Raw genomic sequence first — 72,089 nt, 5'->3', positions numbered from 1 at the left:
TTGCGGACCGATACAAGCTTGTGTTGGATGACTTCCAGGTTCGGGATCATATGCGGATGGCTTGAGGGTTCATTGGAGATGCCCTAAAGTATCATAACTCAAATTCAAATATGAAATTGCTTGCTACACATACCATGTGGTATATACAGTGCGCCACTTTGCCATCACTCGAGGAGGTGGCAGTGACCCTAGTAATTTCGAGTGAGCAATTAACGATTTAAGGTTGGTCGTAGTGGGGAGTATCATATACTAGTGTCATGCATATGATACTAGAGTATGATACTACATCCATAGTGCATAGTATCATAGATTAGTATCATATGTGGTCTCATTTATTGTCATGCATGACACATACTAGCATAACATTTATAAAGACTAGATGACCCAGTGCGCCAAATGGCGTAGAGACCATTTGAAACCATGCGCGCTTTGAAAATATTTGCATTTTTTTCATAACTTTAAGTTTGAGCAAGCTCATAGACCATGTCAAACCCAAAGTGTTTTGAAAATATTTGACTTTGTTAATAAAAGTTGGTTTTAGTATTTGACTCTGTTAGTAGAAGTATGTTTTAGTAGGATATTAACTCAAACACTTTATAAGATGAAAAATGAAGGATATTTCATCTTTGAAAATATATACTTGAGCATGCATAGTTTGTTATCTTATTCGAGTAACATAGTCAAATGGCACAAGGTCCAAATTCAAACCCACAATGTTTTGAAACAGTTTGTGTTTCTTTAATACTTCTATCTTTTAAGTTTTAGGTGCATGACAAGAATCATTATGCATATGATCGATACATTGACAAATAAAAGAGGTCACTGCCATAGTCAAAATGTACACCTACCATAAAAAAATATCATGTTTCCAGCCTTACTATGGAATTGCACCTTTTGTGAAGATAACAAAGTTTGGTAACAACCACAATTTTTGAAGGACGGAGCAAGCAAAAAAATTGGACACTCAGACAACGTAGAGATTGACAAAAACCTCGATTTTAGCATATACATACAAGACATGCCACATATTAAAATGAGATATACTGCAGATAGCCCATTACATGCTTCAGCGACAATCAGATGGGTTCAATCAGACTATTGTAAGCATTGGTGATACATATCAATTATGTACCACGAAAAGAATCTAACGCTAGCTCACATTTCATTCAGAAAAACATAAAAGGCTAACAGGCGGATATATGTCCACCCACCACTCCTAGCTGTGACTTCCTGAAAGAAATGCGAACAAAAAAGATATTATAGCCTCATGCCTTCTTTGGCAGTTATATTTGTTGGAAATATGCCCTAGAGGCAATAATAAATTGGTTATTATTATATTTCCTTGTTCATGATAATCGTTTATTATCCATGCTAGAATTGTATTGATAGGAAACTCAGATACATGTGTGGATACATAGACAACACCATGTCCCTAGTAAGCCTCTAGTTGACTAGCTCGTTGATCAATAGATGGTTACGGTTTCCTGACCATGGACATTGGATGTCATTGATAACGGGATCACATCATTAGGAGAATGATGTGATGGACAAGACCCAATCCTAAGCCTAGCACAAGATCGTGTAGTTCGTTTGCTAAGAGCTTTTATAATGTCAAGTATCATTTCCTTAGACCATGAGATTGTGCAACTCCCGGATACCGTAGGAATGCTTTGGGTGTACCAAACGTCACAACGTAACTGGGTGGCTATAAAGGTGCACTACAGGTATCTCCGAAAGTGTCTGTTGGGTTGGCACGAATCGAGACTGGGATTTGTCACTCCGTGTAAACGGAGAGGTATCTCTGGGCCCACTCGGTAGGACATCATCATTATGTGCACAATGTGACCAAGGACTTGATCACGGGATGATGTGTTACGGAACGAGTAAAGAGACTTGCCGGTAACGAGATTGAACAAGGTATCGGGATACCGACGATCGAATCTCGGGCAAGTAACATACCGATAGACAAAGGGAATTGTATACGGGATTGATTGAATCCCCGACATCGTGGTTCATCCGATGAGATCATCGTGGAACATGTGGGAGCCAACATGGGTATCCAGATCCCGCTATTGGTTATTGGCCGGAGAACTTCTCGGTCATGTCTGCATGGTTCCCGAACCCGTAGGGTCTACACACTTAAGGTTCGATGACGCTAGGGTTATAGGGAATAGATATACGTGGTTACCGAATGTTGTTCGGAGTCCTGGATGAGATCCCGGACGTCATGAGGAGTTCCGGAATGGTCCGGAGGTAAAGATTTATATATGCGAAGTCCTGTTTTGGTCACCGGAAAAGTTTCGGGTGCTATCGGTAACGTACCGGGACCACCGGGAGGGTCCCGTGGATCCACCAGGTGGGGCCACCAGCCCCAGAGGGCTGCGTGGGCCAAGTGTGGGAAGGGACCAGCCCCTAGGTGGGCTGGTGCGCCTCCCACAAGGGGCCTAGGGCGCAGGAAGGGGGGAAGGGGGAAACCCTAGGCTCAGATGGGCCTAAGGCCCACCTAGTGGTGCGCCCCCTCTCTCCCCCTTTGGCCGCCCCCAAGTCCCATCTAGGGCTGGCCGCACCCCTTGGGGGGGAACCCTAGATGGGGGCGTAGCCCCTCCCCCTCCCCTATATATAGTGGGGGTTTTGGGGCTGCCATCAACATGAGAACGTCTCTCTCTTGGCGCAGCCCTACCCCTCTCCCTCCTCCTCTCCCGCGGTGCTTGGCGAAGCCCTGCAGGATTGCCACGCTCCTCCATCACCACCACACCGTCGTGCTACTGCTGGACGGAGTCTTCCCCAACCTCTCCCTCTCTCCTTGCTGGATCAAGGCGCGGGAGACGTCACCGGGCTGCACGTGTGTTGAACGCGGAGGCGCCGTGGTTCGGCGCTTAGATCGGAATCAACCGCGATCTGAATCGCTACGAGTACGACTCCTTCATCCGTGTTCTTGCAACGCTTCCGCATCGCGATCTACAAGGGTATGTAGATGCACTCCCCTTCCCCTCGTTGCTAGATTACTCCATAGATTGATCTTGGTGATGCGTAGAAAATTTTGAATTTCTGCTACGTTCTCCAACAATGGCATCATGAGCTAGGTCTATGCGTAGTTTCTATGCACGAGTAGAACACAAAGTAGTTGTGGGCGTCGATTTTGCCAATTTACTTGCCGTTACTAGTTTTATCTTGATTCGGCGGCATCGTGGGATGAAGCGGCCCGGACCGACCTTACACGTACACTTACGTGAGACAGGTTCCACCAACTGACATGCACTAGTTGCATAAGGTGGCTAGCGGGTGTCTGCCTCTCCCACTTTAGTCGGATCAGATTCGATGAAAAGGGTCCTTATGAAGGGTAAATAGAAATTGGCATATCACGTTGTGGCTTTTGCGTAGGTAAGAAACGTTCTTGCTAGAATCCCATAGCAGCCACGTAAAACATGCAACAACAATTAGAGGACGTCTAACTTGTTTTTGTAGGGTATGCTATGTGATGTGATATGGCCAAAAGGATGTGATGAATGATATATGTGATGTATGAGATTGATCATGTTCTTGTAATAGGAATCACGACTTGCATGTCGATGAGTATGACAACCGGCAGGAGCCATAGGAGTTGTCTTAATTTATTGTATGACCTGCGTGTCAATGAAAACGCCATGTAATTACTTTACTTTATTGCTAACCGTTAGCCATAGTAATAGAAGTAATAATTGGCGAGACAACTTCATGAAGACACGATGATGGAGATCATGGTGTCATGCCGGTGACGAAGGTGATCATGCCGCGCCTCGAAGATGGAGATCTAAGGCGCAAGATGATATTGGCCATATCATGTCACTTTATGATTTGCATGTGATGTTTGTCATGTTTACATCTTATTTGCTTAGAACGATGGTAGCATAAATAAGATGATCCCTCACTAAAATTTCAAGAGACGTGTTCCCCCTAACTGTGCACCGTTGCGAAGGTTCGTTGTTTCGAAGCACCACGTGATGATCGGGTGTGATAGATTCTAACGTTCGAATACAACGGGTGTTGACGAGCCTAGCATGTACAGACATGGCCTCGGAACACATGCGAAACACTTAGGTTGACTTGACGAGCCTAGCATGTACAGATATGGCCTCGGAACACAAGAGACCGAAAGGTCGAACATGAGTCGTATAGTAGATACGATCAACATGGAGATGTTCACCGATGATGACTAGTCCGTCTCACGTGATGATCGGACACGGCCTAGTTTGACTCGGATCATGTATCACTTAGATGACTAGAGGGATGTCTATCTGAGTGGGAGTTCATTAAATAATCAGATGAACTTCATTATCATGAACATAGTCAAAAGGTCTTTGCAAATTATGTCATAGCTTACGCTTTAGCTCTACTGTTTAAGATATGTTCCTAGAGAAGATTTAGTTGAAAGTTGATAGTAGCAATTATGCGGACCGGGTCCGTAAACTGGATTGTCCTCATTACTGCACAGAAGGCTTATGTCCTTAATGCACCGCTCGATGTGCTGAACCTTAGTGTCGTCTGTAGATGTTGCGAAATATCTGACATACACGTTTTGATGACTACGTGATAGTTCAGTGCGTAATGCTAACGGTTTAGAATTGTGGCACCAAAGACGGTTTTAAAACGTCGCAGAACATATGAGATGTTCCGAAGACTGAAATTGGGATTTCAGACTAGTGCCCACGTCAAGAGGTATGAGACCTCTGACAAGTTTCTTAAGCCTGCAAACTAAGGGAGAAAAGCTCAATCATTGAGCATGTGCTCAGATTGTCTGAGTGCTACAATCACTTGAATCGAGTGGGAGTTAATCTTCCAGATGAGATAGTGATGGTTCTCCATAGTCACTGCCACCAAGCTATTAGAGCTTCGTGATGAACTATAACATATCAGGGATAGATATGATGATCCTTGAGCTATTCGCGATGTTTGACACCGCGAAAGTAGAAATCAAACAGGAGCATCAATTGTTGATTGTTAGTAAAACCACTAGTTTCAAGAAGGGCAAGGGCAAAAGGGATACTTCATGAAACAACAAATCATTTGCTGCTCTAGTGAAGAATCCCAAGGTTAAACCCAAACCCGAGACTAAGTGCTTCTGTAATGAGGGGAACGGTCACTAAAGCAGTACTACCCTAGATACTTGGTAGATGAGAAGGCAGGCAAGGTCGACAGAAGTATATTGGATATACATTATATGAATGTGTACTTTACTAGTACTCCTAGCAGCACCAGGGTATTAGATACCGGTTCGGTTGCTAAGTGTTAGCAACTCGAAATAAAAGCTGCGGAATAAATAGAGACTAGCTAAAGGTGAGATGACGATGTGTGTTGGAAGTGTTTCCAAGGTTGATGTGATCAAGCATCGCATGCTCCCTCTACCATCGAGATTGGTGTTTGCGTTGAGCATAAACATGATTGGATTATGTTTATAGCAATACGGTTATTCATTTAAGGAGAATAATGGTTACTCTGTTTATTTGAATAATACCTTCAATGGTCTTGCACCTAAAATGAATCTCGATCGCAGTGATACACATGTTCGTGCCAAAAGATATAAAATAGTAATGATAGTACCACATACTTGAGGCACTGCCATTTGAGTCATATTGGTATAGAACGCATGAAGAAGCTCCATGTAGATGGATCTTTGGACTCACTTGATTTTGAATCACTTGAGACATGCAAATCATACCACATGGGCAAGATGACTGAAAGGCCTCGTTTTCAGTAAGATGGAACAAGAAAGCAACTTGTTGGAAGTAATACATTTTGATGTGTGCAGTCCAATGAGTGCTGAGGCACGCAGTGGATATCGATATGTTCTTACTTCACAGATGATTTGAGTAGATGCTGAGAATATTTACTTGATGAAACACAAGTCTGAATTATTGAAAGGTTCAAGTAATTTCAAAGTGAAGTTGAAGATCGTCGTGACAAGAGGATAAAATGTCTATGATATGATCATAGAGATATCTGAGTTACGAGTTTGGCACACAATTAAGACATTGTGGAAAGTGTTTCACAATTAATACCGCCTGGAACACCACAATGTGATGGTGTGTCCGAACATCATAACTGCACCCTATTGGATATGGTGCATACCATGATGTCTCTCATCGAATTACCACTATCGTTTATGGGTTAGGCATTAGAGACAACCGCATTCACTTTAAATAGGGCACCACGCAATTCCGTTTAGACAACACCGTTTAGAGAAACCTAAGTTGTCGTTTCTTAAAAGTTTGGGGCTGCGATGCTTATGTGAAAAAGTTTCAAGCTGATAAGCTCGAACCCAAAGCGGATAAATGCATCTTCATAGAAGACCCAAAACAGTTGGGTATACCTCCTATTTCAGATCTGGAAGCAAAAGTAATTGCTTCTAGAAACGAGTCCTTTCTCGAGGAAAAGTTTCTCTCGAAAGAATTGAGTGGGAGGATGGTGGAGACTTGATGAGGTTATTGAACCATAACTTCAACTAGAGTGTAGCAGGACACATGAAGTTGTTCCTGTGGCACCTACACCAATTGAAGTGGAAGCTTATGATAGTGATCATGAAACTTCGGATCAAGTCACTACCAAACCTCGTAGGACGACGAGGATGCGTACTACTTCAGAGTAATGCGTGATCCTGTCTTGGAAGTCATGTTGCTAGACAACAATGAACCTACGAGCTATGGAGAAGCGATGGTGGGCCCATATTCCGACAAATGGTTAGAAGCCATGAAATCCAAGATAGGATCCATGTATCAGAACAAAGCATGGACTTTGGTGAACTTGCCCGATGATCGGCAAGCCATTGAGATAAATGGATCTTTAAGAAGAAGACGGACGTGGACGGTAAGGTTACCGTCTATGAAGCTCGACTTGTGGCAAAAAGTGTTTTCACAAGTTCAAGGAGTTGACTACGATGAGATTTTCTCATCCGTAGCGATGCTTAAGTCCGTCGGAATCATGTTAGCATTAGCTGCATTTATGAAATCTGGCAGATGGATGTCAAAACAAGTTTCCTTACCAGTTTTCGTAAGGAAAGGTTGTATGTGATACAATCAGAAAGGTTTTGTCGATCCTAAGGATGCTGAAAGGTATGCTAGCTCCAGCGATCCTTCCATGGATTAGAGCAAGCATCTCGGAGTCAGAATATACGCTTTGATGGAGTGATCAAAGTTTTTGGGTTTATACAAAGTTTGTTAGAAACTTGTATTTACAATAAAGTGAGTGGGAGCGCTACAACATTTCTGATAAGTATATGTGAATGACATATTGTTGATCCGAAATGATGTAAAATTTCTGGAAAGCATAAAGGGTTGTTTGAAAGGGTTTTTTCAAAGGAAGACCTGGATAAAGCTGCTTACATATTGGGCATCAAGATCTATAGAGATAGATCAAGACGCCTGATGATACTTTCAAAGAACGCACACCTTGACATGATTTTGAAAGAGTTCAAAATAGATCAGCAAAGAAGGATTTCTTGGTTGTGTTACAAGGTGTGAGTATTGAGTAAGACTCAAGACCTGACCACAGCAGAAGAGAAAGAGAGGACGAAGGTCGTCCCCTATGCTTTAGACATAGGCTCTACAGTATGCTATGCTGTGTACCACACATGAAGTGTGCCTTCCCATGAGTTGGTCAAGGGGTACAATAGTGATCCGGGAATGGATCACATGACAGCGGTCGAACTTATCCTTAGTATCTAGTGGACTAAGGAATTTTCTCGATTATGGAGGTGAAAAGGAGTTCGTCGTAAAGGGTTACGTCGATGCGAACTTTGACACTAATCCGGATGACTCTGAGTAGTAAACCGGATTCGTATAGTAGAGCAGTTATTTGAAATGGCTCCAAGTAGCGCGTGGTAGCATCCACAAGATGACATAGATATTCGTAAAGCACACACGGATCTGAAAGGTTTAGACCCGTTGACTAATAACCTCTCTCACAAGCATAACATGATCAAACCAGAACTCATTGAGTGTTAATCACATAGTGATGTGAACTAGATTGTTGACTCTAGTAAACTCTTTAGATGTTGGTCACATGGTGATGTGACCTGTGAGTGTTAATCACATGGTGATGTGAACTAGATTATTGACTCTAGTGCAAGTGGGAGACTGTTGGAAATATGCCCTAGAGGCAATAATAAATTGGTTATTATTATATTTCCTTGTTCATGATAATCGTTTATTATCCATGCTAGAATTGTATTGATAGGAAACTCAGATACATGTGTGGATACATAGACAACACCATGTCCCTAGTAAGCCTCTAGTTGACTAGCTCGTTGATCAATAGATGGCTACGGTGTCCTGACCATGGACATTCGATGTCGTTGATAACGGGATCACATCATTAGGAGAATGATGTGATGGACAAGACCCAATCCTAAGCCTAGCACAAGATCGTGTAGTTCGTTTGCTAAGAGCTTTTCTAATGTCAAGTATCATTTCCTTAGACCATGAGATTGTGCAACTCCTGGATACCGTAGGAATGCTTTGGGTGTACCAAACGTCACAACGTAACTGGGTGGCTATAAAGGTGCACTACAGGTATCTCCGAAAGTGTCTGTTGGGTTGGCACGAATCGAGACTGGGATTTGTCACTCCGTGTAAACGGAGAGGTATCTCTGGGCCCACTCAGTAGGACATCATCATTATGTGCACAATGTGACCAAGGAGTTGATCATGGGATGATGTGTTACGGAACGAGTAAAGAGACTTGCCGGTAACGAGATTGAACAAGGTATCGGGATACCGACGATCGAATCTCGGGCAAGTAACATACAGATAGACAAAGGGAATTGTATACGGGATTGATTGAATCCCCGACATCGTGGTTCATCCAATGAGATCATCGTGGAACATGTGGGAGCCAACATGGGTATCCAGATCCCGCTGTTGGTTATTGGCCGGAGAACGTCTCGGTCATGTCTGCATGGTTCCCGAACCCGTAGGGTCTACACACTTAAGGTTCGATGACGCTAGGGTTATAGGGAATAGATATACGTGGTTACCGAATGTTGTTCGGAGTCCCGGATGAGATCCCGGACGTCACGAGGAGTTCCGGAGGTAAAGATTTATATATGGGAAGTCCTGTTTTGGTCACCGGAAAAGTTACGGGTGCTATCGGTAACGTAGCGGGACCACCGGGAGGGTCCCGTGGATCCACCAGGTGGGGCCACCAGCCCCAGAGGGCTGCGTGGGCCAAGTGTGGGAAGGGACCAGCCCCTAGGTGGGCTGGTGCGCCTCCCACAAGGGGCCTAGGGCGCAGGAAGGGGGGGAAGGGGGAAACCCTAGGCTCAGATGGGCCTAAGGCCCACCTAGTGGTGCGCCCCCCTCTCTCCCCTTTGGCCGCCCCCAAGTCCCATCTAGGGCTGGCCGCACCCCTTGGGGGGAACCCTAGATGGGGGCGCAGCCCCCCCTCCCCTATATATAGTGGGGGTTTTGGGGCTGCCATCAACATGAGAACGTCTCTCTCTTGGCGCAGCCCTACCCCTCTCCCTCCTCCTCTCCCGCGGTGCTTGGCGAAGCCCTGCAGGATTGCCACGCTCCTCCATCACCACCACGCCGTCGTGCTGCTGCTGGACGGAGTCTTCCCCAACCTCTCCCTCTCTCCTTGCTGGATCAAGGCGTGGGAGACGTCACCGGGCTGCACGTGTGTTGAACGCGGAGGCGCCGTGGTTCGGCGCTTAGATCGGAATCAACCGCGATCTGAATCGCTACGAGTACGACTCCTTCATCCGCGTTCTTGCAACGCTTCCGCATCGCGATCTACAAGGGTATGTAGATGCACTCTCCTTCCCCTCGTTGCTAGATTACTCCATAGATTGATCTTGGTGATGCGTAGAAAATTTTGAATTTCTGCTACGTTCTCCAACAATATTAGACACATTCATTCCTGAAACTACACTTGCAATTATCTTTCCCTGTTACAAGCCCATGAGTTCCTCACCTGATAGATAATAACTGTTTCATATTCTAGTTTCTAGATGAGAGTTGCATCAAACAAAATAAATAAACACGAGCAAATATTTCTTTATAAATTAGAGCGATGGAAAATTTTATAATGAAGAGCTACATAAGCTACTTTAGAAACCATCACAGTTTACATGTTCACCCTCGCACAAGTAGTAAAACATCGAAGTACATATTTTAGCAACTAAAGTGAAGTACCAGTATCGGTCTTAACCCACAAAGCCACATTATGTTATTTGATAGTAATGCAAGATCGACAAAAAGCCTCGGGATTTGCAATCTAATTAGAGGCACAACAAAGGTACTGCCATATGGTAATAATACAAAAGACACAATTCAAGTTGTGCATGATGGATCTATGATTTCAACGCTAGACACTCGATACATGATAGTTAGTTCGACAATGTTAAATGCATATCCGAGCAGGCTAAACACAAGAAATTGCTTCACCTTTCGCTGATATGCTGGCTTTTCACAAGGTATTGTGTTCATAACTAAGAACCCGTAGGAAAAATTACTTTCAGAACAATATATGAAATACCAGCCGCAGTTGTACTCAGTGTCTATATCTTGCTAAAAGAAATAGTTGCATTTGCTTGCTCTAGGTCAAGGCAAGGCTCAGTGGTCATCTTGGCCTACTTATCTCTCATGGTGCAACATTAAGTACTAAAATTGAAGAGTTCCTAAGAGTGACCATTTGTGCATAATTTATCCGCGGCTATGGTAATGCATGTAGAGCATATTCATGGCTCAGATTTCTTCCTTCAGACTGTTGTCACCACAGAAGTATAAATACATTTATACGTCTGTTTATAGGACCCCGTAGCATCAAGTAGTTTCCAAAGGCAAACAAATACTCTGTCCGTCTCACAATATAAAGCATATCACCAGACTTGGTGGGTACAACTTTAGCTCAACTATGAGTTATAGTTATATTTGGAACTGGAATTAGCTGAACCATTTTAGCAATAGTCACAAGATAACTGAAAATGTTGATTTCTTATGTAGGTTGGGTTCATGTTTTACTTCTTTTATCCTATCCCCATAATCATTCTCACTGCAAACTAATTTTAGGAGTTCCCAGCCAACTTTCTACGCTGACTATTTAGTTTATTGCATAAAATTGTTTATTTTATAGCAAGAAGTAAAGATTATGGGCATCTATTTTTCCTATCACACAAAGATACTGTCTTGCCACATAAATTTATTTCCACATATGATGTTCAGAAAATAGCAAGGATTAGCCATCAGTCCCTTCGTCAACGAAAAGGAACCAGTATATCAAAAACACTGGGACCTAGCAGTCGGTTACGCTGATGACATGTCCATGGTTGAAACTGACGGTGTTATATCATGATATCCACTGAAGCAGCGCCACCAAATGTAAGAACAAGCATTAGTGCTAGATGGTTCTTGCTGACCGGGAAAGGCAAACATTACGGTACGACCACGAGTGAAGGAATGTTATTCCAATTTGGTACGCTACTGAATTTGGATATAGAGGGTAAAATGAAATCAAAAAAAGCATAACATGAGATAAATAGGAAAGCAAAATCGAAGTTGTGTCAAGGGGAAAGCAAAGTTTTGGAGTTCTCACTAGTGTGAAATCGATTTACCTATTGAACTACATAGCTGATGGGTCTTTCTTCTATGCCTTGCAAGTTTTCCAGCGCTGCAACTGGACTCCCTTGGTTGACTAAACCTACAAGTTTTTTGTAATAACCTTGATTAGTCATGTTGGATATGAAAGCGCCGATGAAACCCATGATAAATTAGGACATGTGCTTCAGCAAGCAATTATTGCACATGTTTGGCAACCATCCACGGGGTCTTTAAGAATGACTATAATATATTAACAAAATAACAGTTCAGTTTCTATAAGAATATAATAACGAAAAAGCTTATTATATAAGCCTACTTAATTTGGCCATAGTATGTAACCAGAAGTATTTCTCTCCAGAAAATAGGGAGGCACACTTTCTTCAGGTTTAATTTCCACAAATCAATTCTTAGTAATTACAGGATGGCTCTGACTATTTGTAACTGCCAGTAAACTAAGCAACTAAGTACATTTACCAAAATGTATAATTAATGCTCGAGGTTTGCTAGGGAGACAAACACAAGGGACAAAGGATGTACAATTGAAACTTGCTGAAGTTTGCTCTGGTCATCCTCTCAAGGACCAACCAAGAAACATAATCAGCAAACCTTTGTGCCTCCTTCATGTCAAGCTTTCCACCTATACTTGACAAGCACCTAAAAAGATGGAATTGACATCACGCATAAATCACAAGTCCTAGGCAAAGAAAGATAATTCCTAAAAAACAAGCCAGTGTTCTCAAATTAAGTTTGGTAAGGAAGCATGGGGCAGCCGAGCAGTGACAACACCATACCTCCATGGACCTCATTCTTTGTGACCAATCGCAGATTACCAAGAAGCCATTGCTGCTAGGATAATCTGCAAGCCACCCTATTGTATAACAAAAAAAAATCAGCGTGGGGATTAAATTTTTTAGATCAAAGGACGACTCACTAGAGCAGGGGAGAAAGGAAGTGGAGCGCTGCCAACCACAACACGCGAAGGTCGCTGAACTTGAACCTCCACCCCATCCTGCTCCAGCCTGTTTCTTTGCCGGTCGCACGCCTTCCTCCGGCGATGAGGGATTCCAGCGACCGTCGGATCCACCACTTCTCTCCATCTAATCCAACAGACCGAGACCTAGGCCGACGAGGAGGAAGATCCGACAGGTCGGAGCACTGCCAGGGAAGGATGTCTGTTTCTTACCCAGGATAGCCATGAAATTGTTAATCGTACGAAAGTATAGGAATGCAAAGAAACCATGATCATTCTACAATTGTTGAAGCAAGTATTATATTTCAAGAAATCCTATAGAAATGAAGCAATGTAAAAGGGGGAAACACCTAGGCACGCACTAAGAAACTGACGAACAATATCTGTCCAACTAAACATCTACACCTGATGAAATCAATATCCTTGCAGAGGGCCCTATATAGTTGGAACAAATAAACAATTTTAAAAAATAGTGCCCCTCTGTTATCACCATACTCTAGCAGATTAATTTAATACAATTTAGGATGAGTAGAACTATGATATGAAAACTGAACTAATTGTTCTCGCTACTTGTGCTTTCTGATGCCTTGTGGCATTGCTAATGAAAATACCTTGCGAATTCATTCAAATGAATTTGTACACTTTTGTTGATTTGTCAAAGGGAACATACTGTAAACAGGATGGCTTCATTCTTAGTGGAGCAAGGAAAATAGGGAGCACAGATGAAAATGTTCATACAGGAAGATCGTCATCGATGGGGAGTGGGAAAGTGTTCTGCACTTGGAGAGCAAATCCTGCAAAAATTTATAGAAAGAACATGAACTCTTGACCTGCTGCCATGTCCTCGTTAGAGTGCCATCGCCATGACCAAGTAAAAAAATATAGCCTGTTCAAGCTTGACTGGATATATAGATTCCTAAGGAAAAAATACAAATCTATACTATACTAATATAGTGGATATCAAGGTTCTTAGGAGAAATGTGTAAACTAAAATACTAAAATAGAATCATAGCCCATTCCAAAACGACTGCATATACATACAAAGATTTTGAAGAGTAGATATGATTCTGGCATATGTTCAAACCAGGAATACAAATGGTGAAAATGTTTATCCTAAAATTTGTTCTAAAACCTACACATGTTTATGTTGCAAATAGTAAAACATAGGCATTAGCGTTCCTTTTAGCATAAAAAAGAGGATCAAAATAGTAAAAGGAAGAAAGAACTAGTTTTTTTGTCAAACCATTCCTTTTCAGGGAACCTTTGTTAGGCAAGCCTTGTGGCATCTGTAACCCTGAAACCACACATAACTCACCATCAGAAAACTGAAAGCTTCCTATAAAGGGGTATTTAGATCCTAAACATACCAAGAAAAAGAATCAATCGTGCAATGAAGATATGTAGGTAAATAAAAGAAAGAAAGCTTTTCACTGCAAATCTCATATAACTTCGTCGTATTCTCTTCTCTCCCTCATGTACTCATGTTTATAGCATCAAAATGAGAGAACAAAGGTTAACAAGAGGGAGAAAAGCACATTGATCTTCTCCAACTCTTTATCTAAACTTCATCCCCATGTCATGTTTAGAAAATGAATATATTGGCAAGTTTAAATGCCAACACATTGTCGCAAATTACAATCTAAATCTGGAACATGAATGGGCACCAAGCATCGAGCACTTTAAAAGCTCAGTTACCGAAAGGAAACATTAAGCATACAATGCTAGCTTCACTTACACATAGAAAGACATTACAACAAGGAAAATAACTTAGCAAAGGAAAATAGAATTAATATAAGTACACAACGAGCATAGTACTATGGATAATTGGATCCCACGAGATTAATGAGGTACTTTAGTATACACTATTGGATACAACATACCATTCAAAAGATATACCATACGCCAGCCTGTACTTTACCATCAAAATATAATTTGGGTTCAGACCGACCAACTAACATGACATTATAAAGTAACAGAAGGAAGGTCCTTCGGAACTACATCGCAGTTGGTACATCCCCATGTAATAATTCTACACGATGGATTACATGCCCACCATGGTCTACTCCATAAATAGAGAACAAATGATGAACACTGAATAGAATCTTCAGTTTGCTATGCTTCAGAGAGCCACCAGAAAAAGAGATGATACCTTTGGGTATCCCATGAAATTGCCATGCTAGGCCTGCAGAATTCCAGAGAAAAGGAAGTCTGCGTCACACGTCACAAAACATAAAACTTCTTCATCACCGGCCTAATAAATATTCATATATGTTGTCTTCCGCTTCAGTCAAACAGACCTACTCAAACGATCAGCGATGGACTGATCACTGATGGAATCAGAGGCATGGATGTCTTAAGAAAATAACCAAATTAACCATCAACGATCATACATATCATACCGATCATGCTTGACAAGTTCTTACCTCGGGGATAATGCTTCCTGAACAGCTGGTTGCTTCTCAACTGTAGAATCAGGCACACCGATGTCCATGTTGCTGCCATGCACCACAGCCCTGATCATCGCAATTTAAACTCAGTCAGTGAATTCCATTCTTCTTGAATGGAAACAATAAGAACTGGTGCCCTCCCATTTCAACAAAACCAAATTAAATAGTACTACTAAATATTACCCGTCAGTTGATTCATATGCAGGAGATGTGACATTCAGCGAAATGCCCTCATCTTTTAATGGGTCTGCACCTGTACCGTTAGGCTCAGGGCTTCCCACCTTGGTAGAATGCTCCTCGACCCTGATCAGAACATGCACAACAGAACATAGGTCAATGACTTTTATGATGAAGACATAAAAAATGATAACTAGTAGGCATTCTGTTTCTTCTATGAGAAAGGAATAGCAAAAAAAGGCGAATACAATTGGAACTTTCTAGCAGAGATAGCAATATGGAAAATAATAATCAAAATAATACTGGAACCCCCTTGGACCGGATTTTATCATATCAGGCGTCCGGATCATTACAGTACCTATTATTTTGATGAACAAAAGTCTTGGCTAATCAAAGAAGAGCAAAAAATGATATACCTATCAGATGATTGAAGTGTGGGAGGTATGGTATTCAGCATCAGGGCATCGAACTGTAACAGGTCTGCACTTGTATGCCCAAGCTCACTCCTGCTCTCTCACCTATATGCTCCTCCACCCCGATCAAAACATGTGCAACAGATCATTATTCAGACTTGTAGTTGATGTTTTATTTCTTCTATGGAAAACCGAGTGCAAACAATAGAAGCGCAAGCACACATTTTTTCATAACTAACAGACTTTATCTAGAGCCCACCCAAAATCTAACTTAGAATTTAATCAAACAAGTAAAACCCTTTTTTATACCAAACAAGTAGAATGCTGCCTTCCTCTCGCTACAGTTTAGTCTTGGCTAGAATTTAATCTAACAAACAAAAACCTCATCAGAATTCAATTTAGAATATGAACGGCAATAAAACAATTCTAAGCAAAGAGGGGAGCGAAGCTGACCGGAAAAGTTTGTCGGGGCGAGCCGAGGGCTATCGTTCAGAAAAACTCTCCCACAGGCTTTCTTACCTGGCGCATGGGTGAGGCAACGGCAAGCCGCACGACCCCCCACACGCTGTTCCACTCGACCACGACCATTGCCGGAGCGCCGCCGCCCTCGGGCCTCCCTCTCTTTCCCCCGCGCTTGCACCTTCGCCTCGACGAACAGCGCCGCAGCCTGGTGCCGCGTGCCACCATGACCACGGCCTCCTCCTCCCCCTCAGGCATCTGCCATCACCGCAACCACTCCTTCTGCCGAGCACAGGCAGATGTGTCCATGCCCGTGAGGAGGAGCGCCGTCACCGCTGCCGCACCTCGAGCGCCGGGGAAGAGGCCCAGAAGAACGTGCCAGCAGGGTGGCGGACGATGAGGCATGTGGAGAGGCGGCGGCGGCGTGAGAGGGGAGGCAGGACGACGCGGAGGGGAAGAAGAGGGCGTGGGGCTCGAGGATTCGTCCCTGTGCGCTAGGTTTTCGGGAGTGGATTGGCTCGACGCGGTGCGGGTCACAAGCGACCGGTCCAACCTCTTTTTACCGCAGGACGCCTCTTTTCTCACACGAACTCACGCACACAACATACACTGCACCGCTGGTCGCGCAAATGCCTGGCCCAGACGTCATCCAACAAAACCCAAAGCCTTGGCGTAACTTAGAACTGACGGCCGGATGTATGCCACGTAGATAAAAAGTACAAAAACCTTTACACGCATGCAAAAGGAGCGACCCAGATCGCGAGCGCGCGGTGATCCCTCCAGAACAGCGGGTACTCTAAGATGGTTTATAAGTTCAATACGACATCTATCTTTTCTTTTCTTTAATTCTCTGTCACATACGCATGTTGCGAGTTCAAGTGCATGATACGCATATGTTACCCCACTATGGCCAGCCTAATAAAGTCGAGGAGCATTTTTTTAGAACACCAACACCCAATTCTTTGTCTATTGCGGGGGTCGGTAAGCAAACGAACACAAAATATTCGCGAAAACGAGAGGGGGCAAAAGGGGAAAGGCGACGCCTCAAGGCCGCGAGAAGCGAGGGCGAAGAAAGGCCTCGAGGCAGCTCGTCGATGGTGGTTAGGGTTTCGCCGCCTGCGTCCTCGACCCACTGACGAAGCGACCCGGCGGCAAGAGGCTCCTTCGTCCCCCTAGGCGGCAGGGAGGCTCCCGCTATCTCTGTGGCGGCTCCGGAAGGCGACGGAGGGAACTGCGGCGCGATGGGGGAGCAGCGGGAGGCTTCGGCTTCGGCGGCGGCGGTAGCGCACAGCAGCAACATGCAGGTGAGGTCTCCGGACTTCTCGGTTGCCATACAGGGTCCTCGAAGCTTCTATCGCTGGTTAACTAGATGTGTAGATCCACTTAGCGGCTGGTTGTTAGCCTAACCTGGGAGGGCGTGGTTGCGTGTTGCGATTAACTCGCTGTTGCTTGAATACGTCATGCGGATGGATAGGGGAGGCAGGAAGTTCATTGAAGCAGCACGTGCCCTAGATCCAAGTTTAATGCTTTAGCATCGGGCAGTTTTGTGTTCTATCCAGGGCTGGGTCACTTTATCCCTAACGCGGAAGGGAAGTTACTCTGGTGACGACGAGGACGAGGGAATGGAGGCATTGTATTTTGCTCGGTTCAGTCTGCTATGTGTGCTGAACTAACTACATATGCTTAACTGTAGAGTTACTCTGCCTGACTTTCTTCCAGTGAAATTGGTGCTGCTAAGAGAGAAGTTTGGGCCTCGTGTAATTGTCCTAATCTGACTCCCCGGCAGAAAGAATTTGCATCTTTAAACAAAGAGGTTTATTCATTATCTACTGTTGGTATCTGAGACTGAAAACAATGCAACACACAGTCACTCTTTTCTGTTTGTATCCTAGACTAAAAACAAGGCCACACATAATCACTGGCCTAACCATCACCATAGATGCAAATTGCATGAAATTGGAAGGTTCTGGAGAAGTGCGTCTCCACTAGGTTCTGGGACGTTCATATTTGATTTATTACATGGCAAACATTTACGATGGTCTGAATATTTGTAAGTCAATTTTGAGGATCATCATTGTTTGCTTGAGGAATTATCTCAACTAAGCACTGGATGAGGCGTTGCCTTTGAAATCGTTGTTGTCACTGGTTATGTGAGGGAGATTGGGTAGGCTGTAGTAGGGTATCTTATTTCCTACTTCCTAGAATGGAAGTATGCACAGTATAGGTAACTCTATACAACTTTAAGGGACATTTATCTTATTACCTCGTACTATGCCCTAGCTGAATGATATGCATACTCTCGTCAATGAACAAGGAATCTCGCAAGAGAAAAGCTGGTAATGTTGGAAAATTGACACCAAGGTCTACTTTACTTTTTATTTTTTCCCATATCTGAAGCTCAAAATACCTGCAAAGTATACCAGCTATCCATGTAGTTCGTGAATAAGGTTGGCTTGGCTGAGGATATCCCTGACTATGTGGTTGGGAGTATCATCTTTCTTGTGTTTGGTTGTAAATTGAGAGGTTGTTAGGGGTAGTCAATTTTATGTTTGGTTAGAAGTTAGAAGGGTGAGAGATGAATATCTTGTTGTGATGACCTCTTTGCTATGAGATGGTAAGATTACCCTCAACTAATTATTCAAAATGTACATCATGGAATAGGTCAACACCACCATCCAAAAAATGCATTGGATTTGTAACTCCATGGTTCAAACATATCCATGAGTACAATTCAATCTAACAAAAATACTGTCTACAGCTACATCATACAAGGCATACGTTAGTAGATTAGAAGATGTATTCAATGGCAGGCATACGTTAGCAGATTAGAAGATGTATTCAATGGCCAGTTCAAAGATGGTCTTTGCTAATGTCACAGCCAGATGCAAATATGCTACTCGGAAGAATGTCATCTTCAGGTCAGCCTCGACCTGCTCCATGAACTAGGGGTCGCCGGAGGTGTGGAGGCAATTGCCCAGGCGTCCGCACACCACCGGACCTACTCTAGACGCAACTCGATGTGCACCACCGGACCTTGCTCGCCTGAGGCCGTAGACCTACCGCTGCCGTACACCGTCGGCCATGAACCTCTTGCTAGGCTGCACTGGAGGTGGGCCTTACCAGGCAGGGAAAATGCGTCGTTGGCCTTGTCGTACCATCCACTGGTCAGTGTCGGCCTACAGGCATAGCACACGCCACCAGCCCTGCCATTCCCCGCGCCGCAGCTTGCCATCTCCTAGCCGTCCTTGCTCACATGTGTAGAGCTCAGGAAGGGGAAAGAGAGGAGAAAGCAGATGCACCTTGACCGCGCCGCCGCCATTGCTCAAATGCGTCGCCGTCGATCCAAATCGTAGCCGCTGCCGTTGCCTTGTCCGTGGGGAGAGAAAGGAAATTGTGGAGAGGGTGTTCTGTTCGCGAGGGGTGAGAACAGAAATGAAAACATTTTGTGGGGTCTGAGTCACCACAGCGTGGGTGGTTGCCGCCATCCACCAAAATTTCACGGCTCGAGTGATCCAGCTTTTGAAGGAATATTCCCAGGTATCTGGCTATCGCCGACCTTCTTCACCATCAAACCAAACGAGTGATATCTCCTCATGGATACTTTAAGCAAATGTGCTTTAACTCGTGGATACGGCAAAAAGCCTCCATCCCTCAAACAGTACATTTTACGGGCAGTATCTTTTCCGTTTCAATGTATATTATTGTCACATTATATAAAAAATATGGTATCAACATCTTGTAATTGTTCCAGCGTGTGAAAGTGTACCGTTTGAGGGATGGAGGCAAATGGGATGATCAGGGGACAGGGCACGTTGCTGTTGACTACATCGAGGTATGAGTCAGTATGTTGCTTTCAACTACCTTAAGGTATGGATCAAGTATGCATGAAAACTTTGTCTTATATATGGTTCTATTCAGTTAAATTGATACTTTGTTCACTATCTATTTTTTTTTTGTTGCCGGGTAAATTTAGTTTGTCTGTTGTACTTTTGATTTTTCGTCCAAAATTTGCAAAGCCTAAGAATGTGACTGAGCAGCTTATTGTGGCTCCAATCCTTGCTTCCCGAAAGGATTAACCAAGAGCTGCTAGCACTCCTTCCTTGGTTTTACATGGTTTCCAATGTCATTTAAATTATATGAATAAACTCACACAGCTACCGGTGAGCCGTTTTGTCTAGCACAACAAATTGGGTCTATGTTATAGACTTATAGTTACCTGGTACTGTCTCTGTTCGGTTTTGTAAGGCTCATATTTATTAAAAAAAAATTGATCAACAAAATATTACCAATATGCTACAAAAAGTATATTATTTGATTCATATTCAAAAGAAGTTTCAAGCGGTATAACTTTTGTGGCATAGAACTCATATTTTGTTGATCAAATTAATGGCCAGTCTTCTTTTGTGTATGGAACTTATAAACCTGAATGAGAGTATGCTGTTAACACATCTAGTGGCGGTGATTTATCGAACCGTAAGCCATGGTCAATATAGTGTAGATGCATTGTCCTGCTGTATGGCACCATGTTGTTCTGTTAATATGCCATCAGGAAGCTTAGTCATGAGTATCCAGTTTGTAGGCTTCCAATTTGTAAGCTCAGTCATGCATTGTCCTGCTGTATGGCACCATGTTGTTCTGTTAATATGTCCATGTTGTTCTGTTAATATCCAGTTTGTAGGCTTCCATTTTTTTTAATGTTAACTGGGTCAACTGTGGGTTGATTCCAGGGTTCAAAAGAACCTGGTTTGACTGTTTTGGATGAAGAAGACAACGAAACACTGCTTGTCCACAATATTACATCTGAAGATATCTACAGAAAGCAAGAAGGTGAACGATTGCACTCCTTATCTGTTTTGAGCTAACCATTTATATCGTTACATGACGTGCTATGCCTGTTTTTTTATATATTAGAAACAATCATCTCATGGAGGGATCCAGAAGCAGCAACAGAATTAGCATTGAGCTTTCAGGAGGCTGCAGGGTGCTCCTACATATGGTAGTTCAAGAAAAGGAACCCTAGTGTAACTATCACTTTTCTTTAATTATTCCTTATTGATGTCTTATTTTGTATTCCTGGTGAGTCTCTGCAGGGACAACATCTGTGATATTCAGAGAAACCTTCAGTTTAGTAACCTTGGCGGTGAGTTGCTTAAAGCTTGCTGTTGTTCATATCATTCCTACACTGTTTTACTTTAATGTCCTGCAGGTCTTGAAGTTGGTCCTCGTCCAGCTTCGGAACATCTAGAAGCCTCTAGAGTATTGCATTCACACGGTAGATCCATTTTGCTATATATGTGTTACACTGTAAATATTGCTCTTATTAAATATTTGGAGAACTTGCTCACATATGATTGGAAGCCCTAAAATTTAGTTCATGTATCGCCGCGTTGTACTTGTACCTGTAACCATAGCATTTATGGTATTGTCAATGCAGTCAAAGGTGGAAATACACTTGGCACACTATGTCCTTAAATACCCCGGGGTGCATGTGAGTATAGCATGTGCTCGAGACATCAAGGGCATAAATGAAAATTAACCCCCCTGTAAGAACTTGTCCGGATTGCACACTTACCTGGCTAGCTCCTCTCAGATTGAAGGGTTTGGGTTCAAATTCCCTATCAGAAGAGACTGGGTCAGATTACAGGAAAGCCCCCATCCCAGTTTTCTTGTGTCAAAATTCCCAATATTTACAGTCATAGCTCTCCACTGTCAATTCCTGAAGTGTGATCACTGAGAATCCACTAAAGCTTGAGAGCTAGAGCCATCCTACTGTCTTATTGGGCCACATTCACCGCCGACCTTTTGTTTCCCTGGTTTCTTCTCGATTTCTGTTCGCCACACTATTATACATTGAAAGTTCACCTTGTATCCTGACCGTTGCTGACGAACGTGCTGTGGCAGACCTTGCTGTGTAGCTTTGCACCTGGTGTTCCCCAGATAGCAGTGTGTTTCTAACTCTGGATTTCCTTGCAGATGAGTCCTTTCGCTCTGTTAACGGTGAACTGAGGGAACTTCCACCTGTTGATTTGTCCAATCTTCCTTTGATTTTGAAGGTCAACTTTATTTTGTACTCTCCTCATATAAAACTATTGTTATCAGTTTCATCTATCATGTGCAAAGCAACATTTATTCCCTTTTTTCCGGGTTTTAATACTTCACATTCACTTTTCAACAGTTAATTGTGACAGTAGTAACTTGAGTGCTTATCTTGTATCGTGGGGGATAGTTCTTTGCCTGATCATGTTTTTAAAGTTCATATTTGATGAATATACATGTCTAGTCTTCAAATCTCGAAGCATTTGCTTGTTGTTCTGGCTTATTGAGTCATCCACTAATGCGGGGGCCAAAGATTTATTTCCTTATCTTCAGATCTAATTGTTGATGTTTGCCGTTAGTATTGTTGATATGTACCATAACTGAGAGCAGGACAGTTTGCCTGCCTATTGAAGACATTTTTGATAACACTAATGATACTACCGTTGTTATATTAATCTATCTAATGATTTACGGTTAGGCTCTTGCATGACCTGTACTTTCTGCTGCAAAAAGGTCTATTATACTGTTACAATACCGCTGATGAAAATCTGCAGACTATATTGGAGGGTGGCATTACAGATCAAATGCGTGTGGCCGAGTTGATAACACAAGATGTAAGTATCTAGTCTTTGGGTGTGGCATGGTCCCGTGTACCATATATTTTTGCTGTCATTAGCCAGTGTACCAATTTTCTTGGTAGAACAAACATTTCATTTAATCATTAACGCGAAGCTCATCTTTGCTCCCTCAGAAGAATTGTGGGGTTGGGAGGCCCACCTGCTGTGAGAAAATCCTATAAAGGGATTAGTGATTAGTCTGCTCCCTTCTTGGGTTGATTAAAATGAAAATTGAAATCACCTCTTCTTGTGTTACATGGCCTATTTGTTTAGGAGACCTCTTTGTGCTGTGCCCGGCATTTATTTTACATAACAACTACACTGCTTTACCTGTTTAAAGAGCACTTTTGGCGCAATTGTAGCAGCTATTTTTTTTTGGTATGCCCACATTTGCTCCATTTGTTGTTAGGTGTCTACCAATGGAAGTGACCGTGTTTGAGATTTAAGATGAAATGATTTCACTTGGAAGTTCTTTCAGAATAATTTGTATGATGATCTGTTCTGCAGATGATTCTTGCACAGTAGATCCCGAGGGACTTTCTGATTTATCGTCTAAGCAATATTTTGATGTAGAAACTGGTGTTTTGGATCCACTTTATTCCATTTATATGCAGATGTTTGCTTGACAGTCTTCTTTCTGATTTGTTTTCAAAAGATAACTTTGTTGGACATCAGTTAGATAGAAAATGCAATGTTGATCTACTGGGTAATTTAAGATGTTACCTTCAGTTGCGCCATCATGGATTCATAATGCTCCATGATGGTGGAATGACTTTTTGCTACTTAGCTACCTTACATGTCCTAATAAGGATTGGTTAATAACTAATCCATGCTTCCTTATTGCTGACATTGATTGCTATTCGTCTACGTCAATAACATTAGCCTGAAATGTATCAGAATTCAGAACATAAAATCTAGAAGAAACATTATGAGATGCGTGAAAATGATAATTCATTCTCTCTTTCTTGGATATGATTATTCACAGTCCAACATGAAGTCTTACACTAATCAAGTTACAAATTCTCATTGTTTCAGCGTGATTTTTTCCCCAAGCTGCTGGATATTTTTAGAATGTGTGAGGATTTAGAGAATTTAGATGATCTCCACATGATATTCAAATTGGTCAGGGGAATCAGTAAGTACATATCAGTATTGGAATGCGTTCGGTAGAATATTTTGGACTGTTATTTATTGTCATTTTCATTCTGCAGTATTGCTGAACAGTCCATCGATCTTTGATAAGATATTCTCTGATGAGTTTATTCTTGACATCATAGGCGCCCTTGAATGTATGAATTCTCCTCCAGTCCTTTGTTTCTTCCTGTTGCTCCCATAACCTCTACATATCTTGGTTTTGATTGATAGCCTGTGAGGCTGCTTCAATTTTTTCTACTAATTTTAGTGAATTTAATAACTTGTACAGATGATCCAGAGGTTGCTAAAGTGCAAAAGCATCGCATTTTTCTGAAGGATCATGTAGTTTTCAAAGAGGTGTGTTGATCTTTATACTCCTTACGATCTTGAATAATAAATATTTAGTAAAAGCTTTTTCTTTCTACAGGCCATACCTATTAAAAATATTTCTGTGGTTTCAAGGATACATCAAACGTACAGAATAGGGTATCTAAAGGTCAGTCACATTTCTCACTTGATTTGTTACATGATGGAATTTTGTGGAAACTTGATACTGCTTTGCTTTGCGTGTTTAAAATTGTGCTCATTTTGGTATCTGCAGGATGTTATATTACCCAGAATATTAGATGATGCCACTCTGGCTAGTCTTAACACGATTATACACACGAACAATGCTGCTGTTAGTATTTCAGCCTTCACCTAGTGTTGACGTGTCCTCATCAATTTCTTTATTCTTTGTCACATACAAGTGAATAATCTGTCTGTAGGTTATTTCCTTACTGAAGGATGATGCTTGCTTTATCCAAGACTTATTCTCTAGGATGAGATCACCAAATATTTCTATGGAATCGAAAAGAGAATTGGTGAGACATTCTTCTTATCTTTTGTTAGACGAGTTTATGGCTTGATCACATTAAGTATCCTTTTCATTATCAAATCTGTTTATTGATAGAGATTATTATCAATTCCTTCACATTGTGTCATTGGTACAAAGGAATTTAGTTTGGGCACTGTAAAATGTAGCTGACTGATACGATTTTCCCCGTGAGTTAGAGGAATATCATATTTAGCGGTGCACGTGATTATGAAGGACCAAAATCTGTTGTTGTGAGCTTCGTTGTTGCATTGGTGATTTTTCTCAACAGTGGGAGCTTAGTTGGCAGCTTGTTAAATTTGATAGTCATCTAGACTATTTCATTTTCTGCAGGATGTTGGAGTTTCTGTGTCCTGCGTAGTATTTAGAGAAATTCAGATAGATGCCACTGTGATGTGTGGTTTAATATGTGGTCTGGGGCTCAGCTCAATGCCATTTTTAAGAACTACTCCCTCCGTCCCATAATATAAGAGTGTTTTTAACATTAGTGTAGTGTCAAAAACGCTCTTATATTATGGGACGGAGGGAGTACATCATTTGCGTTCTGTTCTGTTTTCAGGTTGAGATGATCCAGATGATAATTGCTTTTACATGCATATAGCTGTTGCAGTTACTGGAATGTGGAGAAGTTATTAATGCTCCGCGTCTGACAATGGTGTTTCTGGTGCTTGCAGGTCCTGTTCTTGCATGAGTTCTGCACTCTTAGTAAGAGTTTGCCGCTTGTACAACAACTACGACTGTTTCGGTATATACTTGTTTTCTTTCTTCTTTTTCGTCCTATGCCCTCTAGCGACACAAGCCATAATAACACAACACAGACTCCAGATGTGCCAAAATTTCAAATATGCAAACTGTGATGCATGGCTATTAACTAAAACTCTTGTTTCACTGTGTGGTTTGCTGTACGCAGCTCAAACCAGAGGATAGTTATGCCAATATCATACGTAGCTGAGTCCCTGGTTAAGTTCTTCGTAAGCTTCTGGTTTTCAATTCAATGAGCACACTGCACCTGCTCATTGCATGCCACTGTAAAAATTTCTGATGTACTGTATAATGATCAGTACTACTGCACAGGAGGATATCTGGACTTGCACATCAGTAAGGGATTGGGAGGAAACTAAGAGGTTAGAGGATGAATGGAGGAGTGGATGGGATTAGACAGACCAATGTCACATTGCTTATGAATTCGGTCGTTTTTAACTTTACTCAAATGGGGAGGGCACTCTGTCCTTGTGTCGTAGTATTTGTCTTAACTTGCCTAGTTAAGATAAATGTTTATTGTGTTACTTATGCATATAGGCTGTACCTGTAAACATAGTGCATCATGCAACAGTACTGGATCTTTGACAACTGTGTGACTTTGCTTGAGTAAGATGTGCTTATAAACAAGACATCCGCCGCTGCTTTGATGTCTAAGTTTTAACCCTCTTATCCTGTCTTCTTTTGCAATAGAACATATGATACTGCCTTTCAAAAAAAAAAGAACATATGATACTGGTATGCCTGAGGTGGTGGTGCCATTGTATGCACTCTTTGGCATCCCAATGCTTTACTTTGCTGCCTTTTAGCTTCAGATTTGCTGAAGGATATCTTGTAATTTGGTACACTTAGGCGTCAGGGCACTCCCAGGTAGCAAAGCGTCGAGCTCGACTTAGACAGCAGAGGAAGGCGTCCGCCTTAGTCGCTAGGGCATCCAAGTCGTCCGCCCTTATGAGAGAGAGAGAGGGAGGGAGGAGAGGCAGATTTGGGAGGGAACAGATGCGGTGACGAGAGAAAACAGAGGCAGGGAAGAAAAGTAGCAGACGGAGGGGATGGAAGCAAGCGGTGGCAGGGAGAAGAAAGAGGAGGAAGGAGAGAGAGACGACTGGAGAGGAGGCCGTCGAATCTTCATTTTGCAGTCACCTGCCGCCGCCAAAGGTCCCGGGAGAAGAGGGAGGGAGAAGAGGCAGATTTGGGAGGAAACAGATGTGGAGAGCAAGGGATGGCAGGGAGAAGAGAGAGGAGGGAGAGAGAGAGAGAGAGACTCTGGAGTCTCTCCCTGCCTCTGTTTTCTCTCGTCTCCGCATCTGTTTCCTCCTAAATCTGCTTCTCCACCCACAAGGCCGTAGCACCACCGCTTCTCTCCTTCGCCATGTTTGATCTGGTTGCTCTACTTGTTGGCTCTTCTCTTTTTTCTCTGGCGGCCGATTGACCCTTCTCCTAGTGTCGCAGCAGTAGCCAAGTGTGCCTGCTCTGATGGATCCTGTGGCTGGTAATGCTTAGGACCTATCAAAATGATCTTAGGAGAAGAGCTACATGCAATGATCCAGCTTGGAAGTATGGGTTCTGGCCAGATTTAGAGAGGAAAGATTTACTACACTTATGAATGCTAGCTGTTAAATCTCCTAATTGGCTGCCATATTTTATATGTATGTGTCTAAGGCGTCGCCTTGCCTTACGCTTTAAGCGCTTAAAAGGTGAGGTGCCCCCCACCCTCGCCCAGCGCCTTATCTCGAATCGCCGCCTTAAAACCATTGCTTCCAATCCATTTTCACAGCGCTATTACGTCCTGGGCAAGAACTCTAGATGAGAGGGGGGTGAGGGTGGGCAGGGAGGAAGATTGCCTTGCTGCTGCTCAAAATAGAGTGGGAGGTAAAGAGCGTGCGAGCAGCTTACCTTGCTGCTGCTTAAGAGGGGGAGGCGAGGAAGTCGGCGAGCAGCTGCTTAAGAGGGGGGTGAGGGTGGGCAGGGAGGAAGATTGCCTTGCTGCTGCTCAAAATAGAGTGGGAGGTAAAGAGCGTGCGAGCAGCTTACCTTGCTGCTGCTTAAGAGGGGGAGGCGAGGAAGTCGGCGAGCAGCTACTGAAGGAGCACTGAAGCTTACCTGGCTGCTGCGTGAGACGGTGAGGAAGTAGAAGTGCAGCACTACAGGTGCACGCCGCCGGCCTGCCACCATTGCCCCTACCAGGTGAGCTGCCGCCACCGCTGGATGAGCCGCCAGCTAGGTCGGGAGGGCTGGGACGGAATGGATTAACTGAGAGGTATCGGGCCTAGGGTTGGAAGATAGCTGGGCTGGGCCATAACAGAGTCGATTCTGGGAGTATGCATCGTGCATCAGTACTAAACAGTTATTTTTGTTGTTTAAATGTCGGATACACATTGGATATATCGGAAGAGCACCCTTACCGGATACAGATTCGTTAGTTGCCTAGCGTATCCGTGTTTTTGAGATGTTTCGTAATGTTCTCTGTGCATGCGCGGCCATTCTCTATAATAGAGTGCACAGACCTATCCATTCCTCTAATCAATTTTGAAGGATGAAGCTGCTGCTTTTTTCTCTTTTCAAAATGTTGCTTCCTGCAAATTTTATTGAACTGTAGGACTTGCTGCTATAAATTGATTAGCTAACTATTTATTTTCTTCAGGGATCTTTCAGGTGAAGGTGTATTTGAAATTGTATCTGATGTGTTGCAGAGTCAAGACAGAAAAATTGTTTCGGCTGGGTACTTATGAAGCGCCGAATCACCCTCTCATTGTTGATGCAGCCTTTTCTCTTCTAAACTCTTTGCATTTCATTTGACAATTGCAGGACGGATATCGTTATTCTTTTTCTTAATCAGGACCCTAACCTATTGAGGTCATATATTGTCCAGCAAGAAGGAAATTCTCTTCTTGGACTTTTGGTAAGTTGCAGTTACTTTGAGGTCTGCAGTACTGTATGCAGTAATTAATATGCTCAGGGTGTTTATGACCTTATCAACAATGGTGAAAAGTTAAATAAGAAACTTATCATCTCAGCTCCGAGATTACCAAGCCGGCAATTTTGCTACTTCTGATGCCATGCCAGTTGAAACCAGTGATTTCAGGCTAAGGGGGTATTTCTTTGAAGTCCTAGGGTGTAGACTAAATGGTTTTGAATTCGAGGGTGAATTAATAGGTTTAGGCGATACTTAAAGGGTGTAAATTGATATTGTTTAAAGAATAGGCTTTAGATCAGGTATGCATGTCCAATATCCATTTGTAAGTACGGATCTTGTCTTTGTTCCAGAAAATTCACCAAACATCTTTGTGATTTGATCATATTAGCATTTTTTTTATCATCGACAGTTTAACCACATCGTTATCTTTTCTAGAATATATGTTTTACTTCACACTTTAAAGGCTAATCACTAAATTTCAGGTTAAAGGAATGGTAACTGACTTTGGTGAGCAAATGCACTGTCAATTTCTGGAAATCCTCCGTATATTAATGGATTCTTTCACTATGTCTGGAGCACATGTAAGTTACTTTTTTGGCCAAAATAGGTTTAAGAAGTTGTATGCTATCTTTACCCCTCAAATTTCACTTAAAGATTCTCATCTGAAGTAGAAAAGTTTATCTACAGACAGCATATTTCTTGTACGATCATCACCACTTGCCAATGTTCTGAGGCAGTGACTTTCGTCTGAAGTGTCCCTCAAGTTTCTATGTTATCTGAAGTTGATGCTTTACATCTTTGTTGTTATGTTCAGTTCTTTTTAGATGTAGTTTGCTGTCATTCTTCTGCATCTGCTCGCCTTGATGTCGGCTCCAAGATATCCAAAATCTGTACCTGTTTTTAACTGGCTCAGTTGGTACTTACTCTTCTTTCCCCTTGGTGCAGAGAGACGTAATTATTGAGATTTTCTATGAAAGGCACCTTGACTATTTGGTTGATGTAATAGCATCCTCTTGTCCTTCGAGGAGTGCTACCCGAACATCACCTAACTCAGCTGTCGTTGGTGGAAACACTGAAGGGCATCGTATCAAGCCAGAAATTCTGTTAAATGTCTGCGAACTATTATGCTTTTGTGTAGTCCATCATCCCTATAGAATTAAGTAATGCCCCATCCAACTTTCTTTCAACAACATACTGCTGCTGTTCACTTATCGTACACCTGCTAAATGAGTATAATCTTGTAGGTGCAACTTCCTTATGAACAATGCGATAGAGAAAATCCTTACCATGACTCGACGAAGTGAGAAGTTTTTGGTTGTTGCAGCTGTCAGGTTTATGCGCACTATTATATCCAGAAATGTGGGTAACGAAGTTTTTTCTCGATTTCCTTTTGTGTTACTTGGGTTGTTGACGGCAGCAACTATTGGTAAATTGGAAGTTCCCTTAAGTTTACAAACTTTTGATATATCTGTGGCATAGCGGGATCTTTTGATCTAGTAGTTCAACTACTTCTGTTTGGTTCCTTGAGCAATTTGTATTGCTGCTTGATGCATCATACATCTGACTCGTCCAGCAAAGATTATAGTGACTGGGTGTGCTTCACCTTTTACTACATATTATGTGTCATACTGTCATCACATGTTTGCAATCCACGGACATGAAATAATTGTTCTCAAGGTTTGCATTTTACCTTTATTATGTATAAAATGGGGCAGTGGGCTGTGTGTCAAACTGTACTATTTTGTGTAGTGAGTCAAGCGCAAGCTTCTTGATATCTATTTTAATACCACTTGGTATTTTCTTTCTAGGATGAACATCTTATTCGCCATGTTGTCAAGTTTAACTTGTTGAAACCAATAATTGACGCCTTTGTGGAAAATGGGGATAGATATAACATGCTACAATCTGGAGTACTCGAACTGTTGGAACACATACGGAAGGTACATTTTTCAAAACTTCTCGGAATAACTATGAATTGTAGCTTACTCATTGGATTTCTTCTTGTGCAGGAAAATCTAAAACCTCTTGTTATTTATGTTACCGAGTCTTTCTCAGATCAACTTATGAAGTTTGAACACTTCGGGAGCATTCAGGCCTTCAAACTCAAGTATCAACAGGTTGACCATCTTCTTGTGCACCGCTGCATCTTGTTTTGACGATAGACTGGGTATCTCACCACTGTGTCATGGAAAAAGAAGATGACAAGTGTACAAACCCCTAAGAATTATGAACTAAAAATTTGAAGAAAACCGGCCAAGATTTAATTCGATATTTCCGTATGTTACTTTTTCCCATGTGTGTGGTTGTTAAGGATGCAAATCCAACAAATTGCTCGAACCAATATGGCAAATCCAGCAGGTTGAACAAACAAGCTCTACTATAAACCAAGTAAACCATGAAAACCATTCAAGTTGAGCTTGTAGATAATTTCTCCCCACTATGTTACTACTAGTATTTGTATTTGCATCAAGTCTCTTTTCATTTTGTTGTTGCAAGTACTTGGAGAGTGCCGATATGAAATTAAGTGCTAGTGTGCCTGACATGAGAAAGAAGGCAGAAGGAAGAGGTCTTGAGAAGGAAGAGGAAGATTATTTCAACGAGAGGTATTCTGTATTTTGTTTTGTCATTGATTGCTTATTTTGTTTGCAATATAGCTTTGCAGAATGTGCCATTAATGATGGCGCAATTTTTTGCTCCTAGTGACGAGGAAGATTTAGTAAGGCGGACTAAACATGCACACAGTGAACATAATGAAGAAAGCAAGGATGATGTAGCCAATGGAAGCGAAACTGGTGACATATCCTCAAGGTATATTCTCTTCATACACAGTTTAACTGACTGTCGGTTACGCGACAAAAAAAACTTGCTGTCGGTTCCCATGGTGTTTTCTATTGTTGCATCAATTAGAAAATCTGGACTAATATTATCATGAAGATTTTGAATTTTTTTCTCAGGCGATGTAATTTATTTTGTTGATGCTGTTTTGTCATTTTTTGCCCATCTTTGCAGGCCTAAATCTGGTGGGCTTGTGGACTATGCTGATGATGATGACGAGGATTTCAATCCGCCACCCAAGGAGCCTGATAGGCCTGTGGATGACGATGAGCTCTTAACTATATCCACAGTGAAGCGGAAATTAGTAAACACGGGGGATGGCAAACATGCAGATGGGGAGGTTCGCAAGAGACAAAAGATTGAAACAAGGATTACTTGTGCCAAGATTTCTGCTTTGACTAATCTGGCTAGCAAACACAAGGATTCACTTGCCTCAAGCTCGCCAAGTTGCGAGGCCAATGGTGTTTTGGGAGAGCATGCTACACATTCTGATGAGCATCAACATTCCCCAGACACTGCAGAAACCTCACGGCAAGTTGGCGGTGATTGTATCAAAGCAATGGGCAGTTTGTCTAGTGAGAAGGCTGTAAATACCACCAAAACAAACGATTCAGAGCCCTATTCAGTGAGATGACAAATTGACAGCTCTTCTCCAAACTGGCTTGCCCCAGGATACGACCGATCAATGCTTGCCAACAGGAAGGAACAACATGTTTTTGGCTCTGGAGAAGGCTGAATCTATTAATCTCAAATCCAGAAGCATGATTCGAGGTGATGTAAATCACACTTCTCTGTAAATCTTGAATGAAATTGCAGCTACCATCACAGCCTGTAAAGTAATTCTTCCAGAAGGAAAGATATGAAAATGAGAATTGGCATGCCTTTCGGTTCAGCATTAATCGAGTCACCTCTCTCTTTCTATATATATCTCTTTCTCTCTCTATATAGAGAGAGCAATGAATATATGAAACTGAGAATTGGCATGCACTTTCTCCCGTATTGCTTTCTAGGATCATTGGCGGAGATGTTGATGTTGTAAAACAAGTGGGCAAGAATAGTTTCAGTTGAGAGTGATATTATCCATATCTTACAGTTGTAATTTGTCGATTAGTAGTTTTGGCTGGATATACTTTGACTTGGATGAGTAATTAATTTATATGATAGAATAATTTATTCAAAAGGTTGAACAAGAGTAATTTTGAATGAATATATGGCCATGTCTTTCAGTCTGGGATTTGTACACAGTAGAAGATTATGATTATATTTTCGAATGAAATGTTTGTTGTTAACCTTCCAAATTTAAGCTTGTGTTCTGAACTTCTCTGGTTTATGCCTTTGTTGTGAACCTTGCAAATTTACTAAACATCTTGCAAATTAGCCTGGTCATTGTGTGAAATGCTTGCTCATACCTTTGTGATAGTGGTTAGGGATCGGTGTAATCTCTAAATATCTTTTATTAAACAGAACGAACAAATAAATACTCCATCTGTTTTTTCTACGGGCTAGTTCTTTTGGGAGGCTTAAAAAATAAGGTGCCTCTCCTTAACTTAAAAAAAAAAGCTGCTCTCAAAATTTATTAAGACTTCTATATTAGTCATCCCATAACTAGTTAAGAAGCCTTAATAAATGAGGGAGGCGGCTTATGAAAAAAGCTCAGGGAGGAGGCGGTAAGCCACCAAAAGAACTACTTATTACAAACGATGTTTTAAGCTTCTGATTGGTTTGAGGAGCCTTTAAATGAAATTGTAATGATCCTTACAAACGATGTACTACTTATTACAAATGAATAAAGTCTGAGTTTTTTCAAAAATAAAGCCGCCAAAAGAACTGACCCTACATGGGTTGAATAGCAGGAAACACTATCGACGCGTTTGGTTCTTGACTTTTGCTCTGTCTACAGATTACATTGCCTCCTGAATATGTTACAGGTGTTTGTTTCGGCTAGACGGATTCGATCCCGCTATAATATGATACATCGATTTGCAAAACCTGATACACCGCTTTGCAAAGCCCAAAACGGGACGCATTGAGTGGGAAGCGAAAACACTCCTCTCGGTCTATTTGTCCGACTCCCCTTTTCCAGGCCCCCCTCCCCTCGCCACCATGACCTCCCGTGCCGCCACGGGTGGCAGCTCCAACGACCTCACCCTTATCCTTCGCGAGCACCTTGCCTTGTCCCTCCCCCACTGCCTCGTGGTGGCCGGATCGACCGTGTTCTTCTGGTGTTCACTTATATATGGCTTAATCCTACGATCTAGCTTTGTACATCTTTGAATTGAGAAAGCATCCCATTGCTGAACCAAAGGGATCGGGTATTCACTCAACCCTCCACATATATAATACAAATCGAACCAAACGCGTCGTATGTTTTCGGTTGTTTCCCATAAAATGCTTTTGTTTTCCGTCATTAGCTTGACCGCGTTGATTTTAATACTTTTGGGCTCAATTGTGCCCACAAGACATAGTGTTACACCTTCAATGTGATAATTTTAACGGCATAGACTTTTCTCCTTTTCTTTTTGGACAAATGAACTACTCCCTCTCTTTGTTAATATAAGATATGGTCAGTCTAAAACATTCTATACAGGTGAACAAAGGGTGCGTATACTGACAAGGGGCATATCAATCCACGCTTTAATAGTCCTATAAGGCATCTCTGACATTGACCTGCAAACTGGACACCGTATCCGTTCGTGGACAGGAGGACTAGTTCGTGGACACATGACCAGTTCGCGGTAGGCGGCCATCTAACACTATCCACATACATTTCAAGCCGGGTTTCAACTAACTAGACGAAATTCAAACACAATGAAATTATCAAAGTTTGAATAGAAAATAGCACAAATCATCCATACTTAGTATGCAAATAAATCTAATATAACATTAGTTCAAATTCAACAAGATTAAGCGGATGTTCAACAAGTTTTTCATGAACGGATCAGGTCGTCCCACACATACTGCCCTTTGAGCTTCATCCAACAATGTATTTGCGTAAATAGTCCGTCCTCTACCTTGTGGTACAGCACGGCAACTCGTATAGGCTACACAATGTGTAGAGAAGCATTGAGTGAGTGAATGAATCAATCAACAAGTTGAGCAAGAAGAAGCAAAACTTACGATCTTCACGGTTGCCGCATGAATGGGACACATTGCCTCTAGCCAATCAACCACTTTACAGAACTCGGCGACAGTGGTCTGGATGGTGTACTACTGATACGCTAACGACTTCACATTGCGTTCATGGATGGTGTGCATGTCGTAGGGCGCAATGTGCTTTCGTGCGTGAAATGAACCATGCACGCACTGCGAGAAGAGCCCCCTTTTGCTCCTGCCTACGAAATCCGCGGATACAGCCAACCATAGATCGCACAACTCATCCTCCATGCTCAAGTACCCTGCCATCCTTCGTACTCGAAAAAACCAACATGAAGTTCGAAAACAAGCTTAATGGCATTTGATTGAACACCTGCCGGGTGCGGTGACTACCATGATGTTGTCGATAGGGGAGGGGGACGGAGGGTACCTGGTTGCAGACGGATTCTGGGTGGACAACGCCATAGTATAAGGTGAGCGGATGCGTGGGTGGTGATTGCGGACGCCCGGCAATGCCTGTGTGGCGGCCGGAGAGGTACAACGGTGGCGTCAGAGGAGGAGGGCGCCGATGCAAAGCAAGCTGAAGCAGGGGCGGAGTGGAAGAGAGTGGGACGGGGTGTCAGAGTCCTACGTGGCTCGTGTCCGGACTCTCGCAAAGCCCCCCAGTTTGCTTCCAATTTACGGTAAAAAGTGCATCCAGACCGATACATGACTGCGTTGGATGACAAAACACGTCCGGGCCGCGCGATCCGGATGAATCTAGACAAGGGTCCGTTTTGGAGATGCCCTAAGGGTCTAACTAAGATAATTGGTGTGTTATCATCTTCTGGCATATTAACTACAACAAAGATCAAGAACTATAGTACAATCATTGATCTTCACCACAATGTTTTTCTTAATACCTACCCGAAGCTTGCTTAAAAGTTGAATCGACTAAATTTAACCTCAATTCTCACCATTTTTACGGATTCTACTGGACTTGGTTCCGATTTTCCCACAAACATTGCTAGGATGAGAGTTTGCATTCATCATTCTTTGTTACCAGGGTCTCGACCTGACGAGTTCTTTCTTGTAGAGTCTGCATATCATTACTAGTGATCTAACCGAGGCAAACAACATGCGTTTTAAGCAGTTTGGTAAAGGAGTTATTTTTCTCAGTTTTGAGCAACAATGAAAGAATTAGAGTTTCCTCTAAGGTATGATGATTACCAATGCTATTACCATTGTTGTTCTATATTTATTTGGAGCACATGCAGGGTTGGTGTAGGGATTATGATTATTGCTTTCATATGAGTTTTGATTTCTCCAACCAGAATTATAATTTTCACGAGCTACAAAGTTTACATCATTAGCAGCAGATTTTGTAATGTCACTAATAGGAATATTATCTTTCCGTTTTATGACACCTAAGAGCTTATAAATTGTAGCATTAGGCTCTTTATTCTTTTCTTCATTAACATATTTTACCTTGTGTGTTGAAGACCTCTCCACATGTCAATGGGCATGGTTTTCTTGCATGTCATTAAACAACTTCTTTGCTTCTTGGGCACGATGGCCCATGAAGGCACCACATGTGGCAGTGTCTAACATACTATTTGACAAAGGATTTAGAGCATTATAAAACACATGGAGAATAAGCCATTCCTCCATGCCATGGTTTGGACAATTTCTTACGCCTTTTTCATCCTTTCCCAGGCAAGTGCTAGTTTCTCGCAATATTCCTACCTAAAACATGTTGTTAGCGCAGAGCTACATGGTTTTAGCTCGAGGAAAATATTTAGTTCTAAAAAAATTGCAACAACCTTCCCACATATTGATGGCGCCTTTGGATAGTGCATTCTTTTCTCTACCTCTAAGCTAAACCAAAAACAGTCTCAACTTGATCGCATTAGGCTTGACATCCTTCACAAGCATCATATCACACATCTCACTGGAAGTGTGGAGATGCATTCCAGCGCCTTTAGTGATCGATCCTTCAAATTGGTTTTGTTGAACCACGTTTGCTAGCATCATTTTTATCCCATATTTCTCAGTCTCGACATCGGGTGTTAAACAACGTATCTTGTGATTAGTTGCATCAGTTAGTGCTGTCTAGCATTATAGGTTAGTGCTAAAATGTAGAAGGTCTAGGGACCTTAATCTTAATTGTCCACCATATACTGAGGTGTAACTGAACCTGTACGTGGTGTATATACACAGATCAACACTAGTGTGTATTATCACTGCAATTCAATTTTCCTCACTTGGTATCAGAATAAGAAGATCCAATCCCCACCGCAGCTATGGCTGGCACCAATTATGCTCCCTTAGCTGGAACCACTAGAGTCCTCCTCTCCCTCAATGCCGGCAGCATCGCCACTGGCACTAGCTCTTCAGCCCCAATATTTGTCACGTCTCTCGATAATCTCATCACGATCCGTCTCATGTGGGATAACTTCATGCTATGGAAGACCCATGCTATTCCTGCCCTTGGCGCAAATGGTCTGTATGGCTATGTCGCCAACACGGTGGAAGCACCACCACACACCATCACAGAAGGAACGGGAGATGCAGCCATCGAGGCGGCCAACCCGGATTTCCTTCGATGGTACCAGCAAAACCAGCTCGTGAAGATCGCTCTCCTAGGATCCATGATTGAGGACATCCTCGGCCAGATGATGCAGCTGATGACCTCTGTTGCTGTTTGGACTACTCTCCATGACATGTTTGCATCAGAAAACCGAGTCCGCGTCATGCAACTGAGGTACCATCTACCTAATCTGAAGACGAAGGACCTTTCTGCGTCGGAGTACTATCGCAAGATGAAGGGGTCCGCTGATGCGACGATATCCATCGGCAAGCCCCTATCTGATGATGAGGTGCTTGCGTACATGCTCGTTGGGCTGGGCTTCGAGTTTGAGCCTCTAGTCACGTTGATGTCACAACGCTGATGAACTGGTGAGCCTCCTCAGCTTTTATGTGTTTCTACTTGGCGCTAAACTTCGTCTTGAGCAGCAGAACTCAATAAGAGGGATCTATCCCCCCGCCAACGCTGCACCAGCCGGCAAGGGTGCACTGATGGCACCGTGCACTATGATCCTCGACGTCGAGCCTTTGATGCTAATCCACACATGTACAACAACTCACTCCAAGATGAATAATGGCACCCCACCATGTTGGCCGAGTTCTCTGCTCTTCAGCAGAACAAGACATGGTCTTTGGTTCCTCGGCCGCCTGGAAAAAATGTTATTGGATGCGAATGGGTTTTCAAGGTGAAGCACAAGTCTAATGGTTCTCTCGACAAGTTTAAATCTCATCTAGTCGCACGCGACTCCACATAGCAGTACAAAATTGACTACTCCGACACCTTCTCACCTGTGATTAAGCTTGCAACTATGCGACTTGTGCTCTCTCTTGCAATTTCCCATGGAAGACATTAGAAATATCTCCGGCCATGACACGACTTCTTCAAAATCTCTCCGACACATTTCCTATGAAATATCTTGGCTCTCTCAATTATTTTCTCGGCATTGAGGTGCTTCGCAATTCTGAGGGAATCACTCTTAATATGAAGAATTATGCACTTGACCTTCTACAACATACAAACATGGTGAATTGCAAACCAGTCTCAACACCGATGTGCAGTCATCAGAAGCTTAGTTAGGAATCTAGTCATGGACTGTCCGAAGATGAAGCTTTTTGCTACAGCCACACGATTGGTGCCCTCCAATACTTGACCTTAACACGGCCTGATCTCTCTTTTGCTGTCAATAAGGTGTATCAATACTTGTCTTGTCCCACTGATATTCATTGTGAAACAGGGAGGAGAAATCGTTAGTTTGTGAAAGGCATGGTGTCGACCGGCATAAATATCCGGCGCTCGCCTTCAACTCTACTGAGTGTATTCATGGATGCAAATTGGGATGACTGTATCGACAGAAGTGTAGTACAAAGCTTTGGTGAATGGTACGGCCGAAGCAAGATACAAGCATTTTTTAAGGAACTACGTGTTTCTCAATCTTGTGCGCCTGTCTTGTGGTGTGACAATGTTGTTGGGGAACGTTGCATGGAAAACAAAAATTTTCTACGCACACGCAAGATCTATCCATGGAGATGCATAGCTACGGGAGGGGGAGAGCATCTACATACCATTGTAGATCGCTAAGCGGAAGTGTATATAATGCGGTTGATGTTGTCGTACTCTCCACGACCTGATCACGATCCAACCGATCTAGTGCCGAACGGACAACACCTCCGAGTTTAGCACACGTGCGGCTCAATGGCGTCTCCTCCTTCTTGATCCAGCAAGCGGGACATGAGAAGTAGATGGGATCACAACCAACACGACGGCGTGGTGGTGATGGTAGTGGTGGAGCACCGACAACGCTTCGCTAAGCGTCGTCGGGACGAGCCGGTGGAACTACGGAGTAAAGAGAGAGGGAGAGAGAGAGAGAGGGCCGCCAAGGGCTTGGTGTATCCTCTTGGGGCGCCCCCTCCCCTGTATATATAGGTGGACGGGCGTGCGCAGCCAAGGGGGGAGGAGGTGGAATCCTAGTCCTCTTCCTTCCCTTCCATACAAAAGTGAACTTTCCACCTTTCCCAACTGCATGGGACTTGAGGGACTTGTGTGCACCTGGCCCAATAAGGCCAGGGCGCCTCCCATTAGGATATGCTGATCCTTGGGACGTGGTGGAACCCTTGGTGGACTTCCGGACTCCTCTGGAAGTTTCCGGAACCTTCTAGAAGCTTCCCGATGCAATACCGAAAAAATTGAAACATTTTCCGGAACCCTGAAAACAACTTTCCATATATAAATCTTTACCTCCCGACCATTTTGAGACTCCCCGTGATGTCCGGGATCTCATCCGGGACTCCGAACAACATTCGGTTACCACTCATCAAATATCCCAATACTACTCTAGCGTCAACGAATGTTAAGCGTGCGACCCTGCGGGTTCGTGTTGGAGATATGCCCTGGAGGCAATCATGTATGATGATATTTCCCATGTGTTTATGAATAAAGATAGTCCTTGGACATTATCAATGATGTGTATTAGCAAGTACGTTACTTGTTTGTGGGACTATGCATTGTATGATGACTGTCCAAAAAGGTCCCTAGTCGAAAGGGCTGTGTGGACGGGCAACCAATTAGACTAGCATATGACACGGTCGATGGCTTGGTCTCACTAGCCATGGAGCATTGGATGCTAATCGGATAATATGGACTTGGAAGGATCTGCTCGGATCCATCCGAGTCGAGATAAGGTCCGAGTCGGACAGACCCAACTATGAGACGCAACGATATGTCATCTGTGAGTCTCTAGTACAACACGTTCTTTGTCCTAAGACCTGAGCTGGCACATGTACTCGGGATGGTGACAGACCTGCTTTGGGCCGACCAAATGCTACTCAGTGACTGGGTAGTTACAAAGGTAGGTTTCAGGCTTGTCCAGACCCATGCTGCGAGACATGGTCGAGCAAGATGGGATTTGCTCCTCCGATCAGGAGAGATGTATTCTGGGCCCCTCGTGTGATCCGACCGGGATAATGTAACGCCCCGAGACCGACGCTCCAGATGCCTTCCTTGTTTTGCGAGTCAGTTGTGTTTTTTTATTTGTTTGTTGCATCTCATCATGGCATCATCCGCATTGCATCGGCACTCGTTGCCGTCATTGTTTTTAAAAAAACTTGCATCCGCTCATAGTTGCCGCGTCCCCCTTGCTTTCGTGGACCGTTTCAGACCTATCGAATTTTCGCTTCCCTCTTGACCGTGACCGCCTAACCCCTCCTTGCGCAGTGCATAGACCCCTCTCGCGCGTCCGAAACTTTCCCGAACCCGAACCGGACTATCGTTACCGTTGGGTCCGGATCATCCCCTAACATCTACAAAACATCTCCGTTTTCTTAATTGGACGCCTTAAGCCTACTTATTCTCGACCGCCCGATTATAATCGGACGGACCGGATTAACCCCTCTCCGTGCTATATAAGCAGCCTAACCCTAGATTTTAGGCAAGCTGTCCCATCCATCCAATCCCTCACCCGCCGCCGCCACCCTCTCCAAAAAATCCTCCTCGAATTCCACATCGAGCCAACCAGCCTCCTTCCTTCCCAGTTTTCAGATCCAGCCAATCCACCGCAGCCTCGCTCCTAGCCTCCCGCAAGCAGAGCCCCGCTCCTCCCGTGCACCTCGTCTGCTCGCACCTCATCGGAGTTACGAGCACCGCTGCAGCAAGCCAGCAACAACTCCAGGCCGGCGAACCTTGACGCCGAGCACCAGCAGGAATTGCTTGTCGCGCCCCCTCGTTTTCCTTTCTCTCCCTTCCCCTGGTTCTTCTCTTCTCTGAGCGTGATGTCTCCCTCTTCTCTGGTTCATAGGAACGCCATGGCCTTGGAGCTTCACCACCGTCGCGTCTCCTGGATCCGTTGCGCCTCGGGTCGCCCAAGGCCTTCCTCGCCTGGATTCGTCGGACCCCTGCTTCGTCCCCGCCGACAATCACCAGCACCTCCAGGTCACGCCGCCGGGCCTCCCTCGCGCCCTCTCTTCCTTTCCCTCCCCCTCTCTCTGTCTCACCTCTCTCTGTCTCTCTTCGTCAGGGACAGGAACCAGACGAGCCCAGCTGCGGCCTCGCCGGAGAGCTCCCCTGCGCCCCTCTCATCGCGCCGTGCCTGTCCAGCCTCTGCTCGAGCTCGTCGACCCGCCGCTTCCCGCGCCTGCCGGCCCTGCCTCAAGTCCTCGCTGCCGCGTCGTGCCCTGCTTCTGCCTCGCCCGCTCGTCTCTGTACGCGAGGGGAACGAGCGCCTCGCCCGCATTGACCTCTTCCCTCGCCAAGCCGCCGAGCCGCCCGAGCACCTCCTCCAGTTCGTCGCCTCGGACGCCGCCTGGCCAAGCTCCGCTCGCTGCCGTCCATCGCCGGGAGACGCCAGCGCCAAGTTCCCCTGTCTACTTCCTCTGCATCGAGCGAGGGCAGCGCCCGCGTTGACCGCGTCGCCCTTCACCAGCTACCAGGCCCAGCGCCCGCTTCGGCCTACCTCCTCCACCGATCTGGGCCATGTCCCGTGGTGAGAACCCCAGCCCCTCCAGATGCGGCCCGGATCATGTTTTTTTCCCGTCTGTGATTTTGTCCATTTTCCAGGAGTTTACAGTTTTACAGAAAAACCCTCAAACATCATGCATATAATAACTCTTTAACCGTGCATCGGATTAAAATGATTCAAACATGTAAAATGCTTAGAATTTTGTGTAGATTAATATTTTGCAACTTTCACCCATGTTAAAAATGTTTAACATGCTGTTTGTGTTTATTTTGCATAATGCCATACTAAAATGATTTATTCCATAACTAAATAACCGTAGCTCGGATTTTAATAAAATTTATATGTAAATGGGGTAAAAAATACATAGATTAACTCTCCGGCGAGGCCCTGCGCCGCTCCGGCGAACCTGTACGAGGGATCCGACGACCGTCTGTTCAAGGGAGATCGGACGAGGAGGAGACGAACCACGCGGATGCACTGCCCCAACTCTTCTTCCGCTGCACGGCACTGCGCGTCTAGTGGTAACGAACTATGATCCATCTCCCGTAGCATGTTCCTGGTTGTTCTGCGCGTAGGAATTTTTTTAATTTGCAGTCGATGCACCCTACCGTAGAACCCAACAGTTTGGGAGTCATGCAGTCATGACCGAGACACCTTTCTGGCCAATAACCAATACCGGGACCTGGATGCCCATATTGGTTCCTACATATTCCACGAAAATCTTTATCGGTCGAACCTTTATGCAACACACGTAGTTCCCTTTGTCCGTTGGTATGTTACTTGCCCGAGATTTGATCGTCGGTATCTCCATACCTAGTTCAATCTCGTTACTGGCAAGTCTCTTTACTCGTTCTGTAATACATCATCTTGTAACTAACTCCTTAGTCACTTTGCTTGCAAGCTTCTTGTGATGTTGTATTACCGGGAGGGCCCAAAGATACCTCTCCGTCATATGGAGTGACAAATCCCGATCTCGATTCACGCAAAATCAACAGACACGTTCGGAGATACCTGTAGAGCATCTTTATGATCACCCAGTTACATCGTGATGTTTGATAGCACATAAGGTATTCCTCCGGTATTCGGGAGTTACATGATCTCATGGTCGAAGGAATATGTATTTGACATTAAGAAAGCGGTAGCAATAAACTAAACGATTATATGCTAAGCTAACGGATGGGTCTGGTCCATCAGATCATTCTCCTAATGATGTGATCCCGTTATCAAGTGACAACGCATGTCCATGGTTAGGAAACCTTAACCATCTTTTGATCAACGAGCTAGTCTAGTAGAGGCTCACTAGGGACACGATATTTGTTTATGTATCCACACATGTATTTAATTTTCCGACCAATACAATTCTAGCATGAATTATAAACCTTTATCATGATTAAGGAGATATAATAATAACCACTTTATTATTGACTCTAGGGCATATTTCCAACAGTCTCCCACTTGCACTAGAGTCAATAATCTAGTTCACATCGTCATGTGATTAACACCCAATGAGTTCTAAGGCGTGATCATGTTTTGCTTGTGAGAGAAGTTTAGTCAACGGGTCTGTCATATTCAGATCCATATGTATTTTGCAAATTTCTATGTCTACAATGCTCTGCATGTAGCTACTCTAGCTAATTGCTCCCACGTTCAATACGTATCCAGATTGAGACTTAGATTCATCCAGATCGGTGTCAAAGCTTGCATCGATGTAACCCTTTATGACGAACTCTTCACCTCCATAATCGAGAAACATTTCCTTAGTCCTCTTAGGTGACTAAGGATAATTTTGACCGCTATCCAGTGATCCACTCCTGGATCACTATTGTACCCCCTTGCCAAACTCATGGCAAGGCACACATTTGGTACACAAAATGGCATATATAATAGAACCTATGGCTGAGGCATAGGGAATGACTTTCATTCTCTCTCTATCTTTTGCCGCGGTCGGGCTTTGAGTCTTACTCAATTTCATACCTTGCAATACAGGCAAGGACCCTTTCTTTGACTGATCCATTTTGAACTTCTTCAAAACTTGTCAAGGTATGTGCTTTGTGAAAGTCCTATTAAGCGTCTTGATCTATCTCTATAGATTTTGATGCCCAATATGTAAGTAGCTTCACTGAGATCTTTCATTGAAAAAAGAGTTCTTATTCAAGTATCCTTTTATGCTATCCAGAAATTCTATATCATTTCCAATCAGCAATATGTCATCCACATATAATATCAGAAATGCTACAGAGCTCCCACTCACTTTCTTGTAAATACAGGCTTCACCATAAGTTTGTATAAAACCATATGCTTTGATCACCTCATCAAAGCATATATTCCAACTCCGAGATGCTTGCCCAGTCCATAGATGCATCGCTAGAGCTTGCACACTTTGTTAGCACCTTTAGGATCGACAAAACCTTCCGGTTGCTTCATATACAACTCTTCTTTAAGAAATCCGTTAAGGAATGCAGTTTTGACGTCCATTTGCCAGATTTCATAATCATAAAATGCGGAAATTGCTAACATGATTCAGATAGACTTAAGCATCGCTACGGGTGAGAAAATCTCATCGTAATCAACCCCTTGAACTTGTCGAAAACCTTTTGCGACAAGTCGAGCTTTGTAGACAATGATATTACCATCAGCGTCTGTCTTCCTCTTGAAGATCCATTTATTCTCAATGGCTTGCCGATCATCGGGCAAGTCCACCAAAGTCCACACTTCGTTCTCATACATGGATCCTATCTTAGATTTCATGGCCTCAAGCCATTTGTCGGAATCTGGGCTCATCATAGCTTCTTCATAGTTTGTAGGTTCGCCGTTGTCTAACAACATGACTTCCAGGACAGGATTACAGTACCACTCTGGTGCAGAACGTGTTCTGGTCGACCTACGAGGTTCAGTAGTAACTTGATCTGAAGTTTCATGATCATTATCATTAGCTTCCTCTCTAGTTGGTGTAGGCATCATGGGAACGGTTTTCTCCGATGGCTACTTTCCAATTCGAGAGAAGGTACAATTACCTCATCAAGTTCTACTTTCCTCCCACTCACTTCTTTCGAGAGAAACTCCTTCTCTAGAAATGACCCATTCTTAGCAACAAAGATCTTGCCTTTGGATCTGTGGTAGAAGGTGTACCCAATCGTTTCTATAGGGTATCCTATGAAGACACACTTCTCCGATTTGGGTTTGAGCTTATCAGGCTGAAGCCTTTTGACATAAGCGTCGCATCCCCAAACTTTAAGAAACGATAGCTTAGGTTTCTTTGCAAACCATAGTTCATACGGTGTCGTCTCAACAGATTTAGACGATGCCCTATTTAACGTGAATGCGGCTGTCTCTAATGCATAACCCCAAAACGAGGCAAATCGGTAAGAGACATCATAGAACGCACCATATCTAATAAAGTACGGTTACGACGTTCGGACAGACCATTACGCTGTGGGTGTTCCAGGTGGCATGAGTTGTGAAACAATTCCACATTGTTTTAAATGAAGGCCAAACTCGTAACTCAAATATTCGCCTCCGCGATCATATCGCATTTTTTTTCTTGTTATGATGATTCTCCACTTCACTCTGAAATTCTTTGAACTTTTCAAATGTTTCAGACTTGTGTTTCATCAAGTAGATATACCCATACGTACTCAAATCATCTGTGAAGCTTAGAAAAAAATGATACCCACCACATGCTTCAACACTCATCGGACCACAAACATCGGTACGTATTATGTCCAATAAGTCATTAGCTCGCTCCGTTGTTCCGGAGAACGGAGTTTTAGTCATCTTGCCCATGAGGCATGGTTCGCAAGTACCAAGTGATTCCAAAAATCCATCCGCATGGAGTTTCTTCATGTGCTTTACACCAATATGACCTAAACGGCAGTGCCACAAGTATGTAGCACTATCATTATCAACTTTGCATCTTTTGGCATCAATATTATGAATATGTGTATCACTACGATCAAGATTCAACAAGAAGAGACCATTCACTAAGGGTGCATGACCATAAAAGATGTTACTCATATAAATAGAACAACCACTATTCTCTAACTTAAATGAATAACCGTCTCGCAATAAACAAGATCCAGATATAATGTTCATGCTCAACGTTGGCACCAAATAAAAATTATTGAGGTCTAAAACTAATCCCGAAGGTAGATGTAGAGGTAGCATGCCGACGGCGATCACATCGACCTTGGAACCATTCCCGACGCGCATCGTCACCTCGCCCTTAGCCAATCTTCGTTTATTATGCAGCTCCTGTTTTGAGTTACAAATATGAGCAACTGAACTAGTATCAAATACCCAGGCGCTGCTACGAGCACTAGTAAGGAACACATCAATAACATGTATATCAAATATACCTTTGTTCACTTTGCCATCCTTCTTATCTGCCAACTACTTGGGGCAGTTCAGCTTCCAGTGACCATTACCCTTGTAGTAGAAGCACTCAGTCTCAGGCTTGGGTCCAGCTTTGGGCTTCTTCACGGGAGCGGCAACTTGCTTGCGTTCTTCTTGAAGTTCCCTTTCTTTCCCCTGCATTTTTTTCTTGAAACTAGTGGTCTTATTAACCATCAACACTTGATGCTCTTTCTTGATTTCTACCTCCGCCGATTTTAGTATCGCGAAGAGCTAGAAATCATTTTAGTCATTCCTTTCCTATTATAGTTCATCACGAAGCTCTAGTAGCTTGGTGATAGTGACTGGAGAACTCTGTCAATCACTATCTTATCTGGAAGATTAACTCCCACTTGATTCAAGGGATTGTAGTACCCATACATTCTGAGCACATGCTCACTGGCTGAGCTATTCTCCTCCATCTTGTAGGAAAAGTACTTGTCAGAGGTCTCATACCTCTCAACACGGGCATGAGTCTAAAATACCAATTTCAGCTCTTGGAACATCTCATATGTTCCATGGCGTTCAAAACGTCTTTGGAGCACTGATTCTAAGTTGTAAAGCATGGTGCACTAAACTATCAAGTAGTCATCAAATTGAGCTTATCAAACATTCATAACGTCTGCATGAGCTCCTGCAACAGGTCTGTCACCTAGTGGTGCATCAAGGACATAATTCTTCTGTGCAACAATGAGGATAATCCTCAGATCACGGACCTAGTCTGCATTATTGCTACCATCATCTTTCAACATAGTTTTCTCTAGGCCAGAACCCACAACTAACACCAATCTAGTATATGATTGTGATGCTAGCATCCATATGACAGAGAACCCAGGTCGACATGGCTAGTCATACCAAGGTGGCACAAACATACAGGGACAGACATACGCAACCCAGCAATGCACATGTCGGTCAGCAGCGAGTGTAACCAAGTCGTAGCAAAGCCACCAGGACTTTAGTAAACACCGCGTGGCATTTCCCCGTAGGGAGAAACACAGGAGCAAAGAAGGATACATGCCGTCAATCCATGCGTTCTAAAGCAGTAGCTAACTACCAAGGGTAAGTGGAAGTACTAGGAGGCATTTCCCTATAGGAAAGGCTACAAAAGGTAGATAAATAGGTGTCGAATCCCACACATACCGATGCATTTCAAAACATACACACAATATGCACGATATGTGTGGATACAACATGACATCAGAACATAACTCTGTCACTCAAAGTATTTATTTAAAAGGCTCCGAGGAGCCACACATAGCATGATATTACAAACATGGGTCTCATGACCCATCATCCAGTCACACAAGCAACGAAAGCATAAACATGTCTGAGTACACACAACTACAAAAGAAAAAGGCTGAGAAGTTCTACTATCTACAAGACCCTCCGTAGGAGCCAGATCTCTGTCTGGGATTCCCAAGCTACTCGGTCAACATCGAACTCATCGTAGAAGCCACTAGTGAGACTAAGGTATCCTCTGCAAAACATAAATTAAGCAACCATGAGTACAAAGGTACTCAACAAGACTTACGTCCGAACTATCTACTTAAGCATCAGTATCAACAATGGGGTTGTGGAGTTGAACTGCAGCAAGCCAACTTTAACTCAGTGCCTATCCTGTACTATGACTACCAGCCTTTTCTTTGGGGTGAGAGAGCACACACGAGTCCACTTATTTACCATATCAATACACCACTATGGATCCTCTCCCGCCTCCCTACGAGTAGGCCATCCATAGCAGTCACACTTTTCTTGCGCATTTCAGAGTATCCATTTCAACTTGTCTATGAACAATGTAAGCTTCCAAGTAGTCCATATCCAAGGACGCGACTATTCGAATAGATCATTTACCCTGCAGGAGTGTACTTCTTCACACACGCTCTCACCACTTACCACCATATACACGTCATGTATCTCGGCAACCTTCAAGCGGAAGCCTGGCGAGGGTGTCGACCACAACCTGACTAACCACACAAGACTCTAGTCTAGGTTTATTGCCTATATGAGAACTGACACGTAACGGAAGTCTGACCAAAGTTTCCCTCACGGCCTCAAACAATGTGAGCAGGGTTCCCAAGCCCACCAAACGGGTGCCACTTGGGACACCGTGCCACGGTGTCTATACCGCATCATAGCCCACCCCTATGGTCAGCTCTACGCACGGCCTCCAACACATGTCCTACAAACACCAGAAACTAGTTGCGACTCCTGGACAGAGATCAAGGTGATTAATAAGTTGGGAGAGGTCGAGTTATCGGAACCCAATGTGTGGTAGTAACTGTCTTGGATCACAAACACAGAAGTCGGTTCCTGAGGATGGTCCCAATGAGACAACCCACCATGTACTCCTACATGGCCTCTCATTGCTACCTTTACCAAATCATGTTCACACACTTAGCTCTCACACAGTAGGACATGAACACAACCATTCCAACTCATCGGCCACATGGATCAGATCCGACACAACTCTAAGCATAGCAGGCATAACAAGCAAGCATGTATGAGTAGTCACAACATGGATCAAGCAATTCCTACTCATGCTAGAAGGTTTTAACTATTTACTGTGGCAAAGACATGTCATGCAGAGGAATGGGTTCAACTACCGCAACATGTAACAGTTGAATCGTTTGTTGTCCTAATGTATTAAAAGAGAGCAGGAGCGATAGACTGCGATTGTATCAAAGTGATCGGGGGGGGGGGGGTTGCTTGCGTGGCAGTTATGAGGATAGTATAGCTATTAGTTCCTCATCGGTGTCAACGATCACGACGTCGGAACCGTCTTCTACTAACATGGAACAAACACCGGCAAACAAAGGAACAACATTCAATTCATGGCCATGATGCACATACATATGAATGGTATGACATATTAATGTACTAAATTCACCTAATGCAACGGTTAGTCATATTAATCGAAGTGGAATTCAAACCTATAGCAAATTCCAACTCCAAATCAATTTACCAAATTTGCCCTAAACATGATTTGTCCTAAACAATGCGTTTAACTTGTTCAAACATGCATGTACATGGCATAAACAGATTCTTCATATTTTTCTAATCATTTTTCATATATAAATTATTTCATTTGAGCTACGGTTGAATTTCTATGATTTTTATAAGTTTGAACCATTTTCTGAAATAAATAAATCATTTCTGATTTATTGAAAGTCTAGAAAATAAATACTACATCAGCATTACGTTAGCACACATCAGGAAAGCCAACATAGTCACTGGTGTGGGTCCGGTCAACTTGTGACGTGAACAGGTCAAACTGACCAGTGGGGTTAGTTTAATTTTAAACAGAGGTTAATACCGTGGTTAATTAATGGGGTGGGGCCCACCTGACAGTGGCGCATGGTTAGATTAACACGGTAATTAGCCTTAACCTAATGCTGCCATGTCAGTTGGCTGGAGTTAACTGCCGTCGACCATCCAGCGCGGCAGCGTCTGCTCAGGATGGCGCTACAGGCATCGGCCGGGGGCATTGCTAGGCTCTACGGAAAGCTGAGAGAGGCGCCTGTAACAGCCCAAGACCAAGACCTCCACTATTTATGTTATGTTCATGCTCGCATGCTATGGTGTGTGCTTTATTCTGTTTTGCATATGCCCAGTTTTTCACATCTGTAGCAGAACATTGCATTTTGCATGGAGCATAGTAAATTAACCATGATACTTATGAACCTGAACCGTAAAGATAAATTGAAGCATGTTATCTCTACTTTAAGTGCATATCAAGTTTGTGCCCATCTTGTTCATGTAGCATCATGTTTTGTTGCTTGCAATATGCCTAGTTGCTGTTTTTTGGCAGCTTGTTATAACTTGCCTTGTGTGTATCTGTTGAACCGTTCCTCCGTTTTGATCATGTCCTATACGAAAATTGTTTAGAAATGCATGTAGTTTCATCATGTCATGTTGCATCCTTGATTTTAGTGTTGTGGTTGATGTTTGCATGCATTTTGCATCAATGCCATGTTAAACTTGTTTAGCTCATATCTCCTAGACCGTAGCTCCGAATTAAATGATCTACATATGTAACTTGACTAGAAAAATGTGTAGATCATCATGGTGAACTTTAACTTGATGTTTAATAACTTTAACATAATGTTTTGTTCAGATCAGTACCAAATTTGAAATTTGCATATGGGGACTTTTCGGAATTGTCTTGTGCTGTTTCCGGCCTCATTTAAACTTGCTTTGTTGTGGGTTGTTTCATGCATCCTCTCTACTCACGAGTAGAAATATTTAACCTTGTCATGCATCATACTTGGTTGTGCATCATTTCATGTTTATGCTTGTGTGTTTACTGGGTTGCTTGCTTCTTTCCGGTTGTGCTTCTTCTCGATAGTTCTGGTTTCAATGCGATTGTGAGGATTCGATCGACGGTGTTGGTTTGTCTACATCATGGACTCGATCTTCTTTTGAGCGGGATTTCAGGAAAAATGACCATTACCTTGGATATCACTACTATCTTTGCTTTGCTAGTTGTCTGGATGCTATCGCTATGTCACGCTACCCACCACTTGTTTGTCAAGCCTCCCAAATTTCCATGATAAGCCTCTAACCTTTTCCACCATCCCAACAAACCATTGTTTGGATATGTTATCGCTTTGCTCAGCCCCTCTTATAGCGTTGCTAGTTGCAGGTGCAGTGCATGTTGTTCCATGTTGGGACATGGATATCATGGGATATCACAATATCTCTTATTTAATTAATGCATCTATATACTTGGTAAAGGGTGGAAGGCTCGGCCTCTGGCTTGGTGTTTTGTTCCACTCTTGCCGCCCTAGTTCCTGTCATACCGGTGTTATGTTCCTTGATTTGCGTTCCTAACACAGTCGAGGTTTATGGGCCCCCCTTGACAGTTCACTTTGAATAAAACTCTTCCAGCAAGACCCAACATTGGTTTTAACATTTGTCCAACATAATAATAAATCTGATAATAAATTGATGCATAGGGAGTTAGCGCTACCCGAGGTTCGTTATTCAACACAATACAAGGGGCCAGTGCTGATGGTGCTGATCCAAACTAGAGCACCGGGCGGGCTACCTGGGGCAAATCGGGACGTCAATTACTGTATGCTTAGCTCATCCGGACGTGTGATGAGAACGAGATACATGCGACTCCTATCGGGACTGTCGACACGCCGGGAGATCTTGCTGGACTCGTTTTACCATTGTCGAAATGTCATGTGCACCAGGAATCCGAGTTTGATCGGGTTGTCCCGAGATGGAGGTTTTTCCTTCACGGATCGTGAGAGTTTATGATGGACTAAGTTGGGACGCCCCTGCAGGGTTGAACTTTTTGAGAGCCGTGCCCACAGTTATGTGGTGACTTGGAAATTTATAATATCCGGTTGTAGAGAACTTGACACTAAATCTGAAATAAAATACACCAACCGCGTGCTTAACCGTGACAATATCTTTTCGAGGGAGTTTAGGAAGAGAACACGATGGGGTTATGTTTGACTCGTAAGTAGTTCAGGATCACTTATTGATCATTACTAGTTTGCGATCCTTATGAGTAGTTTACTCTTCTTACTCTTGTAGTTGTAAGTTAGCCACCATACAATGCTTAGTGGTTGCTGCAACCTCACCACTTTACCATTCCCTATCCATTAAGCTTTGCTAGTCTTGATACCCATGGTAATGGGATTGCTGAGTCCTCATGGCTCAGAGATTACTACAACATCAGTTGTAGGTACAGGTAGTGCGGATGATCTGACGTGAGAGCAATGCTTGCTTGTTTTGGAGTTCTTCTTCTTCTTCTTCTTCTTCTTCTTCGATCAAGGGTTAGGTTCTTGGTTGGCAAATCCTCTTCATTCTTTCCTCAATTATCTTAACCGGTGAATTCTCGTCTAGTTCATCATTGTTCGTCTCGTTTTCTTCTCCGGTGGATTCAATTCAAGCTTTTCGGGTTGATCATATTCCTTTTCCTTAGCTCAAGTGTCCCCCCTTGCTCGTTTGCCTCTCGCCATTTAATCCTTTCGGAGTGCTCAAGACATCTCAGAAGATTCATGTTTGCATTCAAATTAATTCGAGGTTTTCACCTCATTCAAGTCTTCAAAATCGTTTCGGTGCTTCATCTCTCTTTCAAATAATCGTTTCAATGGTGTTTTCTTTCCAGTGGGCCCTAACCCACAGGTCTTTTCCGAGGATCTTACCCGACTCTTCTTATTTTCTCGGGGATTTTCTCTAATTCTTTCAAAGTTTGACGTAAGAATGAATTTTCATCAGTCAGATGCCTCCTCCAAGATTGCCTTCAAATTCTTTTCATCTTTGGCTCAACATTTCTAGTATTCATTCTTCCGGAGCATCTCTCTAACTCTTCATGGTGGTTGTCATCGTCATTCTCAGCTTTGAAGCTTGAAGAAGAGTTTCTCTTAAATCTTGTTCTGTTCTCTTGAAAATTCATGGTTCTAGCTTCATGTCATCCTCATAATTGTTTTTCATTATGAGAATTCCTTTCATACCCATCCGACACATTTTAGGCGTTGCTTTCCTTTCTTGATCATCCGAAGGCCATCATTTCAAAATATTTCTTCATTCTCATCTTTCAACTTCATTTCCGTAATTCTTCTCAATTCATGCCTCTTCGTTCGTCTCCATATTCTTACCGGTGCATCGTAAAAGTATTCTTTAGTCAGCTCATGATCTCTTCGTTCTCTTGCACCTAAATTCCCTCAAGTATCTTCGTTCGTTCTCTTTTCTTCGTTCGTTTCAGATGTTTACGGTGGTTCGTTCAAGATTCCTCTTTCTATGTTCTTGTATCAATTAATTCATTCTTTCCAAAATCCTACAGGTGATTCGTTGAAGATTTCCCAAGTTTGCGCCATATCTCTATCTTTAATCTTTTTCAAAGAGAATGAGTAGTATGCCAAATCCAGTGCATGTCATCAAGGATAAACATATAATAAATCTTATTCTTGTTTTTCCTCGAGGTGATTATGTTTCTTCTTTCCGAAGTTTGCTAATCATATCATATTCTTGGTTTGAGATGCTTCATCCTTTTCTTTCCGAAGTTCCAAGATCCCTTAGTTATCTCATCACGAAGCTCCATCTAAATCATTGCAAGTCTTCAACTCTTGTTCTTTTCAACCTTCAATTCTATTCTATAATCCTTTTACTACCGGAGTTCTTCGAGAGTTCTTCATGGTGTTTCATCAAAGATTTATTTCATTCTAGAAGTGTTGTTGGAGGAGCTCAAGCATTCTACATCTTGCATTACAAAGTGCAAATTCTTTCTCCCTTATCTTTTGAGGTGGTGTTATGCCATTCTTGACAATTTCCTTCATGTTCATGATTAGAAGTTGTCAGGAAATCTGATATTTTAAAACCATCGTTTCCTATTCGTTCATGAATTCTTTCAACCCATCAATTCCTTCGTTGGAGTATGGTGTTGACGACCCACAAGTATAGGGGATCAATTGTAGCTCTTTTCAATAAGTAAGACTGTCGAACCCAACGAGGAGCAGAAGGAAATGACAAGTAGTCTTCAGTAAGGTAATGTCTGCAAGTGCTGAAATTGTATGTAGGAGAGTAGTTTGCTAGCAAGATAATTTGTAACGAGCAAGTAACGATAGTAGTAACAAATATGCAGCAAGGTAGCCCAATCCTTTTGAGGCAAAGGACAGGCCAAAACGGTCTCTTATGATAAGCAAAGCATTCTTGAGGGTACACGGGAATTTCATCTAGTCACTTTCATCATGTTGGTTTGATTTGTGTCCGCTACTTTGATAATTAGATATGTGGGTGGACCGGTGCTTAGGTGCTGTTCTTACTTGAACAAACCTCCTACTTATGATTAACCCTCCCACAAGCATCCGCAACTACGAGAAAAGTATTAAGAATAAATTCTAACCATAGCATTAAACTTTTGGATCCAATCGGTCCCTTACGGAATAGCGCATAAACTGGGGTTTAAGCTTCTGTCACTCTCGCAACCCATCATCTAATTGCTACTCCACAATGCATTCCCTTAGGCCCAAATATGGTGAAGTGTCATGTAGTCGACGTTCACATGACACCACTAAGGGAATAACAACATACATACTATCGAAATATCAAACACATATCAAATTCACATGATTACTTGCAACATGGTTTCTCCCGTGACCTCAAGAACAAAAGTGACTACTCACAAATGATAAACATTCTCATGATCAGAGGAGTATTAAATAGCATAGTGGATCTGAACATATAATCTTCCACCAAATAAACCATATAGTAATCAACTACAAGATTTAATCAACACTACTAGCCACCCACAAGCACCAATCTATAGTTCCGGTTACAAGATTGAACACAAGAGATGAACTAGGGTTTGAGACGTTGTTGAAGATGTTGATGGAGATTGCCCTCCCCAAGATGGGAGAGTTGTTGATGATGATGATGGCGATGATTTCCCCCTCCGGGAGGGAAGTTCCCCAGCAGAATCGCTCCGCCGGAGGGCAAAAGTGCTCCTGCCCAAGTTCCGCCTCGAGACGGCGGCGCTCCGTCCCGAAAGTCCTCTCCTTATTTTTTCTAGGTCAAATTGACCTATATACAAGAAGATGGGCACCGGAGGTGGGCCGAGGAGGGCACAACCCACTAGGGCGCGCCTGGGCTCCCTGGCGCGCCCAGGTGGGTTGTGCCCATGTAGCGACCCGACCTCAGACGGTCAAGTCTCTGTGCTTAAGTGTCATCCCTGGATCGGTATGCTAACACATACAATACTCGAGGATTTATAGCAGAGGTAAATCACATGTATAAAGTAACGTAAATACTATTACCTCAATCCAAATAGCGGAAGTAACAACAAGGTTGTGGATTCCCATCAACACCAACGACAAAGTTGAGTGTAGAAATCGTAACCCTAATGTATCACTTACTCGTCGTAAGAATCCTGCAACATGAGACGTTGTAGCCACAAAGGGTCAGTACATTGAATGTACTCGCAAATTCACACCATATAGCAATGATGAATAATAACTATCACTACATGCATATTTGGATGGTGGAGTGTCGGTGTACAAAAGTAGGGGCCCTTTTTGTACCCCTCTACTTGTGCACGGGCAGTCAGAGCCGCGCCCGCGGCCACACTAAGTAGGGCAGAGGAAGGCACGAGACAGGCAAGGCGACGCCAGACCAAGGAAGACAGAGAACAAGAGGGCGAGGTGGACTCCCCAGGTGAGGCCCTTGCCGGGGTGGCCCCCGCGGCCCCAGCAAGAGCCTTGCCGGGGCAGTTGCCCAACGCCAGCAGGGCGCGCCACCCTTGAGCCCAAGGGTTCCAACACCGCCAACAGCCACATTTGGAACCCAGGCTCGAGAGGCACCTCCGTGGTGGCATGCAGATCTTCGCCAAGATCATAAACACACAAGATCAGATGAGGACCAGAAGACGACGATCCTCAGCAAGATCCTTGCCGAGGAAATCCACGAGACCCTGGGCAAGATCCTTGCCGGGGATGACCGCGATGCCACGGTAAGACCCTTGCCGGGGCCCCGGCAAGGCCCTTGTCGAAGACACCTATAGGGCCGCAGCTAGGCCCGCGTCTGCCAAGACTCCACCGCTGTTCCCATGCAGCTGCCAGCCCAACCAGCTAAGCAGGCACCTGTGTGGCGACGTGCGGCTTCCAGGCCAACTCAGCAACACCTGCGTGGTGGCATGCAGATCTTCGTGAAGACCCTACCACCACGCCATCTTAGCAGCCTGCCAGCCTACGTGGCGCTGCATGCATCGTTGGCCTGGACGCGTGTCGGAGCGAGGCGGAGCGGCGGCGGACGGGACGGGCGTCGTTGCCGTCCCCAATAAAGCAACGGGACACCTAAGGAGTGCATTTAATGCGTCTTGTCCCATAATGACAGGCGATAAGCTTGTACACTATACACCTTTCCACCTCCTGTGTGCCACTGTGGCAACCCCTTTTTGACTATAAAAGGAGGCCCGAGGCGTCCAGGAGAAGGATTCGGATCTTTTGGACTACGCACGCACCATAGCTAGTTCAAGAGCTAAAAAACACTCAAATATACACCAAAGCAGGACTAGGGTTTTACGCACCCTCGCGGCCCGAACCTGGGTAAACGATCTTTGTGCTGGCTCCTAGACCTACTCTTTGCACAACCCCACGCCCACCAACCTTAGAAGGGATCCCTGTGATCCCATAGGTGTCGTTCCCACCGACATCTTTGGCGCGCCAGGTAGGGGGCGCAGTTGTGAAAATCTGGTCTAGCGGTCAGTTTAGTGGTTCTTCATCGCCATGGCTCCCAAGAAGAAGACGATCACGGCGATCGGCTCGTCGGGAGCCGAACGGCCCGTACCAGTGCGGGCGAGCGGCGGGGCGGTCGCCGACGGAAGCCGAGGCGCGGCCCGCGAACATCCACATCGCTCTGGCAGTCAAAGCCTGGCGAGTGGCGTCGTTCGTGTGCGAGACGACGGGCCGCACGCCGCCAAATCGAAAGACGCAGCCGGCCCCCCCGCAGGTGGCATGGGGCCCTCCAGGGGCGGCGTCGTGCCACCCACGGGCGGCGCGGCGACTTCCAAGACACCTACGCCGGCGCCCACGATGCGCTCCTCCCAGGTTGTGCGCAATGAGCAGCGTCACCACGCTGGTGACCCTGGGCGCCGCCGTGGGTAGAGTCCTGCGCTTCATTCGCGGGATGTGGAAGGCCAACATGCACGCCGAGATGCTGGCGAGAATGGCGCACAGCCGCCAGGCTGTGATAGAGCTCCTTCTAACGTGGTTAGAAGTCGGAGCGCGTCACGGTCCATGCAGCTTTCGCTGCCACCCACGCCAGCAGAAGCTTTGGCGCGCGCGCAGTTGCTCCTCGACTTTCCTCCTGCTGCGGAAAAACTCGATGAGTGGAGAGCCACCATCCGGAGCCTCGTCGGCGTCGCCAACAAAGATGAGCCACGACCAGCGGGGCCCTCAGGCCGGCGCTCGGTCGAACCACCGCATGCCTGCGGTGGAAGGACCGGGGGTGCTGCGGCCATGGTGCACTCTTCTCCTCCACGCCAGCCACCGCAGGTGTCGGTTCGTCGTGATGACGCTTGTGATAATATTTCCATAGCGTCGTCCGACCCACGGACCCACCGCGATCAGCGCCAAGTTCTTCGGGAGCGAGCCCATGAAGACGCTCGAACCCCCATCGAGCGCCGGCGCGATGCACGCCACCAGTCAGATAGGCGGGCGGGCCCACTACGGACCACCCAGCACCAGGGGGCTCTGGCGGCCTACCCTACGAGGTGGGTTGCCCAGCCTTTACCCGTGAGCTGCGGCAGTTCCAGTGGCCCTCCCACCGCACGTTCAAGCCCGACGTCGGCGAGAAGTACAACGGCAAGACCCATCCGTCGGAGTTCCTCAGCATCTACACCATCGCCATGCAAGCTGCTGGGGCTCGCGATGACAAGGTGCTTGCCAATTACTTCCTGTTGGCACTTAAACCCAATGTCATGTCATGGTTGATGCACTTGCCAGTGGATTCTATTTCTTCTTGGTCGGATTTGTGCCATGAGTTTGTTGGCGCCTTTACGGGGGGCCACCAAGCTCATGGCCAGGAAAGCGATTTGCATATCATCCCCCAGAAAGAAGGTGAAACCCTGCGCAAGTACATACAGAGATTCAGCCGGGTGCAGTACAACATGCCAGATGTTCATCCTGCCGCCGTGGTCAGCGCATTTAACCAGAATGTGCACAACCGCAAGATGCGTGAAGATATGGCGATGAACAAGGTCAAAGATGTGGCCGAACTTTATGTTCTGGCCGATAGGTGCGCTCGAGCTGAAGAGGGGAGGAAGTACCTTGGCGAGGACGCCGGTGTGGAAACCGACTCCACAGACGAAGGCACAGCCACGCCGACGAAGAAGGGCCGGCGCCGCAACAGGAAGCGCAAGGGCAAGACTGTGCTTGCCGTCGAGGGATCCGAGGACACCGGCGCCACCAAGAAGGCCAAGGCAGACGACCCCGGCAAGGAAATTGCCGGGTGCGCCGCTTGCCGGGCCTTGGCGGCTTCTGACAAGCCAGGAGGCTCCGACAAGCAGTACTGCAAGATCCACCGCACCAAGGGCCATGACCTCCAGAACTGCCGACAAGTTGAGCTACTTGCTGAGAAGCAAAAAGCTGAATGTGAGACACGGGACAAGGAGAAGGGTCAGGATGGTGTCAAAGGATCCGGCAAGAAGCGCGGCGGCCAAGGGGGTCGCCGCGGCAAGGATAGCCAGCAAGAGAGGCCCGCTCGGGGCCGCGACAAGAAGCAGGAAGACGACGGTCATGACGAGGACGACGAGTCTGGCGAGCAAGAGTTCCAGAAAGCTATGGAGGCCATGTGTGTCGACGGTGGCGCCTCGCTACACACTTCTCACCGCCAGCTCAAGCAGTGGGCGCGTGAGATCACAGCAGCGGAACCATCACTCGATGCTCAAAAGCCACTGAAGTGGTCCAGCATGCCTATCATTTTTTACGCCGAGGATCACCCTGATCGCACAACTGCGGTCGGGTGCTTGCCGTTGTTGGTTTCGCCAATATACGCAACCTCAAGGTGACAAAAATGCTAGTTGACGGCGGGGCCGGTCTGAACTTGATCTCGCCTGTTGTGATCGAAAGGCTACAAATTCCCGATAGAGACCTCGAAGAGATGGGTACTTTTCAAGGGGTCAACTCGGGAAGGAGCCAGCCGAAGGGTAAGGTCATGATGCCTGTGACGTTTGGAGGCGAGTTGAACTACCAGACAGAGAGGATTGTTTTCGATGTAGCCGAGATCCCCATGCCCTACAACGGGATCCTCGGCCGCCCGGCACTAGCCAAGTTTATGGCAGCGTCACATTACGCCTACAACACGCTGAAGATGCCTGGGCCGATGACTATCATCACCGTCCCCTCCGACAAGAAGGATGCGCTGATCTGCGCTGACCAGCTCTACCGGGAGGCAGTTGCAGCGACTGCGACCAAGGCACTTGCTCCTGCCACCGAAGCCCCCCAGGGGAAAGAAGACCGGCAAGACCTCTCGCACCCACTCCGGCAAGCGCACCTCTTCGGAGTGCTGTGCTCCCATTGAGGACGTGCCAGAGAGCTCCACCGGCAAGAGCAAGAAATCCATAGCTGTGCCACCAGAGACCAAGAAGGTGTCCGTCAAGGAGGATGGCACGGGAGGGGCTTTCACCATAAGCTCCTCCCTTGATAGCAAATAGGAAAGCGCGCTCATCACCTTCCTGCGGGCGAATGTTGATGTGTTTGCATGGAAAGCATCCGACATCCTCGGCGTTCCCAGGGAGGTGATTGAGCACCATCTTGCTGTCTGTCCTCATGCGTGACCCGTCAAGCAAAAGGTCAGGAAGCAAGCTTTGGAGCGGCAGGAGTTCATCACGGAGAAGATCAGGAAATTGGAAGTGGCAAGCTTGGTGAGGGGAGTACTCCATCCAACGTGGTTGGCCAATCCAATGGTGGTGCGCAAGGAAAATAGGAAGTGGAGGCTGTGTATTGATTACACGGATATCAATAAGGCTTGTGCAAAGGACCCTTTCCCGTTGTCGCGCATTGACCATATTGTTGACTCCACAGCCGGGTGCGACTTGTTATCGTTCCTCGACACCTACTCAGGATACCACCAGATCTTCATGACGAGAGAAGATGAAGAGAAGACATCATTCATCACCCCATGTGGTACATATTGTTTCTTACGAATGCCTTTCGGGTTGAAGAGTGCTGGCTCAACGTTTGCAAGAGCAGTCCAAATTGGTTTTAAACCCCAGCTGCATAGAAATATGGAAGCTTATGTGGATGACATAGTGGTCAAAACCAAGGACATGGCGACACTCATACAAGATTTGGAAGAGACGTTTGCGAACCTGCGCAAGATCAACCTCAAGCTGAACCCTGAGAAGTGCGTCTTCGGTGTTCCGTCCAGCAAACTTCTTGGGTTCTTTGTGTCACAGCGCGGGATCGAGGCGAATCCAGATAAGATCAAGGCCATTGAGCAAACTGAGGCACCTAGGCGGATCAAGGATGTGCACCGGCTCACTGGCTGCGTTGCCGCCATGAGCAGGTTCATTTCCAAGTCTGCCGAGCGTGCCCTCCCCTTTTTCAAAATCTTGAAGAAGGCAGGCCCAATGGAGTGGACCCCAGAAGCCGAAGCGGCACTACAGGATTTGAAGAAATACCTCTCCTCTACACCGATACTAGTTGCGCCTAGACCACAAGAGCCGTTGCTGCTGTATCTAGCGACAACGAACCAAGTGGTCAGCGCCGCGCTAGTGGCGCAGAGGGAGGTCAATGAAGAGGCAGTGGCAACAGCAGGACTGGCGGATGACGAGTCAGAGCTCCCCTCGGCAGGGCCTGGTGCCGGCAGGGCTAGGCCCCCGGCAGAGTCTGACGCTGGCGGGACGGGGCCTGTGCAACCAAATGGAGTGGTGCAGAAGAAAAAGATGATGCAGCACCCGGTTTACTTTGTCAGCTCCCTCTTGCAAGGGGCTAGATCAAGGTACTCCGGCGTGCAGAAATTGTTCTTCGGCCTCCTTATGGCCTCGAGGAAGCTGCGTCCTTACTTCCAAGCCCACGAAATCGCCGTCGTCACCTGTCACAACCCTAGTCAGTATATGCATTAGAGTGAATGCATCATGTCTACTTTATTCAAAAAGTTGAAATGGGGATGACAGAAACCCCCAGCACCACTTAAACCAACTAGGGTTTACTAAAATCCTTTTCAATGAACCTGAAATGCCCTTCTAAAATGTTCATCATCTTTGCCTTGGTCTAGAACCTCTGACAAAAATGGTGCACAATTTTATAGGACATCATAAGGTCACTGGATTAAATCATACTCTATTTGCATTTGGACATTTAAATACTATAAAATATTTTAAATGTCCAAAAAAACATAAACTAAAATGCTTACTGTTGGATATATTTTAATAGTAGCCATGAGCAGTTTCATGATTTTTGGGTTTGTTCTGGTATTTTTAATAAAGCCCTGAAGCTACAGAAGAAATAGAAAACATGAACTAAAACAGAGAGAGAGTTTTCCCTGGCCTCACCTGTGCAGCCCACCTGGCCGGCCCAGCTAGCGGCCCAGCCAACTGGCCCAGTCCACCACCGCAGCCCCCTCTGTCGCCTTCCTCCTCGCGCCAGTAGGCACGGGCATGTGCCCGCGGTGCACTACACGCGCGCGGCCACCGACGGCCACCTCCTGCTTCTACCGACGCACTCGAGGACTCCAGACGATGCCACACACCCCCTAGAATCCCCTCGACCTCTCCCCGTGCTTCTCCCCTCCTCTGTCTCTCTCACGCGCAGCCGCCCGAACACGCCCATCACGCCGCTCGCCGTTCCCGCGGCCACCGGCCACCCCACGCCTCATCGACGCGCCCAGAAGCTCCGCCACTTCGTCCTCGACCCCCTTGCTAAGCTACACAACGCCGAACGCCTCGAAGCGCCGCCCCCGACGCCTTCTTCTTCCTCGGGTCACCGAGATCGCCTCCGCCGCCCCGCTCGCTTCAGACCTCCTCCGAGCTCGCCGTCTGCACTGCTGCAATCTCCGTGAGCACTCACCCGAACCCCCCTCTTCTGCACTCCGTTTACACGCTGTTGTCGTCGTTCTGCCGTAGACCGAACCGCGCCACCGCCGAGCTTCTCGCCGCCGTGGCCACAGCCGCCACAACCCCCAACTGAGCACACCCACGTGCTCACCGCGCCGCGTAGGTGCCGTAGGAGCCAAGCACGCCACCCCACGGGCACCGCAGCCCCGCTCCCGAGTGCGCCCGTACTCCGGCCGCCGCCCGGCTCGTCGCCACCTCCGCTACACGCTGCCCTAGCACACACCACGGCCACCACTAGATGCGCCGCATCGCGGGCTTTCTAGCGCGCCCATCTGCGCGTCCAGCCGATGTCGGAGATGGTCGGACGAGGAGCGCCACCGCGTTTGCTTACCGCCGGCGGTTAGTCGCCTGATTAGCTCACGTGGCGCAGGATTAATTAGTGCTAACCACCGATTAGTGTAACCCCAGGGGTCTTTGACAGACGGGCCCCACCCCTCATTTAACCACAGGGTTATTACCTGTTTAAATTAAGCTAATGCCCGTGACCCCACAGGTCAGTTTGACCTTGCCACCTCAGCGTTGACCGGGCCCCACTAGTCAGCCTGTGTTGTTGACGCTCTTACACTGACACGCGGGTCCCACTGGTCAGTTTGACCTGGACCGGCCCTGTTGACCGCTCACATCACAGTGACATCATGCTGATGCAGTAATTCTTTTATGTAATTTAAGTAAATCTTAAATGGTTTATTAATTCCAGAAATGCTTTAAACTTCTAAAAATCATAGAAAATAAACTATAACTCCAAATGAAAAGATTTATATATGAAAAATTATCAGAAAAATCCAATCTATCCATCTGTACTGGTTTCATGCATGATAAAGAAACTTAACCCTGCTGTTTAGATTAAAACATGATAATGCATTATATGAGTTCATAACTTGAGTTTGAACCCTTGGTTCAAATAAGCTCAAACCCTTCTGTTCTAGTTGAATTAGCTCCAATCACAGCATGTTGACATGTCATGATCATGCATCATATTGCGCATTGCATTGATTGTGTTCTTTCTCTGTTGCCGGTATTCGACCCCCCTCAGTAGACGTGGTTCCGACGATGAGTTCGATGACACCATTGAAGAGCTATACTATCTGCAGAAGTGCCAGGCAAGCAAAACCCCCTTGTTCATTTTGATACAATCCCACTCTCTCGCTCCTGCTCTCTTTTACTGCATTAGGACAACAACGATTCAACTGTTACATGCTGCAGTAGTTGAACCCCTTTTCCTCTGCATGACCTGTCATTGCCACAGTAAATAGATGAAACCCACTAGCATGAGTAGGAGTTGTTTGAGCCCTGATGTGCCTACTCATTCATGCTTGTTTGTCATGCCTGCTACTGCTTAGAGTTGAGTGAGGTCTGATTCATCGGGGATGAATTGGAGGTGTGTGAACATGTCCTACTGTTGAGAGCTAAGTGTGTGAACACGATTTGGTAAAGGTATCGACGAGAGGCCATGTAGGAGTACATGGTGGGTTGTTTCATTGAAGTCGTCCTTAGGAACTGAGTTCTGTGTTTGTGATCCACGATCAGCGACTACCACACATTGGGATCCTTAATTGACTCTCTCGGCTTCTTAACCACCCTTGTCCTCTGTCCAGGAGTTGCAAGTAGTTTCTTGTGTTTATAGTATACTGGAGGCCGTGCGCAGCGCTGACCCTCGGGGTGGGCTGTGATGCGGTAGGTACATGGCCGAGCATGCTGGGCACCCGTTTGGTGTATCGGAACCCTGTACACATGGTTCGGGCCGTATGTGGAAACCTCGGCCGGACTCCCTGCGGATGGAACCTGAATGGGCGATAAACCTAGACTGGAGACTTGAGTGTTTAGGTAGGCCGTGGCCGACACCCTCGTTGGGCTTCCGCTTGAATGTTGCCGAGTACATGTCGTGTAACGACGATAAGTGGTGGAAGCGTGTGTGAAGAAGTACACCCCTACAGGGTTATAAGTGATCTATTCGAATAGCCGTGTTCGTGGTAAAGGACTTCTGGGTTGCCTGTACAGTTCATAGACAAGTGAAAGTGGACACCCTAAAATACGTAATATAAGCGTGAGTGCTATGGATGGCGTTCTCGTAGGGAGACGGGAGCGGATCCATAGTGGTGTATTGATATGGTGAATATGTGGACTCGTGTGCGCCACCTCAAGGAGTTGCTTGCAGTCGTAGTTCAGGTTAGCCACTGAGTCAAAGCTGGCTTGCTGCAGTTAAACCCCACCATCCCTTTATTGATAATGATGCATATGTAGTTAGTTCTGATGTAAGTCTTGCTGGGTACATTTGTACTCACGTTTGCTTAATTTATGTTTTTGCAGAGAGACTCCAGTCTCACTAGTAGTTCCACGTGGACTTCGACGTTTAGCTTGTTACCTTAGCTACGATCTTGTGCCCTCGGCAGGATCTGGTAGATAGTCAGGATTCTCAGCCTTTTTCATTTGTAGATGTCTGTACTCAGACATGTTAAGCTTCCGCATGTGCTTGACTTATATGCTCTGAATGTAGGGTCATGAGACCCATGTTTGTAATATCTCGCTCCTCGGAGCCTATGGAATAAATACTTTGAGTCGTAGAGTTTTGTTGTGATGCCATGTTGTGTTTACACATATCGAGCATATTGTGTGTATGATTGAAATGCTTGGTATGTGTGGGATCCGACAACCTAGTTGTCTATCCTTGGTAGCCTCTCTTATGGGGAAATGTAGTCTAGTGCTTCCACCGAGCCATGGTAGTCTGCTATAGCCTGGTTTACCGGAGTCCTGTTAGCCCAGTTGCTACTGCTCCGGAACACTTAGACTGGCCGACATGTGTCCTTCTTCGATTCTGTGTCTGTCCCTTCGGGGAAATGTCATGCGGTGTCTTTCGGAGTCCTGTTAGCCTGCTACAGCCTGGATTCCCGGAGTCCTGCTAGCCCAGTTGCTACAGCCTGAATTCACTCGCTGATGACCGACACGTTCGTTGCTGGGTCATGTATGCCTGTCCTTGTAAGTTAGTGCCACTTTGGGTTCACGACTAGTCATGTCGGCCCGAGTTATCTGTCATATGGATGCTAGCGACACTATCATATACGTGAGCCAAAAGGCGCAAACGGTCCCGGGCCAGGTAAGGTGGCACCCGTGGGAATACCGTGCATGAGGCCGCAAAGTGATATGAGGTGTTACATGCTAGATCGACGTGGCTTAGGATCGGGGTCCTGACAGCTTTGGTATCAGAGCCTGACTGCCTGTAGGATTACCAAGCCAAACTCGTCGAAGTTGAGTCTAGAAATGCTTTAGTTATATAAGGGAATTGATTGTGGAAGGGAACGTAAGGCTCTTTTTACTCCTTTACCCTATGGCCTTCTGATCTGAGTCATCCTCTTCTCTTCTACGGGGATTAAGAACTAGGCTTCTCATCTTTCTATCAGGATCACATGTTACTAATCCATAGACTTATATGATTGATCGATTCAAGTCTCAGTTCAGTTTCTACTATTCCCGTATGTTCATAGATGGCCTCAGAACCTTGATATTGTGATGCTGAGTGGTAATGCCACTATTTTGCAGGATGTCTCAAATCTTTTTGAGCATTTACAGCCGTTATGCTGTCCGAGTCATCCCAGGTTTCTAATAGTCTGATGCACTTGCAAATCTTTCCTCCATGTTCCCGTTGTCCTTTTGGGCCAGACTAAGCACACTAATCGGTGTGTTGAGGTACTCCATTGCCTCGGCATATATGTTGAAGCCATTATTATGACCCTAGGTGTCTTAGAGGATCACCTAGTAATCTAGCCATGTTTTGTGTTCCGAGTGTGATGATTCTGGCCATCATTTTTGAAAGCATCCCATGATGTTAATAGTTAGTACGCATTCTATTCCTGGGTTCTTCAACCCGAGATTCACTCTACTTACTTCATGTTGATAGTGTTTGCTAGTTCCTTTAGGATATTAGTAACCTTTATGATAGTCCTCGAGGTCCGTGGTATTTCCTTCTTCCAAATACCATGAACTGCTTATGGCAGAAGTTCTTGAACCAAAAGGTCACAACCAGAGTGCTCTTGATGAGTTCTCCATTCTGCATTGTGAATCTGCCAGTCCTACCTTTCTGCATGGATTATCTAGAAGAAATATGTTGAACTTGTTTGACATACTAAATCTATGCATTCACAACTCAGAAAACCATATGTTCCTTTGAGTTGTCTCTCTTTAGTTGTATTCTGACCTCCGTCTATCAATTGATAGTCAAGACTAGTTGTGCATTCGTGTTATCGATGCCTATTATTCTTGTGATCCGTCAAGCCATTCTATTCCGGAATGACTAGGAGAAACAAACTCCAGCACCTCATCCATTTCTTGGACTGGTCAAAGTAGTTGTATTCTGCAGATTAAAATGCCAATCCAGCTTTTGTTCTGTCCTACCTCGGAGTATTACCCCCTTTATGTCAGGATTGTCATGAGAATTGCAGCATCTCTCATGAATTCTTGACGCAGTGATACTTCTCGCCATCATTATTCATTCCTCGGTCCCGTGTTATTGTAACCAGAATGCCGACAAGTGAACTGTGATGTGTGAAATCAATACTCCTAGCAACTTTGTTGCTTGGTAGTTAATGGACAATACTCTCACTCTTAGCATGTTGGTTACTGAACCATCATTCTAAGATTGATCGTGCTACCTAGTCCATTTTCCCTGGTGCACTCCTCGATCAAGGAGATAGGATTGTGTTAATCCATTACTCTCTTAGTCACATCGTCTTGCCTCAAAAGCAAGATTGTTCTCGAGCTTAGTAGCACATCGGTGGTTCGTGATTTCCCGAATATCCTCTCGGAAGTATCACCAGGTTGTTACCTGACTGTTATGTTGAGCTTGTGATCAAGTTGGTTTCTTGTAAACCACCCCTTTTCCAAGAATCCGTGTTGGATATCCCTAAGCTAGTTGGTTAAGCTAAACAACAACTTGGAGAGTTGGAAGATAAAAGCTTGTCTGACTTAGTTCATTTCTAAGGGATATCCTTCTGTGTGTGCATATGTTGAAGAGAGATGATATCTTCATCAATTGTTCCTCGTGATCGGTTGTTGAATCTATCGTCTTGTCCAAACCGTGATTTGAGTGTGGGATATCGTTAAATCAAGTTAGAACCAACGATATTCATAATGTTGTCTTACTCGTGGTTGATCCCTCGAGCATACACCATTTCATCTTTTGGTCTGACCAATACTATCACATTGTTCACATAATGGTGGAAGTCCAGTGATATGGAAATTTTGATGAGTTGTTGAGCCCATCAGCAGCATTTTGTCTCCTCCATGATTTATGTTGAACATAAAGCTAGCGTTGGAAACTTTGAAAGCATTTCTTCATGCTAGCTCATGAAGCATATGTTTGGATGAAAGAAGTGACTCCCTCTCATTCATGTGCATTCGATGCAAGTTGCTGCCGTGAATTTGAGAAAGTTAGTTTTGCTTCCCCTGGAATCGTCCCAAGTCAGTCATGCATGTGCGAAGTAGTCTGTGGTTTGGTAGATTAATTACCTCCATTCCATATGTATTCCCTAGTACACAAAGCCACTGATTGATTTGTTCAAGGTGAAGAAGCTCCTTCTTAAGAGCTAACCCGGGTTTATAGAAGGACTTCGATATCCTCAATGATGGTTCCCTACCGGAACTCGGTAGTGTTTTATTATAAGACTACTACGTGGTCATGCTTGTCTTGGACATCGTGTTCACATGTGGGTAGCAGAACTAGCTCATGTTTTGGAGCTTGCTATCGTAGTTCATTTCCCGAGAATCTTGCAACGTCATCTCATCGATTTGTGTTGCAACCTTTCACTTTCAGACATGCTGAGTCTGGATATCCTGGCGCCAACCAGATCTGAATCTCAGGCAGATGTGATGGTTGGGATGTTCCCAAGAATTATAATATTGGTCTTCTGAACCGTTAAGTGGATGTCATGGCCAACACACTTATCCGGAAGATCTCTTATTGTAGTATCTTGAGTCAGCAATTTGGCCATTCTTCCATGAGGAGTTGGTATGACTTTGTACATAAGTTGTTCCTTATGGGATTCTTGAGCTCCCGAAGTCAGACTTTTACTTGATGTTCCAGATACCGAATGGTATTGGGTTAAGCTGGTACATCAAGGGGGAACATTAGAAGCAGAGTGCTAAATGTCTCTCGGTCGATCATCCAGATTTCATTCCCTTGGCCTCGCTAAGGTGAAATCTGAGAAAGTGTTGTCTTCCTTTGTCTGCATTGTCCATCACTATTCATCATGGTAGTATGATGTGTTGCTAGGATCCCCGACATGGATGTTGGTAAGACCTTGATGAGTATGGAAATGCTCAAGTTCTTGAGAGCACGCTCATGCACTAGGTTATATCCTCGGTACCAATTGAAGCGGGCCTCCTGTTTGCTGAGTTGTTCTATAGTCATAGTTCCTTTCCGATTTGAGTATGCCATTTCTTCGAACTCCTTCAAACGATCGTTTGTGAATTTCCTTAGGCTGGTATAGAGAGTTTCAATGATCTTTGTATCAAAAGTAATTCTTTTTGCCACTTAAGGGAATAATTTTACGAGCCACCTCTTCCAAGGTGCCCCATTATGGGATCATGGTAATTGTTTCCTCGCTACCTTGAAACCGTCATCAAATTGTTTCCTCTGTCCCTCCTGATACATGCTTTGCCTATCAGCTCCATAGATGTTCTACGTCTCATTCCGCGAGTTGATCTTGTGATCATTAATAGGATCCTAAGTTGCTTGAACCTCAAGAAGATCGATTCTTCTAAAATTCTCCCTTTCTTCTCGTTGTCATATTGGATGTAGTTCTCAGAGCAACACATCGAGACGAAGATGGTGATCAAATCAACGTTCCTATGAAGTGCAATCTGGATCGTGAAGATTCTGTTAGTTTGTGTTTCCTCCTTCACCTTACCCTATGCTTGAATCTTGGGACGAGATTCTTGTTTAGTGGGGGTGAGTTGTCACAACCCTAGTCAGTATATGCATTAGAGTGAATGCATCATGTCTACTTCATTCAGAAAGTTGAAATGGGGATGACAGAAACCCCCAGCACCACTTAAACCAACTAGGGTTTACTAAAATCCTTTTCAATGAACCTGAAATGCCCTTCTAAAATGTTCGTCATCTTTGCCTTGGTCTAGAACCTCTCACAAAAATGGTGCACAATTTTATAGGACAGCATAAGGTCACAGGATTAAATCATACTCTATTTGCATTTGGACATTTAAATACTATAAAATATTTTAAATGTCCAAATAATCATAAACTAAAATGTTTACTGTTGGATATATTTTAATAGTAGCCATGAGCAGTTTCATGATTTTTGGGTTTGTTCTAGTATTTTTAATAAATCCCTGAAGCTACAGAAGAAATAGAAAACATGAACTACAAGAGAGAGAGAGTTTTACCTGGCACCTGTGCAGCCCACCTGGCTGGCCCAGCTGGCGGCCCAGCCAACTAGTCCAGTCCACCACCGCAACCCCCTCTGTCGCCTTCCTCCTCGCGCCAGTAGGCACGGGCGTGTGCCCGCGGTGCGCTAGCACGCGCGCGTGCCCGCGGTGCGCTAGCACGCGCGCGGCCACCAACGGCCACCTCCTGCTTCTGCCGACGCCCTGGACGACTCCAGACGACGCCACGCACCCCCTGGAATCCCCTCGACCTCTCCCCGTGCTTCTCCCCTCCTCTGTCTCTCTCACGCGCAGCCGCCCGAACACGCCCGTCGCGCCGCTCGCCATTCCCGCGGCCACCGGCCACCCCACGCCTCACCGACGCGCCCAGAAGCTCCGCCACTTCGTCCTCGACCCCCTCGCTGAGGTACACAACGCCGGACGCCTCGAAGCGCCGCCCTGACGCCTTCTTCTTCCTCGGGTTGCCGAGATCGCCTCCGCCGCCCCACTCGCTTCGGACCTCCTCCGAGCTCGCCGTCTGCACTGCTGCAATCTCCCTGAGCCACTCACCCGAACCCCCTCTTCTGCACTTACACGCCGTAGCCGTCGTTCCGCCGGAGACCAAACCGCGCCGCCACCGAGCTTCTCGCCGCGGTGGCCACAACCGCTGCAACCCCCAACCGAGCACACCCACGTGCTCACCGCGTCGCGTAGGTGCCGTAGGAGCCAAGCACGCCACCCCACGGGCACCGCAGCCCCGCTCCCGAGTGCGCCCGTACTCCGGCCGCCGCCCGGCTCGTCGCCACCGCCGCTACACGCTGCCCCAGCACACACCATGGCCACCACTAGATGCACCGCATCGCGGGCTTTCTAGCGCGCCCATCCGCGCGTCCAGCCGACGCCGGAGATGGTCGGATGAGGAGCGCCGCCGTGTTTGCTTACCGCCGGCGGTTAGTCGCCCGATTAGCTGACGTGGCACATGATTAATTAGTCATAACCACCGATTAGTGTAACCCCAGGGGTCTTTGATAGACGGGCCCCACCCCTCATTTAACCACAGGGTTATTACCTGTTTAAATTAAGCTAATGCCCGTGACCCCACAGGTCAGTTTGACCTTGCCACCTCAGCGTTGACCGGGCCCCACTGGTCAGCCTGTGTTGTTGACACTGTTACACTGACACGCGGGTCCCACTGGTCAGTTTAACCTGGACCGGCCCCGTTGACCGCTGACATCACAGTGACGTCATGCTGACGCAGTAATTCTTTTATGTAATTTAAGTAAATCTTAAATGGTTTATTAATTCCAGAAAATGCTTTAAACTTCTAAAAATCATAGAAAATAAACTATAACTCCAAATGAAAAGATTTATCTATGAAAAATTATCAAAAAAAATCCAATCTATCCATCTGTACTGGTTTCATGCATGATAAAGAAACTTAACCCTGCTGTTTAGATTAAAACATGATAATGCATTATATGAGTTCATAACTTGAGTTTGAACCCTTGGTTCAAATAAGCTCAAACCCTTCTGTTCTAGCTGCATTAGCTCAAATCACAGCATGTTGACATGTCATGATCATGCATCATATTGCGTATTGCATTGATTGTGTTCTTTCTCTGTTGCCGGTATTCGACCCCTCTCAGTAGACGTGGTTCCAACGATGAGTTCGATGACACCATTGAAGAGCTATACTATCTTCAGAAGTGCCAGGCAAGCAAACCCCCTTGTTCATTTCGATACAATTCCAGTCTCTCGCTCCTGCTCTTTTTTACTGCATTAGGACAACAACGATTCAACTGTTACATGTTGTGGTAGTTGAACCCCTTTTCCTCTGCATGACCTGTCATTGCCACAGTAAATAGATGAAACCCACTAGCATGAGTAGGAGTTGTTTGAGCCCTGATGTGGCTACTCATTCATGCTTATTTGTCATGCCCGGTACTGCTTAGAGTTGAGTCAGGTCTGATTCATCGGGGATGAATTGGAGGTGTGTGAACATGTCCTACTGATGAGAGCTAAGTGTGTGAACACGATTTGGTAAAGGTATCGATGAGAGGCCATGTAGGAGTACATGGTGGGTTGTTTCATTGAAGCCGTCCTTAGGAACTGAGTTCTGTGTTTGTGATCCATGATCAGCTACTACCACACATTGGGATCCTTAATTGACTCTCTCGGCTTCTTGACCACCCTTGTCCTCCAGGAGTTGCAAGTAGTTTCTGGTGTTTGTAGTATACTGGAGGCCATGCGCAGCGCTATCCCTCGGGGTGGGCTGTGATGCGGTAGGTACGTGGCTGGGCATGCCGGGCGCCCGTTTGGTGTCTCGGAACCCTGTACACATTGTTCGGGGCTGTATGTGGAAACCTCGGCCGGACTCCCTACGAATGGAACCTGAATAGGCGATAAACCTGGACTGGAGACTTGAGTGTTTAGGTAGGCCGTGGCCGACACCCTCGTTGGGCTTCCGCTTGAAGGTTGCCGAGTACATGTCGTGTAACGGCAATAAGTGGTGTAAGCGTCTGTGAAGAAGTACACCCCTGCAGGGTTATAAATGATCTATTCGAATAGCCGTGTCCGCGGTAAAGGACTTCTGGGTTGCCTGTACAGTTCATAGACAAGTGAAAGTGGATACTCTAAAATACGCAAGATAAGCATGAGTGCTATGGATGGCGTTCTCGTAGGGAGACGGGAGCGGATCCATAGTGGTGTATTGATATGGTGAATATGTGGACTCGTGTGCGCCACCTCAAGGAGTTGCTTGCAGTCGTAGTTCAGGTTAGCCACTGAGTCAAAGCTGGCTTGCTGCAGTTAAACCCCACCATCCCTTTGTTGATAATGATGCATATGTAGTTAGTTCTGATGTAAGTCTTGCTGGGTACATTTGTACTCACGTTTGCTTAATTTATGTTTTTGTAGAGAGACTCGAGTCTCACTAGTAGTTCCACGTGGACTTCGACGTTTAGCTTGTTACCTCAGCTACGATCTTGTGCCCTCGGCAGGATCTGGTAGATAGTCAGGCTTCTCAGCCTTTTTCATTTGTAGATGTCTGTACTCAGACATGTTAAGCTTCCGCATGTGCTTGACTTGTATGCTCTGAATGTTGGGTCATGAGACCCATGTTTGTAATATCCCACTCCTCGGAGCCTATGGAATAAATACTTTGAGTCGTAGAGTTTTGTTGTGATGCCATGTTGTGTTTACACATATCGAGCATATTGTGTGTATGATTGAAATGCTTGGTATGTGTGGGATCCGACAACCTAGTTGTCTATCCTTGGTAGCCTCTCTTATGGGGAAATGTAGTCTAGTGCTTCCACCTAGCCATGGTAGTCTGCTACAGCCCGGTTTACCGGAGTCAAGTTAGCCCAGTTGCTACTGCTCCGGAACACTTAGACTGTCCGACATGTGTCCTTCTTCGATCATGTGTCTGTCCGTTCGGGGAAA

General features: G+C 45.0%; 1 protein-coding gene across 1 annotated transcript; it reads left to right on the top strand.

Annotated features, from left to right (window-relative positions):
• Positions 1-16,985: 16,985 nt before the first annotated feature.
• LOC109768187 (uncharacterized) lies at positions 16,986-32,437 on the top strand. The gene is made up of 25 exons (XM_020326927.4): positions 16,986-17,340; positions 19,788-19,868; positions 20,764-20,863; positions 20,948-21,032; positions 21,127-21,176; positions 21,243-21,308; positions 22,010-22,089; positions 22,627-22,686; positions 23,725-23,824; positions 23,901-23,978; positions 24,113-24,180; positions 24,251-24,319; positions 24,425-24,502; positions 24,591-24,686; positions 25,372-25,442; positions 28,101-28,178; positions 28,265-28,358; positions 28,856-28,954; positions 29,319-29,533; positions 29,618-29,732; positions 30,182-30,313; positions 30,383-30,490; positions 30,870-30,976; positions 31,074-31,181; positions 31,383-32,437. Exons 1-25 carry the CDS (start codon positions 17,278-17,280, stop codon positions 31,840-31,842), a joined length of 2,661 nt encoding a protein of 886 aa, XP_020182516.1. The 5' UTR covers positions 16,986-17,277; the 3' UTR covers positions 31,843-32,437.
• The last annotated feature ends 39,652 nt before the right edge of the window (positions 32,438-72,089 follow it).

This window comes from Aegilops tauschii, chromosome 3 (genome assembly GCF_002575655.3).
Source record: "Aegilops tauschii subsp. strangulata cultivar AL8/78 chromosome 3, Aet v6.0, whole genome shotgun sequence".
NCBI classification, from domain to species: Eukaryota; Viridiplantae; Streptophyta; class Magnoliopsida; order Poales; family Poaceae; genus Aegilops; species Aegilops tauschii.
Note: the sequence above shows the minus strand (reverse complement) of the source record. Positions and strands in the feature narration are given on the sequence as shown.

Coding starts and splice junctions, on each gene's coding strand:
- LOC109768187 (XM_020326927.4), top strand. CDS start 17,278: ATGGGGGAGCAGCGGGAGGCTTCGGCTTCGGCGGCGGCGGTAGCGCAC. Junction 20,864..20,947: donor TATCTACAGAAAGCAAGAAG/GTGAACGATTGC, acceptor TTTATATATTAG/AAACAATCATCTCATGGAGG. Junction 21,033..21,126: donor GCAGGGTGCTCCTACATATG/GTAGTTCAAGAA, acceptor GAGTCTCTGCAG/GGACAACATCTGTGATATTC.